This window comes from Spinacia oleracea, chromosome 5 (genome assembly GCF_020520425.1).
Source record: "Spinacia oleracea cultivar Varoflay chromosome 5, BTI_SOV_V1, whole genome shotgun sequence".
Classification (NCBI taxonomy): Eukaryota; Viridiplantae; Streptophyta; class Magnoliopsida; order Caryophyllales; family Amaranthaceae; genus Spinacia; species Spinacia oleracea.
The window spans coordinates 36,622,837-36,694,925 of NC_079491.1; the positions used below are offsets into that span (position 1 = coordinate 36,622,837).

General features: G+C 39.3%; 1 protein-coding gene and 1 long non-coding RNA gene across 4 annotated transcripts in view; one reads left to right on the forward strand and one right to left on the reverse strand.

Annotated features, from left to right (window-relative positions):
* The first annotated feature begins 27,275 nt into the window (after positions 1 to 27,275).
* On the forward strand, positions 27,276 to 56,146 carry LOC130461909 (uncharacterized). Of its 3 annotated transcripts, XR_008921918.1 has the most exons (5): positions 27,276 to 27,791; positions 49,022 to 49,081; positions 53,881 to 54,459; positions 54,705 to 54,862; positions 55,681 to 56,139. It is a non-coding gene; the product is annotated as an uncharacterized lncRNA (long non-coding RNA). The 3 variants fall into 3 exon arrangements; XR_008921920.1 differs by lacking the exon at positions 53,881 to 54,459 and having other exon boundaries at positions 55,681 to 56,146; XR_008921919.1 differs by lacking the exons at positions 53,881 to 54,459; positions 54,705 to 54,862; positions 55,681 to 56,139 and adding an exon at positions 50,194 to 50,566.
* Positions 56,147 to 72,033: 15,887 nt separating this feature from the next.
* The window catches only part of LOC130461117 (histone H2B-like), a 711-nt gene continuing 655 nt past the window's right edge, over positions 72,034 to 72,089 (reverse strand). The window contains exon 1 of the mRNA XM_056829060.1: positions 72,034 to 72,089. This exon is cut by the window's right edge and continues 655 nt beyond it. Within this exon, the coding sequence (XP_056685038.1) occupies positions 72,034 to 72,089 (56 nt within the window).

Sequence of the window (72,089 nt, forward strand, 5' to 3'; positions counted from 1 at the left end):
AGATGTTGGAGAAAAGGCCATAGTTTTCACTGACAAAGACTTGCCCAAAGAGGGGGGTGCTCACAATAAAACACTTTATCTAGTGGTTGGATGCAAAGGACAAAACATCCCCCTAGCGCTCGTAGATAACGGTTCGGCGGTTAACGTTTGCCCATTGCGAACCGCCCATTGCTTGGGGCTAGGAAAAGATGACTTCCAAACCTCCACGCAAGGGGTACGAGCTTATGATAACTCCCGAAGGCCTGTGTTGGGAAAAATCAACCTTACCATACAAACCGGGCCTGTGGCACGTACCACGGAGTTTCAAATAATCGACATCAAGCCCACTTTCAACCTCCTCTTGGGGAGACCTTGGCTCCATGACTTAGGAGGTGTGGCTTCTACCTTGCACCAAATGGTTAAACTTAACCATAACGGGGTAATACTAGAAACCCGCGCCCCTCCTCTCGACGTCAGTTGTACTAAGGTTGGAACGGCCGAAACTGCAGACGACCTTTACGGGTTTCAAATGGAAGAAACAATCCAGTTCATCGAAGATTATGATCCAGCATTCCTAGACCCGCACGCATCCTAACTCATCCCTAAAATGCTGTTAGCTCAAGGCTATTTTCCTAGAACCCCTTTGGGCATAAGGAAGAAGGAATGCACATTCCATCCTTTACCCAACAAATCTACTCCCTTTGGCTTAGTCTATGAACCAACGGAGGAAGATATTGCTGACCGCCTGTCTGGGCTACGCCTTAACAAGGCCAAACAAACAAACCACCCTCCTTCCCCCATATCAAAGAACCCTTAACGGGATGTTCGTTCGGGAAGGAGAAGGACACCCATGCTGTGATTTCCCTGAACCCTTCGTTCAGGATGGCTTGCGAAAACCAGGATTTGAAATCTTCCATGACTGCCACACCTTGGATGAGGCACCCCACCTCACCAAGACTAAAACAGCTGAAATATTGGACAACCAGGCTCTATGGACATTGTTTAACGAATCGAGGCCTATGGAGGACGAGACTGTGATGACTACCCTAGCTTTCCAAGATGAAGGTTTCGATCCAACCCGGTTAATCGCTCCTGCATCAACACTAGAAGAGATCGAGAACGGATGGGTGAAGACATATCAGTGGGTCAATGCAAAAGGAATAGAATTCAAGATGAGTACCGGTGAAGGACCGAAGTTTTACGAGACTAAACCCAAGGCTTGAGCCACATAGAGCACCTTAATAAAAAGCGCCTAGTAGTTCTTTAGATTGGTAAAAAAATAATAAAGACTTTAAATGGTCCTAAGACCCATTAGAATATAGGTCAAGTTTATTTCAGTGTGTTTTCCTTACTTTCCAAATTAATAAAGGCGTAATATTTCTCCTAAAAATTCTAACACTAAGTAAGCACCAAATGTACTTGCAAAATACAAAAATAAAGAGGCGGCCCACTCGGTCTTGAAATAGTGCCGTGGGAACCAATTCCCGAAACCCACAAAATAAACCGTACCCTCCCCTTCATATCCCCAAAACATAAAGGTCAACCAGTGTCATCATAAAAGTCAATCCATGCAACCCAAAGAAATCAAAGGAAATCAAAATCCAAAACAAATGCAAATGTTGCTTATAAAGGGAATTAATAAAATGTAACCCCATCATATCCTTCAAAAGCGACACGCACCTCAACCCACCCAAAAGCTTACACAAAGATCTTCATATCTTCCACACCCTAACTCCATTTTTAAAGCCGTTTCGAGTCACGGATAGAAAAAAATAATCCGGACAAAAATGCATCTCACGCTAACAGTCAAAAAAGCCTCCGAAATAGCCTCAAAATCAATTTTTATACAAGTAAAAAAAAATCATAGCACTAAAACGAAAAAAAAGAAATAAATGCAAGAACACGTGAAGCAAAGCGTCAAAAACGACCGCCAGAAATCATTTTCAGCGCCCAGGGTTGGGCGCCGAAATCTTTGACGCCCCAGCCTGGGCGTTGAAACTCTCTGCCTGCCTAAATTTTTTTTTTTAGAAGTGCTCGTCATTTTATCCGCACATAACGGAAAAATAACGAACACTTGGGGGGGGGGGGTACAACACGTATCCAAATAGGCTCACCAAAAAATATAGCCATACAAAAAGTAGTCGAATTTCAATTTTACGTGACTTACGGCAAACAAAAAACGGCAGACGAAAATAATGATAATACTTCACTCATTTGACCGGTTAAGTAATATGCTTCCATCTCAGGGCATATCTATCAAAATCCGGCATCTTAGAATTTATTCTAGCTAGAACTACGCGCGACCTGATTCTGACAAGATACGTAGGCAATCCTTACCAAGGATTCGGTCCAATAAAAAAAAACATATATAAATTGTGCAAAAAGTGTTAGACATATAAAAATATAAAAAAGAGGAGAAACAAAAAAATGAAAAATAAAATACGCCTTTATTGAAAAATAATAAGAAGGAAAACAAAGTGCTAAGGAATGAAAAAACAAACACAACTGAAATAAATAAAGGGCACCTACACCCTAGCAAGAACTACACTACTCCAGTTCTTCCGGATCATCAAATAAAGTCTTGTAGAGGGCAATATTCGCAGGATCCACCCCCACAGTCTTCTGCGCTGCCCCTATATCAATCTCCATAAGAACCGGCTCCTGGACACTAACTTTCAAAGATGCCAAGGCTTCAGAAACATTCTCAGTTATAGCCCGCTCAGCCTCAAGGGCACAGACAATGATGGGAGAAGGATTATTATCATCAACTAGACTAGTCACTGTTTCTACAAGCGGCTGAGCCTTCCTAACCCATATATTGTTCCGGCGACGATCTCCGCGAGAGCTTGCATTTCTTTTGACAACAGCAGGCCCCTTCATGTTAGGCATCTTTTTTGGCCTGAAACTGGAACGGGGAGGAACTTCCTTTCGCTTTCGATCAGGACGAGCTTTCACAGTCTTAATACCATGGGTACGAGGTTTGGCAGAATCAGGACCCTCATACTTAACACGAATACGAGGTATCAAAAGCTCAGCCGGCTCCCCATTTTGAGCCTCGGTCCTCACAACTTTATCATCGGAGCTCATCCACAACTTGTAGTTTTCATAAAGACCCGCAAAGCCATTTGTAGCTACGGCCCAACACGGGAGACCATCATAATACTTAGCCCACGCTAGAACCCGTGCTTGTGAAAAGGCCGCTACTTTAGGTGGTACAGTATCAGAAAAGGGGATAGTCTGCCTTAAACCGTATTGACGCATGACTCGGTAAGGGAAAATATAAGTGGGCCGAGATAGCCCCAACAAAGAAACGTAAACCGACACATCAGTACCCCCCGTCATAGTAGTCAAACCCCACCATGGTACCACCCACTTAATAGAACAGATGCCATGAGTAAAAAAGGAAGCCCATTCGGCCTCGTCCTGGCCTCGGTGCAAATATTTTCGGTTACCCAAGGCTATAGGACGATAATGTTTAGGATCGGCAGGAGCTTCCAAGAGCCTAAGCCGTTCCACGAGCCAAATCTGCAAAAAACGGGTACGATCAAAAAAAATAATAACAAAAAGAAAACGGTTCCTGGGGCGCAGTTTCAACGCCCACGACCAGGCGCCGATAATTCTAGCGCCCAGCCCTGGGCGCTGAAACTCAGCCCCAAGGCAGGACGAATGGAAAATATATATGCAAAAAAAAAACGTATACGTGCGCAAAAGAAAATCGATTACCTGCAGTAATAGGGGGCTTCCCTTAAAATATTCAGATTTGGCGTCCTTCTTCAGCTCATCCGCACTCAGCAAAGTCTCAGCAACCACCAACGGCATAATAGAATAGCAACTTTCCATCTGGCTAATCAAGGGGATCAACCTTATGTCACCGAACTCACCATTGTTATTCGACAGCAAATAATGATTCAACAAGCAAAATACAAGGGCTCGAATATTCAATTTCTGTTCGGTCATATTCTTACTAGGCCTAAAGTGGTGTTTTACAAGTTTTGCCAAATTAACCTCATCACCTACAACAACTTCAGCAAGCATGTTAGCATCTAGTCCTAGGAAATCCCATATGGTTGTTTTACTCTCTTCAATAGTGCCAGGAGTGGCAGGGGTAGCATTAGTAGGATAACCAAGGATCGCAGGAAATTCATCTGGCAAAGGACATATTTCGTTGCCCCGAAAGACAAAAACATGATGATCGGAATCCCAAAAGCTTAGGGCTGCGTGCAGAAAATTATAGTCAATGTTAATTTGTTGTAAGCCTAAAAGTGCCTCTAAGTGGTATTCTTTCAACAAAGCCTTTTCTGTAGGATTAAGGGCCCGTAGCCAACGCCTAACAGCCCGTTGGAGTGAGAAAGTGGGAATCGACATGACGAAAGCAAGGAGTAATTAAAACACAGCAAAGAAAGAAGGAAATTGAGAGTGATGGAAAATAGGGACGTATCTAGCCTCTATATATAGCTGAACGCATCAAGTGACATCCTGATCCCATTCGGAAACGCGTTAAGAAATCCGAAAGTCAAAATTCGCCAGGAAAGGACTTTCAGAGCCCGAAGCAGGGCGCCGAAATAATTAACGCCCAGCCTTGGGCGCCGAAAATGCAGCCCAAGGCCCAGATTTCACAAAACGCGGAGCAGGAAAAGACTTAAAACCGTGTTGCTAGACACGAGGCCCTATGTACAATTAAGATCAAGCCCAAAAGCACCTTTAAGCTCCCAAATAGCAAAAATGAATGGTAAAACTTGGTCGAAACTTAGACTTGTCTCAAGAAACATATATGTACACTTTTCAAAACAAAAAATATCAAGGTCATTCTTCGAAACACCAAAAAATGTTGTTAAGTCGTTGGTTTCTCAAATAAAAAATGTTTGTCTGTCAAAGGATTAAATCGGGCCAAGCTAAACCGAATGATATTAAACCTCGTCGCCCGAAGACTGAAGTCGCACCCCACGACTGCGCCAAAATAGCACACCACTATGAAAGGTCGCTCGCACATACGAGCACGACCCCGAACATGATTAAAAGACGTTATGAAGTATACGAAAAATGACTAACAAAGCCCAAGTGCTTGGGGGCTCGCGAAAAATATACTCCAACAAAAAAGCACGCAATCAAAATCACATTCTCGGACTGCGCTATACGCCGTCCCATGTTTGGATGATCTCAAAAGAACAGGTTCGACCGCAGAAAAGGGTCGTCACGGACACTTGTACATGGTCCTCTGATCAAAGACCAAGTGGTGGCAAAAATCGAGCCATAAAGACTAGCTCAAAACCACGAAAGCAGACGGTCGCAAGACAAAGGTCCGTCTGAACCCGTTGTCAACCCACGTTCAGGCTACAACTAAATTCGAGCATCCCTCGAAAGAATTCGCTCTTGCAAGAATGAACAAAAGAAATTCTCAAAAAAAAAAAATCACAATGAACAAAAAATAGAGACTTGCCCACCTCAATCAGGCAAGATCGCGCCGCGAACCACGCAAGTTCCAAATCAAGGAAAAAACGAATTTAGGGATGTCCACCCTTAGCGGACAGGGCTCGCCCACCTTCAGCGGTCGCGCAGGTCCTCAGTTTTACAAAAATGAAATTTTCAAAATTCAAAATGAAACAGGCTCGCCATCTTCAGTTGGCGGGGTCTACGGCGCAAACCACGTAGGTCCTCATTTTTCAAAAAATAAACACAAAACAAATTTCAAAATAGATTCGTCCACTTCTATCGGACGGGGTGTCCACCCTTAGCGGACAGGTTCGCCATCTTTAGCCGGCGGGGTCTACGTCACAAAACCGCGTAGGTCCTTATTTTCAAATTTCAAAAATAGATTCGTCCACTTCTATCGGACGGGGTGTCCACCCTTAGCGGACAGGCTCGCCATCTTTAGCCGGCGGGGTCTGCGTCGCTAACCGCGCAGGTCCTTAGTCGCTGCAGCGATAACTTTTTCTGGTTTTCCGTTTTTCCAAAAAAGAACGATGTGAGTAGCTTTCCCTTTTTCCAAAGATTGGTTTTCCGTTTTTTCCAAAAAAGAACGATGTGCTGGATTTTCCTTCGTTTTACGTCCCATAAAAACAAGGGGGTTTTCTCGTTTAGCTAACCCTGAAAATGAGAAACTTTAAAAACATTTTTTACCTCGTGATTGGGCTTGGCCAGGCCCAATTACACTTTATAGCTTTGATTATTTAAATTGTTGGGAACGGTTGTGAACACATTGTTTTAATATTTCGTATTTGAATTGATGAGATTGATTTTAATTCAAAAGAATTGTAATTTTCAGATTTAATGGTTATTTAAAGTGTCAATTTTTAAGGTCAAAACATGATTTTATTAATGACCTATTGATAGGATTTTAATTCCAATTGTTCAAGCGATTGATTCACGTAATTTAATGAAGATCTAAATTATGGGCATCAACTTAAATTTTCAGATTTATTATAAAGCTTAAAGTGTTGATTTTTAATGATTTTAAGGCCAAATAAAAGTCAATGTTTTTATGCTAGGACTTGAGTTGACTATTTGAGACTATTAAATGAACGAATAACGATTAGTTTCTAAATAAACCAAGGGTTTTAGATTCTTAAGTAGTTGCTGGAAATTTAGTAAACATGAATAATAATTAAGTTTCTCCTTATGTGTATAGGAGTTAATTTCTAGCTTGAGTCGTGATTCGCACAGTGGCCCCCGTACTTAGGTATTCCAGGTATGTACAAGACTAGGGTGACCACCTATCTCATGAGGACTTTATGAAGTATATTGATTGTGAATCATGTGAACTTAAGTGTTGAGAATTTGTGTTTGATGTGTGAACAAGCATGTTGAGAATTGTTATTGAATCTATGTGAATGAGCATGTTATGGATTGATTAATGCTTTATAGATTATGTTGAACTATCATGTTATGGACTTTTATAATCGTTGAATTATGTCAAGCATGTTGTTCAAATTAATATGCATGTATGAGTGTTTCGCACGCAAGTTATTATGATTATGCTATTGTACGGGATGTCTAGCATACAATGAGCCTATTGAATATTGCCTCAGTGCATCGTTTATTCTACCGCAAGTGTAGAATACATTTAAGAAGTTTATGTGAATTGAACTAAGGACTATTCGTGCTAAGGGTACATCTCGCTTGTTAACAGGCAATGTCGGGTTATCTCAAATAGTGTTTTTGAGAAGGAACACTGGAGTAATTTCACTTGAGTCCTATGTTTGATCACAAGTCCTAAAGGATTAAAATGAAGTGTCATTGTTTAATAATTTATTTGTGAAGTTGTTGAATTACTTGTAAGTTATGTCTTTGGGTTGAGTCTTGAACATAACATACTAATTAACGTAAAGTGTAACCTGAATGAGATTCAAAACTCTTGGAACGTATATACCTTGTGTATGAACAATGGGGGGAGTCTCGTCGGAGAAACTCGTACTCCTTGAATGATACAAGACGTTGTTTCATTCTTTTAGTTATTCGCTTATAAAATGAGCAGGAATTCCGTCGGTATGGTCCGACTGTCGGTAGAAAGCCCGACTCTATTTTATTTGGTGCTTGGTGGGCTCCCAACACCCTCAGTTTCCCTCAATGGTTTTGTTATTCCCTCAGTGGTTTTGTGTAATACCCGTTCGAAGCTAAATTCTTATTAATCTATGAGTTAAGAGTCGTGTCAAGTCTCGAGTATGTCTTCATGATTAATTGATTTACTTGAATGGATTTTGCATGTGGGTTATCTTTATTGTTGAGTGAAGCACGTTAGACTAGGATTTCATTTTAGCTTGTTCGTACTCAACTTTTGTTGACTTCGTGCTTCATGTCTTTCGGTCATGGCCTTCGCCTTGATGACCCTATGATGATCCATCATTGCACTTGCATTGTTGGGGAGTAGTTTTCAATAAGCAAGTTTGTAGAGATAACTTGCGGGAGAAGTTATCATGGGAATAGTGTTGAGAGACTATATCATCTTTCGCATTTATAAACTCTATTTTTTATTTCAGTCATGACTACTTTAATTATTAAACTTAGTTAATGGATTTTCTAAACTATTTAATTTTGGTTTTGGGCCTTGATGGTTCCAAGTTGTTTTATGACCATTAACTATTTAATATGTTTGAAAGTTAGTTAATTTCCGCTGCGTAATTCTGGTAAATAGCCTTAGCCGTTATCACGATGGCGGTAATATCTTGATAATTCTTTTATATTAGTCGGAACAAGGTGTAGACACCTACTTTTGTCCCCATTCCCGAAAGGGAAGGTTCGATGATGAAAGCGTAAATCTCCACTTGACAACGCATCTCCTATAAAATAACGAATCTCGATCACCCCTTTTCATTTCACCCGAAACCTGCTATTTATAGAAACCTGCTATTTATGGAAACCTCCTAAAAATAGTAACTGCCGTAATCGGTAATTGTTAAAAGTGGCAAGTCATAAAAGATAGAAACCTGTCAGAATTAGGTGTTGCACTCCAACATAAATCCTAAATGAGATAGAAATTGCGAGAGAATCCTATTCCTAATATGATTCGAAAATAAGAGTCACGTATTAATTAAAATCCTAACGAGCCTAGAGTTCGTAACGGGCCCAGACGCATCCCGTCACAAGGTTAATACGCACTAAAAGACTCAATTAAATCTCAAATACTCCGGATTCTAGGAATCCGAATCTGACTAAGAAAAACAGCCCATATCCTATTTTCAACGCCTGGCTCTGGGTGCCGAAATCTTCGGCGCCCAGGCCTGGGCGCTGAAAATACCTGGTACGTGTTTTTTCCTAATTCCTCGTGGATTAGAGTTCTGCAATTCTATCTTTCCACGAACTCTTTTCTATAAATAGGGCCTTAAGTTCGACGTGAAAAGGGACACAACAACACACAATTATTATTCTGAGTATTGACTCTAAACCCCTAAGCCTAAGCCTCACGCTGCAAAACTGATCACGCGTTCTGTCGCAATCGATCCATAAATCGAACAGAACGTATCCTGTCCCATAATTTGAGATTCGTTAAATAAAAGGAGAAATAGCAGAGTCAAAGTGGTTAGTTTTCTGAGAACCGTGACGCACCTCTCAAGGGTGCGTCGTAATGTGTCCCTTTTCCATGGTTTAATTGCTTTCCTCGCCCTTTTATGAACTGTTAAACTAACTAAATCTAATTGTTCGATCACGCCTAATAAATATGATATTTTTGGGAAATTGGATTGTCATGCTAGGTCCCTTAAAACAATCTAAATCAGATAATCGCGCTCGATCTAGTACTATATGTTGCATATTGTTAAAATCAACTCAGATTAGTTTAATAGTTAACGCATGTCCCTTCAATTATTTATGCTGAGCTAGTAAGGATATCCTACCTCTGGAGTTATCGAAGAGCGAGTACTCCTCTCGGTACGTAGTTACAGTCCCCCGAACCCTCAATCTCTACCTTGCGGGTGTACGTTGAGCGATCCCCACCACCAGGGATCACAAGGGAACCTACGGCCGTCGTGGTCAAACATAATTGCACTCCATTTATGTCACGATAACCGGGTTTTGTCAGTTTTTCTCATTGTCGTTAAAAACTGAATGGCGACTCCTATATTACTAGTCAATTGGGTGTAAACTCACAGGAAATCCAATTACACTTGATTTGACAAAAAGAAGCGTCACACCCACGAGGGAGGAGGTCACCCATTAGCCTCGTGCTTTTTCGACCCCCTCACACAAGGTAATTATAAATATAAGGAATTACCAGGGTGTTACACTATTTTCCTGAAAAAAGTACAAACTTTCACAAATCGAATTACCTTGTGCGCATTTGCTATTATACGATTATCATCTTTAGCCTTTTGGGTCACCCGACAAGGTGTTATGGTGGTTTTCCTTGGGGGAAATGTGGGTGGGGTAGGTGAGGAAGCATCTCAACAACGAGTTGAGATGATCTGCCACTTCTTTAGCTGGTTGTCGGAGTCGGGCTAATAGTGGTGCTCCAGTAACTATGGTGTGGTGGCCTAATGGTATGCTTTGGAAGAGTGAGAGTTATATTATAAGGAGAATCTAGGAAAAAAACAAGGTTAAGAAACTATGGTAAATTGGTAAGGATAAGATAGGAAAAAGTGGGACAAAGTAGGGCGTTTTGTTTAATACTAGGGCGTCATTAAGTCATTTAACAATGCCCATTTCTTTTATTTCGGATTCAGATCGCCTGTTACATATTCCGAATATCCAGAATATTATAATTTTCAGTAAAAATAAAACATTATATAATCACTTTTAAAAAAAATTAGATACATCAGGGAAAAAATCGAATATCCAAGTCGAGAAAAATTGAATCTTTTTAAACAACTCAAAACTGGAGTTTTAGTTAAAATTTTTGTCCGACTCGAATGATCCAAAATCAAACTATTGTTAAAACAACAGGTTTGAAAATGAATTTTCTAGCCCAGATTTGGTTCCACTTAGGGTTGTCAAATTGGTTCATCGGTGGTTATGGGTTAGGTACATTACAAGTTGTATCTTTAATGACAACCTAATAACGACGGGTCAAAAATCTCGTCGCAAAAGCTTTTTGCGAAGGGGATAACAACCAAACAAAGACGGGAACAACCGTCGCAAATGTCTTTTACGGCGGGTTAACGACGGGATTTTCCATTAATGACGGCCCTCTCATGACGGGTTCGCGGCAGGAAATCCCGTCATTGATCAACGATTATTGGCCTTTAGTGACAGAATTTCCCGTCGTTAATGGTACAATTTCTTGTAGTGGTATAATCAGTTCGAGTATAATCGGATAATGTAGTTGTGTGAGGTCATTGTTTTTATTTGGATTGAATGTGTGATTTTTTTTACGGGTCACTTTGATTTTTGTCTGAAATCGGTTGAATCAAGTCAATTTTTGACGACCCTAGTACTCCACTCAATTCCTTTGCTAGAGGTCCATTTTTTTGCCAAAGCCCAACCCCGCCTGACCTATGATCAATGTATACGTTTAGTTTTTTTTGGGTGCAATCAAAGGTTACAATTAGTGCGCGTTTAGTGAATTAGTGATTCAGTTTTTATTTGCCTATATTAGTTTTCTTTTTTCTTTCCAATCAATAACTACATACTAAAAGACACACCAGAAATGCCACGTGTCATCACCTGGTGAGTCTTTAGGTTTATTTTATTTTTTTTCAATTTAATAAATATTTATTAATAAAACTTACAAAAACGGAGAAAAATAATTTACTGTAGCTATCAATCCTTATTGTAGAAAGTTAATTGTAGCCCATATCTCTCATATGCATTATATAAATTAATATTTGAAAAAAAAAGTAATATGTATTTATTAATTTAAATATTCCCCTCTGTTCTTAAATACTAGTCCCATTTTGAGTTATTCATCCGTTTCAACTCCATATGTAAATGTAAATATCTCCAAATACGTACGTTGAAAAAATATAAAAATTTGATATTGTTAAACTACACATTGAGACGAACACAGCAAGATCTCACGTGAATATATTTTAAAATACGTATTGGATAGAAATTAGAATATTCTCTCTACTTGTAAATAGTGACAAGATTTCAATAGGGACTAATAATCAAGAACGAACGGAGTAAGAAATAATTTTCAAAACCTTTTAACAACATTTTAAACTTCTGCGTATTACATTAATTTAATAATGACTTAAATCATTTTGTCTTACAAAAAATGAATGTGTCGTATCTTCAAAAAAAATTGTAGTGAAATTAATAATTTAAGTAAAGAAATAAGCTGGAATAGGGGTAAAAAATGGGAAAAGAAAAAGTTGCGAAAAGATTAAATTTGAGATTTTTTAAAAAAAAGAACTGAAAGAGAAAAAATATTGGCAAATTGTTACCTTTTATTGAAAGTAATTATGAGTACACTTATTTTAAGAAATATAAGTTTAGATAAACTTAGTTAACTTAAGGATCTGTTTTATTCGACTTATTTTGTTTGTCTGAACTTATGTTATCTGGACTTTTTTTATCTGAAAAAAACTTAATTTGATTGAAATAAATTTATTTGTGTGTTAAAATGTCTGGAAAAAACCTAATTTTTTTGTAATTATTTATTTAAGAGAAATTAATCAATTGGTGTTGATGAACTCATTTACGAAATGTATTTTATTTTATTAACTTTTCTGTAAATAATTATTAAATTATTAAAACTATTACATAAAAATACTTACGAAGTTGTAATAATTGTGCGTTGCACGGGTACCAAACTAATTATGATAGATATGGAGAAGCAACCTAAAGGATCCTCGGTTGAAGTTAGGGCTGTTAAAGGTTCAAGGTATTTTGGAAAAGCAAGAGAAGCGTCTGGAGAAGCAAGAGAAGCTTCTAGAGAAGCAACAAAAGGATTCAATGTTAAGATGGGAGGAATCTAAAACTTGGTGGTTCCAGATGAAAATTGATGTTACCTTGATCGTCGTTTTGCTCGTGATTAATATAATGAAAAAGAGATAAGTATAACCTAAAACCCTAATTTGGTCAATTGATTTCTCCTTTTACCCACCTTAATTATGCATAATTGCCTTTTAATACTATCATAAGTACATAGTTTACTTTGTTTCTCTCACTCAAAAGTTCAAAACTCTAATAAGAAGAAGAATACTAATGCATTAAAATGTTGATTTATTATATTGCATTATTTAATTTCCTATAAAAATTAATAAATACAAAACTTTGCAAAAAATTTATTACAATATTTTAATCAAATAAAAAAAATAATGATTAACAAACCTAGTATTTAATAACGTTTTAATGTAATAATTACAATGATTATCATGAAAAAATTATCTATATCAAATCCATATATTCTCGTATGTTAAAAAAAATTGTAGTATTAATGTTTATTTAGTGTCATAAGTTTAGGACCCGTACAATGTACGATGATTAATACTCCGTAAATATTATTAATAATTTTAATAATTTGACAATTATTTACAGAAAAGTTAATAAAACAAACTATATTTCGTAAATGAATTTTTTATATATAAATATTGATTTGATTTTTATTAGACATATAATAAATAAAAAATTAAGTAGAATTATGAATTGATATTATAATTCAAGTGCAATTCAAAATTATAGAATGAGTACTTTTTTCAAAATTATTGTTGTTAAAAAGTTTTAAAAAATTATTTCTTATTTAAGTTAATCAATAGATAGTACTTTTTTTCAATATCATTCTTCAGTTTAAAATCAACATATTTACATTATATCGGCATTTCTAACGGAGAAATCAAGCGATCATCGCCATAATATCTCATCTTCTTCTCGTATTTACATTAAGCCACACTATTTTTCTTGAGGTCACGCAAAGATTTAACAAAGTGCGGATACTGTGTGAGGGGGTCGAAAAAGCGCGAGGCTAATGCGTGACCTGTCCCTCGTGGGTGTGACGATTATTTTTATTCAATCAAGTGTAATTGGATTTCCTGTGAGTATACACCCGATTGACTAGTAATATAGGAGTCGCCATTCAGTTTTTAACGACAATGAGAAAAACTGACAAAACCCGGTTATCGTGACATAAAGGGAGTGCAATTATGTTTGACCACGACGGTCGTAGGTTCCCTTGTGATCCCTGGTGTGGGGATCTCTCAATATACACCCGCAAGGTAGAGATTGAGGGTTCGGGGGACTGTAACTACCGAGAGGAGTAATTCGCTCGTCGATAACTCCAGAGGCAGGATATCCTTACTAGCTCAGCATAAATAATTGAAGGGACATGCGTTAACTATTAAACTAATCTGAATTGATTTTAGCAGTATGCAGCATATAATACTAATTCGATCGTGATTATCTGATTTAAATAGCATTAAGGGACCTAGCATGATAATCCGATTTCCCAAAAATATTATATTTATTAGGCGTGATAGAACAATCAAATTAGGTTAGTTTAACAGTTCATAAAAAGGGCGAGGAAAGCAGTTAAATCGTCGAAAAGGGACACATTACGACGCACCCTTGAGAGGTGCGTCAGGGTTCTCAGAAAACTAACCACTTTGACTTTGCTATTTCTCCTTTTTATTTAACGAATCTCGATTATGGGACAGGATACGTTCTGTTCGATTTATGGATCGATTGCGACAGAACGCGTGAACAGTTTCGCAGCGAGAGGCTTGGGCTCAGGGGTTTTGAGTCAATACTCAGAATATATTATGTGTTGTTGTGTGTTGTTTCACGTCGAAACTAGGGGTCTATTTATAGGGAAGAGTTCGTGGAAAGATAGAATTGCAGAGTTCTAATCCACAAAGAATTAGGAAAATAGACGTACCCAGTTATTTTCAGCGCCCAGGCCTGGGCGCCGAAGATTTCGGCGCCCAGAGCCAGGCGTTGAAAATAGGGTCTGGGCAGTTCTTTGTTTAGTCAGATTCGGATTCTAAAATCCGTAGAGTTTGAGATTAATTTGAGTCTTTTAGCACGTATCAATTTGTGACGGAATGCGTCTGGGCCCGTTACGAACTTTAGGCTCGTTAGGATTTAAATTAATACGTAACTCTTATTTCCGAACCCTATTAGGAATAGGATTCTCGCGGTTTTCTATCTCATTTAGGATTTATGTTGGAATGCAACACCTAATTCTGACAGGTTTCTATCTTTTATGATTTGCCACTTTTAGAAGCTACCTTTTACGGAAGTTACTATTTTTAGCAGGTTTCCATAAATAGCAGGTTTCGGGTAAAATGAAATGGGGAATCGAGATTCGTTTATTTTATAGGAGATGCGTTGTCAAGTGGAGTTTTTATGCTTTCCTCATCGAACCTTTCCCTTGCGGGAATGGGGACAAAAGTAGGTGTCTACAGTTAGCCCCCCACTTTGACTGAGTCTTGGAGTAAGACGATGGTCAAAGTATTAGACAGAGTGCGTCATACAAGCCATGGTGTATGTGACCTGTTTTGCGAGGGTCTCACGAGCCCCCGAGTGATAACATTTGACTTAAGGGTTATCACTTGAAGTGTCGACATATCCCTCACGCGTCATTGGGATTTGTCAACTGATAGTATAGAAACTTCCTCACTTTGTCATTGGAAGGATCTAAAGGTACGTAGAAACTCCCTCACTTTGTCATTGGGAGTAGCTACAAATGTTTTCGAAATTAAAGCTGTAAAGTGTAATTGGGCCTGGCCAAGCCCAATCACGAGGTAAAACGTTTTTAAAGATTCTCATTTTCAGGGCTGGCTAAACGAGAAAACCCCCTTGTTTTTATAGGAAGTAAAACAAAGGAAAATTCAGTACCCTTGTTTTTATAGGAAGTAAAACGAAGGAAAATCCAGTAAAAGTTATCGCTGCAGCGACTAAGGACCTGCGCTGTTAGTGACGCAGACCCCGCCCGCTGAAGGTGGGCGAGCCTGTCCTCTGAGGGGGACCCCCCGTCCGATAGAAGTGGACGAATCTGTTTGATGTTTTTGAAAATAAGGACCTACGCGGTTTGTGACGTAGACCCCGCCCACTGAAGGTGGCGAACCTTGTCCGCTGAGGGTGGACACCCCGTCCGCTGAAGTGGACGAATCTGTTTGAAATTTTTTGAAAATAAGGACCTACGCGGTTTGTGACGTAGACCCCGCCCACTGAAGGTGGCGAACCTTGTCCGCTTAGGGTGGACACCCCGTCCGCTGAAGTGGACGAATCTGTTTTGAAATTTTATTTTGTTTTGTTTTTTGAAAATAAGGACCTACGTGGTTTGCGCCGTAGACCCCGCCCACTGAAGGTGGCGAGCCTATTTTAAATTTGAAGATTTTATTTCTTACGAAAACTGAGGACCTGCGCGGCTAATGACGCAGACCCCGCCCGCTGAGGGTGGGCGAGCCCATCTTGAATTTATTTTTGCCTTATATAGAAGGGCTTTTGTGATTACAACCTGTTGGTGGGTCGTAATATTTCCTGATTAGATGTGTCCTATAAGTGGGTCCACATTGTGTATATTTTTGTTTAACAATATTTTTTGAGATATCCAAACATGTTATGGTGCGTGGCGCAGTCTGGGAATGTGATTTTGATTGCACGCTTTGTTGGAGTCCACTTTTCGCGAGCCCCCAAGTGTTGGGGCTTGTTGGTTATTTTTTCGCGTCTTGTAATCATGTTTGGGGTCATGCTCGTATGTGCGAGCCACCTCCTATAGTAGTGTGCTATTTTAGTGAAGCCGTGGAGTGCGACTTTAGTTTTCAGGCGACATCCGGTTTTGGCTTGGCCCGGATTATGCCTTTGACAGACAGACATTTTCTTTTTGGAAAACCAATGACTTGACGACACATACTTTTGGTGTTTCAAAGAATGACCATGATATTTAACTTGCTTTTTATTTTTTGAAAAGTGTACATGAGCGTTTTCTGAGATGAGTCTAAGTTTCGACCAAGTTTAACTGTTATTATTTTTTTTTTTTTTGCTTATTTGGGAGCTAAAGGTGCTTTGGGCTTGATCTTATTGCAATAGGGCCTCGTGTTTTAGCAACACGGTCTTAAGTCCTTTCCTGTTCCGTGTTTTTGTGAAATCTGGGCCTTGGGCTGCATTTTCAGCGCCCAAGCTCAGGCGCTAAAAATTTCGGCGCCCAGAGGTGGGGCTGAAATTTCTTTCCTGGTAATATTTGATTTTCGGATTTCTAAACACGTTTCCGAATGGGATCAGGATGTTTATTGGGTGCGTTCAGCTATATATAGGGGCTGGGTACGTCCTTATTTTCCACCACTCTCAAATTCTTTCTCTCTCTTTTTTGCTGTGCTCTAATTATTTACTGCCTTTGCCATGTCGATCCCTACTTTCTCACTCCAACGGACTGTTAGGCGTTGGCTACGAGCCCTTACTCCCACAGAAAAAGCTTTGTTAAAAGAATACCACTTAGAGGCACTTTTAGGCTTACAACAAATTAATATTGATTATAATTTTCTGCATGCTGCCCTAAACTTTTGGGACTCCGATCATCATGTTTTTTCCTTTCGGGGCAATGAAATATGTCCTTTGCCTGATGAATTTGCTGCGATCCTTGGTTATCCTACTAATGCTACTCCTGTTACCCCTGGCACTATTGAAGAGGGTAAAACAACCATAAGGACTTTCCTAGGGCTAGATGATAACATGTTTGCTGAACTTGTTGTGGATGATAAGGTTAACTTGGCAAAACTCGTAAAACATCATTTTAGGCCTAGTAAGAATATGACCAAACAAAGAAAGTTGCTATTCTATTATGCCGTTGGTTGTTGCTGAGACTTTGCTGAGTGCGGATGAGCTGAAGAAGGATGCCAAATCCGAAATTTTTAAGGGAAGCCCCCTATTACTGCAGGTAATCTACTTTTTTTCTTTGCGCACATATACGCCACCTTTCTTTTTTTTGCCTGGGGCTGAGTTACAGCGCCCAGGGCTGGGCGCTGGTATATTCGGCGCCTGGTCCTGGGCGTTGAAACTGCGCACCAGGAACCTTTTTTCTTTCTTTTCATTCTTTTGATTCGATCGTACCTGTTTTTGCAGATTTGGCTTGCGGAACGGCTTAGACTTTTGGAAGCTCCTGCCGATCCTAAACATTATCGCCCTATAGCTTTGGGTAACCGAAAATACTTGCACCAAGGCCAGGACGAGGCCGAATGGACCTCCTTTTTTACTTATGGCATTTGTTCTATTAAGTGGGTGGTACCATGGTGAGGTTTGACTACTATGACAGGGGGGTCTGACGTATCGGTTTATATTTCTTTGTTGGGGCTATCTTGTCCCATTTATATTTTCCCTTACCGAGTCATGCGTCAATATGGTTTAAGGCAGACTATCCCCTTTTCTGATACGGTACCACCTAAGGTAGCGACCTTTGCACAAACACGGGTCTTAGCGTGGGCTAGGTATTATGATGGTCTCCCGCGTTGGGCTGTAGCTACAAATGGGTTTGTGGGTCTTTCTGAAAACTATAAGTTGTGGATGAGTTCCGATGACAAGGATGTGAGGACCGAGGCTCGTAATGGAGAGCCGGATGAGCTTTTGATACCTCGTATTCGTGTTAAGTATGAGGGTCCTGATTCTACCAGACCTCGTACCTATAGTTTTAAGACTGTGAAAGCTCGTCCTGATCGAAAGCGAAAGGAAGTTCTTCCCCGTTCCAGTGTCAGGCCTAAAAAGGTGCCTAACATGAAGGGGCCTGCTGTTGTTAAAAGAAATGCAAGCTCTCGCGGAGATCGTCGCCGGAATAATGTATGGGTTAGGAAGGCTCAGCCGCCTGTAGAAACAGTGGTTGGTCCAGTCGATGATAGTAATCCTTCTCCCACCACTGTTTGTGCCCTTGAGGCTGAGCGGGCTATAACTGAAAATGTTTCTAAAGCTTTGGCATCTTTGGAAGTTAGTGTCCAAGAGCCGGTTCTTATAGAGATTGATATTGGGCCAGCGCAGAAGACTGTGGGGGTGGATCCTGCGAACATTGCTCTCTACAAGACTTTATTTGATGATCCGGAAGAACTAGAGTAGTGTAGTTCTTGCTAGGGTGTAGGTGCCCTTTATTTATTTCAGTTGTGTTTGTTTTTGTTCCTAGCACTTTGTTTTCCTTCTTATTATATTTTAATAAAGGCATATTTTTAGTTTCCATTCAATTTTGTTTATATGTCTAACACTTTTTACACGAAGAATATGATTTGTTATTATTATTTGGACCGAATCCTTGGTAAGGATTGCCTACGTATCTTGTCAGAATCAGGTCGCGCATAGTTCTTAGCTTTAGAATAAGTTCTAGTATGCCGGATCTCGGTAGATATGTCCTGAAGTGGAAACATATTACTTAATCGGTCAAATGAGTGAAGTATTTGCCATTATTTTCATCTGTTGTTTTCCATAGGTGTAAAATTCGACCAATTTGTTGGTAAACCTATTTGGATACGCACTGTACCCCCCCAAGTGTTCGTTATTTTTCCGTTGTGTGCGGATAAAATGACGAGCACTTTTCGAAAAAAAAAAAAAAACTTTGGCAGGCAGGGAGTTTCAACGCCCAGGCTGGGGCGTCAGAAATTTCGGCGCCCAGCCCTGGGCGCTGAAAAATAGCTTGGGCGGTCAATTTTGACGTTTTGCTTCACATGTTCTTGCGTTTATTTCTATTTTGTTTTTTGTGCCTTGATATTTTGCTTCATAGTTAAAGTTAATTTTGAGGCTGTTTTGGAGGTTTTTTTACTGTTAGCGTGAAACGCATTTTTGTCCAGATTAATTTTTTCTATTGGTGACTCAAAACAGTTTTGAAAATGGAGTTAGGGTGCGGAACTTATGAAGATCTTTGTGGAGGGTATGATGGAATCTTATGTGAAAGCTGTCGGTGGGTTCTACATTTTATGAATTTATTTTTTGGTAACATTTGCATTTGTTTTAAATTTTTGATTTCTTTTTGATTTTGGGTTGCATGGATTGGCTCTTATGATAACATTGGTTGGCTTTTTGGGTTTTGAGGATGGGATAGTGTGGTTCATTTTGTGGGTTTCGGGAACTGGTTCACATGGCATTATTTCAAAACCGAATGGGCTTTGTTTGTTGGGCCTATAGTGGGCCGCTTCTTTATTTTTATTTTGCAAGTACATTTGGTGTTTATTTAGTGTTAGAATAAAATTTTAGGAGAAATATTACTCCTTTATTGATTTGGAAAGTAAGGAAAACACACTGAAATAAAACTGACCCATATTCTAAAGGGCCTTAGGACCATCTAAAGTCTCTATTATTTTTTTTTCTATCAATCTAAAGAACTACTAGGCGCTTTTTACTAATGGTGCCCTATGTGGCTCAAGCCTGGGGTTTAGTCTCATAAAACTTTGGTCCTTCACCGGTACTCATCTTGAATTCCATTCCTTTTGCGTTGACCCACTGATATATCTTCACCCATCCGTTCCCGACCTCTTCTAGTGTTGATGCAGGAGAGATTAACCGGGTTGGATCGAAACCTTCATCTTGTAAAGCTAGGGTAGTTATCACAGTCTCGTTCTCCATAGGCCTCGATTCGTTAAACAATGTCCATAGAGCCTGGTTGTCCAATATTTCAGCTGTTTTAGTCTTGGTGAGGTGGGGTGCCTCATCCAAAGTGTGGCAGTCATGGAAACTTTCAAATCCGGGTTTTAGCAAGCCATCCTGAACGAAGGGTTCAGGGAAATCACAGCATGGGTGTTCTTCTCCTTCCCGAACAAACATCCCGTTAAGGGTCCTTTGATATGGGGGAAGGAGGGTGGTTTGTTTGGCTTTGTTAAGGCGTAGCCTAGATAGGCGGTCAGCAATATCTTCCTCCGTTGGTTCATAACCTAAGCCAAAGGGAGTAGATTTGTCGGGAAAAAGATGGAATGTGCATTCCTTCTTCCTTATGCCCAATGGGGTTCCTGGGAAATAACCTTGAGCCAACAGCATTCTAGGGATGACTCGGGATGCATGCGGGTCTAGGAATGCTGGATCATAATCTTCGATGAACTGGATTGCTTCTTCCACTTGAAACCCATAAAGGTCATCTGCAGTTTCGGCCGTTCCGACCATAGTACAACTGACGTCGAGAGGAGGGGCGCGGATTTCTAGTATTACCCCGTTATGGTTAAGTTTAACCATTTGGTGCAAGGTTGAAGCCACACCTCCTAAGTCATGGAGCCAAGGTCGCCCCAGGAGGAGGTTGAAAGTGGGCTTGATGTCGATTATTTGAAACTCCGTGGTGCGTGCCACAGGCCCAGTTTGTATGGTAAGGTTGATTTTTCCCAACACAGGCCTTCGGGAGTTATCATAAGCTCGTACCCCTTGTGAGGAGGTTTGGAAGTCATCGCTTCCTAGCCCCAAGCAATGGGCGGTTCGCAATGGGCAGACATTAACCGCCGAACCATTATCTACGAGCGCTAGGGGGATGTTTTGTCCTTTGCATCCAACCACTAAGTAAAGGGCTTTATTGTGAGCACCCCCCTCTTTGGGTAAGTCTTTATCGGTGAAAACTATGGCTTTTTCTCCGGCATCTCTCGTGACATGGCTAACCAATGAGTCAGGTGTGATATCTATGGGTACTGAGATGAGGTCAAGTGAGCGAATAAGCTTTTCGCGATGTTCCTTTGAAGTACACATAAGATCCCAGATGGTAATCTCAGCCTTGGTTCTTTTCAGTTGTTTCAGGAGAGGATTTTCAATGACTTCCGCGACGGTGGCGTGCCGCCCGTTCTCAGGAGTTTGCCTAACCGGGATGTCGCCCATAGGAGGTGGGTGAATATCCGGTTGGTATATCCTTCCGGATCGGGTGAGGTTGTCGACCTCGGGCTCCTGAGGGGTGGTGTCAATGAGAGCATACCCGGGCCAAGTTTCAGTGAAGAGGTCCTGGCCCGAGACTTGAGATAGGTAAATATCTTCAGCATCATCGTTCCACACACCATACACTTCCTCCTCGATTTGATCCATAGGTACCACAGCGAGTGGTGCACCTTGAGGTGTAATATACACCGTGGGGTCGAAATTCTCTAGTTGGTCGAGAGAGATGTGACAAGAGCCGAGTGGGCTCTTGTTGTTGTTGGGTTTGCCAACGTTAGGGAGAGGTATTACTTCATCCTCTATCATGTCCTGGATCGTATGTTTCGGTCTCGGACCCATCTTACAGGGTATCTTCGGGCGGGAGCCTCTTCTACAGCATGGACTTCTTGGGTTTGGGGTGTGTTACCCCGATTATAGGTGTTGGTCTTATATGCAGGTTTGCTCTGTATGGTTTTGGCGAGGTCGTCCTCGATTTTTATTCCCACATCATAAACTCTTTTGAAAGTGTCGAGTCCCAGGTACCTAAGGTGTTGTCTGTAAGCCGGGTCTAAGTTATCAATGAATTTTTGGACCAATTCTGTTTCGGGAGGCCTATTGATTAGCTGGGCCGCCTGGTCTCTCCATCTAGCAAAGTAGGCTGTGAAACCCTCATTTTTCTTTTGGAAGAGAACTTCCAGCTCGCGCATGGTGACTTGGAAATCCATGTTCGACGAGTATTGCTTGATGAAGACATTGACAAAGTCTTCCCAAGTGGGGAAGAGCTTAGGGTCCTGGTGATAGTACCATTTGAGCGGCACAGGTTCCAAGGACAAAGGAAAGGCAGGTAGGTACATGGACTTGTCCAAGCCTTTCAAGTTCATGGTATTCACAAAGCTCAGTAGATGGCCACGGGGGTTATCCGTGGCCTTGAACTTTGGTAAGTCAGATGAACTGAACTTTTCTGGTAATTTGCCAGAAAAAGGTTCAGGCTCGAGGGAGAAGTATTTGCTCCCCATGGTTTGCTGTAGGACCATTTTTTCGATCCTCTTCTCGTTTTCGAGGTCATTTTTGGCTTGCGCAGCCGCTAAGGCTTCATTTTCCATTTTCAGTTGGCCCATGAGTTGGGTCATTTGGACCATCTGGTCTCGCAAATCTTCGATGGACATGTTTGGAGGTGCGAATCGAGGTTGGGGAAGCGGAGATCCTTGAAATGAGGGACGACGGACGGAGCTTGGAGTTACTAGACTTGGTGTTGGTGATGTATCTTCGAGACGCACTAGCCGTTGATTCCCTGATCGGCACCAAGTGGCAGGACCAGTCCTAGGCATAAGATAAGCTAAAGTTTAGGTTCCCAAAGTTTCAAGCATTACTTAGTCTAGACTTCGACTCTCTCTATTGGTTTTTCACTTTTTCGCTCTTTCTTCTGTCGATACACTTTTTTGGGGTTTTTTTGGTCATTCTTTGGATTTTCGAAACACTTGCCTGTGTGACATTCATAGTTGTTAGCATGTTCGGTTTTGGTGCCGAGCATTGCCGTCGTAGGAGGCCTAACGACGACACAAAGAGTTATTAATTTTTCGCGAGTCGCCTTTTGAAATCGAGTGCTTTTCTTACGCCCTCGTAGCAATTCTTTTGATGAACATTTTTTGTGCTACGTACTTTCTTTTTGCTTGGGCACCGAGGCTGCTGCGCCTGACCAGAAAGTCAGGCAGCAACTTCAGCGCCCAGTAGTGGGCGTGAGAAATTTTGGCGCCCAGCCAGGGGCGTTGAAAATGCGTCCCTGGCTGGTTCTCGTTTTCTGTTTTCTGTTTATGCGACTTCGATTTGCGTGCTTGCCTAATAACGTCCTTTATGCGTGACAGTGTTTGTGGGATTCGTTACGGGCCATCCCGAGCGTCGCTTATTTTGTGGCGATCATTCGTGTTTGCGGAACACGTGTTTCGGTATAACTCTTTGGCAAATTAGTCTATGAATGTTTGGGCAATTTTTAAGGTCATTGGTTTTCTAAGATAGTGTGTCACACGCACATATTTCGCTACACATAACTACATTACAAACATGGATTCGAAAATTAAATATGCCACGTAGTTTATGATAGGCTTCTATGGGTAGTTTATTTGCGCCTGGCTTGGTACCGCTTCTATCGTAGATCCAAAACATACCCCGGTCGAGGTAGTGTCTTCAACAGACGAATTTCGCTCAAGAGGCCAACCCGCAAGTGCAAGCCAAGGGGGCATGCAAGCGAGAGGGACCTAATGGGCGAGCGATTGGGTTCGGGATAGGTGTACTACCTGCACAAGTACCGAGTGGGAAACATGCGCGACGTATGCACCCCCCTATTGGCGAAAAAGGTATCCTTAGTCCCAACTCCCGAGGGAGCCGAGATTCGTTATGATGTTCTGCCCGTTCACATTAATATGCTGATTTTCAGGTCGTCCCAACTTGATGGGGAAATAAACGCGGGGTAGGATCGTTTCACCCTTCGGCTATTTTGATTACCTACAAGCACGAGTATTTCCTTCACTATCCCCAGTTGAGTCGCCACTGTGAGGGGGTCGAAAAAGCGCGAGGCTAATGCGTGACCTGTCCCTCGTGGGTGTGACGATTCTTTTTATTCAATCCAGTGTAATTGGATTTCCTGTGAGTATACACCCAATTGACTAGTAATATAGGAGTCGCCATTCAGTTTTTAACGACAATGAGAAAAACTGACAAAACCCGGTTATCGTGACATAAAGGGAGTGCAATTATGTTTGACCACGACGGCCGTAGGTTCCCTTGTGATCCCTGGTGTGGGGATCTCTCAATATACACCCGCAAGGTAGAGATTGAGGGTTCGGGGGACTGTAACTACCGAGAGGAGTAATTCGCTCGTCGATAACTCCAGAGGCAGGATATCCTTACTAGCTCAGCATAAATAATTGAAGGGACATGCGTTAACTATTAAACTAATCTGAATTGATTTTAGCAGTATGCAGCATATAATACTAATTCGATCGTGATTATCTGATTTAAATAGCATTAAGGGACCTAGCATGATAATCCGATTTCCCAAAAATATTATATTTATTAGGCGTGATAGAACAATCAAATTAGGTTAGTTTAACAGTTCATAAAAAGGGCGAGGAAAGAGTTAAATCATCGAAAAGGGACACATTACGACGCACCCTTGAGAGGTGCTTCAGGGTTCTCAGAAAACTAACCACTTTGACTTTGCTATTTCTCCTTTTTATTTAACGAATCTCGATTATGGGACAGGATACGTTCTGTTCGATTTATGGATCGATTGCGACAGAACGCGTGAACAGTTTCGCAGCGAGAGGCTTGGGCTCAGGGGTTTTGAGTCAATACTCAGAATATATTATGTGTTGTTGTGTGTTGTTTCACGTCGAAACTAGGGGTCTATTTATAGGGAAGAGTTCGTGGAAAGATAGAATTGCAGAGTTCTAATCCACAAATAATTAGGAAAATAGACGTACCCAGGTATTTTCAGCGCCCAGGCCTGGGCGCCGAAGATTTCGGCGAAGATTTCGGCGCCCAGAGCCAGGCGTTGAAAATAGGGTCTGGGCAGTTCTTTGTTTAGTCAGATTCGGATTCTAAAATCCGTAGAGTTTGAGATTAATTTGAGTCTTTTAGCGCGTATCAATTTGTGACGGAATGCGTCTGGGCCCGTTACGAACTCTAGGCTCCTTAGGATTTAAATTAATACGTAACTCTTATTTCCGAACCCTATTAGGAATAGGATTCTTGCGGTTTTCTATCTCATTTAGGATTTATGTTGGAATGCAACACCTAATTCTGACAGGTTTCTATCTTTTATGATTTGCCACTTTTAGAAGCTACCTTTTACGGCAGTTACTATTTTAGCAGGTTTCCATAAATAGCAGGTTTCGGGTAAAATGAAATGGGGAATCGAGATTCGTTTATTTTATAGGAGATGCGTTGTCAAGTGGAGTTTTTATGCTTTCATCATCGAACCTTTCCCTTGCTGGAATGGGGACAAAAGTAGGTGTCTACATAATGTAATATGACAATATCAATATGTTAGGCTGAAAAATTACAAACTAAATATGAAAATATCAATATGTTGGATGAAAAATTACATTCAATATATTTTAAAATTTTTATTTTACGCACATAGTATAATACCATGCTTAATTGGTCAATTTAAACTAATTATGTTTTACCCAAATTTAGTATTTTATCACGTCGTTATTTTTAATTTTATCTCATGATTTTTCAAACAAACATAAATATTACAAATAAATTTTATTTTATTAAAATATTTCATATTTACAAATTATTGTTTACGAATAATTAATAATACTTCGTAAACAAATTTAAGTCCATCGTGTGTTGCACATGTCATAAGCTAGTATAATCATTATGTTAAATCTCTTCATTTTATTTTAGTAGATTAAAATTAATTAATTATAATTTATTCAAGATTTTAATTTTATTAAATGATTAGTATAAAATTAAATTAATAATTAAACTAATAAAATTGCATTCTGAAAAAATTATAAGCACGAAAATATAATTAATTAAGTTCGTTAGCACAAGTGTGCGTACCCTAGTTCTACACTTGTTGTACTCCATACATTTTGTGTACATAAGGTATTTTTTTTTACCCTTCCTATCCTGACAGCTAATTTTAGCTAACATCACATCACCTATAACATGACAAAGACCACCACCGTAGTCTTTCTTTTGCCCAAAAAATCAAAATCAAATTGAAAATTAAAAAAGTTCATTTCATTTCATATTATATCAAACATTAAAAACCTTCCATTCATTAATGTCAGATTACAAAATAAAAACAAACATTAATTAAAAACACCCCCTAAGGCCCTACCCACACCCATCAAAATAAAAATTTAAAAAAAATTAAAAAAATTAAAGCCATCATTAATGTCCAATTACCCAAACTAAAAACAAACATTAATTAAAAACACCCCTACGACCCTACCTACAAACCCATCAAAATAAAAATAAAAATAAATTAAAAGAACTAAGGCCAAGTCCAGGTAACAACATTCTAATCAGCATCTGCAACGTCTTACTCTCAAGCCACTTCCACTTCCACGTCGACAGCCATTGCCACCTCCTCCGCAACCATTGCCACCTCCGTAGCCATTGCCACCTCTGCAGTCGCTGACCCCTTCACAGCCGTTGCTTTCTTGTTTGAATAAGCAGCATACACGAGTTTCCCCACAATGTAACATGTCTCGACTATAAATGATACCAGTACCGCGATTTCGTTGGTAACAAAACCAATGAATAGGACATTGATTGCTAAACCAACCAGTTGAACAATGGCTGAGAGAATTGCGTTCGACCAAAATCCCTCCAACTGTTGAGTAACCCCCACAATTATATTGTGGCAAAGCGTGAATATAGGAAGTAAATAAGAGAGGATTTTGATGAAAAGCTAATGATTTTTGTAGATATCGCTGGTAGTATCAGCTACAATGGAAGCTAATACAGCAATACAACCTACTATGAAAATTGAATGAAGATAAGTGGATTTTAAATGGAAGAGTGGGAGGAGAATTGGTGGTGGTGGTGGTGATGGGGGTTGTTGGAAAGGGGTGGTTGCACTCGTAGGATGGTGGTTAACCGAGATAGGTTGTGTCCCATAGCCCTTTCAGAGAGTTGAGTAGAGTCAGTAAAGAAAGAGAAAGAGAGAGCAGAGAAAGGAAAGAAGAAGACCAAAATGGTGAGAGGTAAAAGTTGTACGTCTTATTAAGACAACGATTCGTAGTATGTTTTTATAGAACTAGTTAGGGTTAGAATCAGGAGAGGTGCATTATGGGCCGTCTTAGACAACTATTCAAATTTTCTTTTTCTATTGTTTATTATATATATATTTAACTCTTATATATATTTAATTCTTTTTTTTTTCTTTTTACAAATATATCTTTATTTCAATTAATTCTTGATTTTTTTTTTACAAATGTATCTTTATTTCAATTAGCTAGCTTGTTCGATTTTTATTTATTTATTTATGAAGGGTTGTCCTTGAAATCTATTCTAATATTTAATAGCTGAGAGGTTTAAGTGCCACGTGGCCCTCCCTTGAAATTTCAATATTTAATTAATTTTTTTTTAAAAGGAAACGTAAAAATCAATTGAACCCGAAAAAAAAAATTATTATCGTCCTTCTCCAACCTTCAACTCTCTCTTCCAATCTTTGCATCAGAAATTCCACACTTAATTAATTCATCAATTCAAGCATCAATTACATTCAAGATTACAACCTATATGAAATTACGACTTTAATTTGTTGATCGATTTCGTAGCTTCGTTTCATCTCCACAATTCTCTCCTCTTCGCTGCTCATCATCAGCTATGGCGTTCACTTGGAATCGTCTCCATAGATGTTTGGGTCCTATGTCGTCGTTGATGTTAATTCGAAATTGGATTTACCCAATTCTTTTTCTGGGTTCGAGGTTCCGATTTATGAACAAATCCAGCCAAATTGGGTTTCACGAATTCATTCAAACAATCGCAAATCCAAGATTGTTGAAGTGGCCGGCGTGAAAATTGAACATCAAAGTATTATTTGATTTATTCTGCAAATTTGGTTTGAAATTGAGTCGAAAATTATCTATGGCAGATCCGTCCTTCAACAGCACTTTCCAGCCTAATGTTAACAGGTAAATTATCCACTCTTATTTATGAGTAGTGTTTGGGCTCCCAATTGATTCTCAATTGGGCCACTAAGTCCAAAGCCCAATGGCTCTAAATAAACAACATCAAACCTACCAAATGGCTAGTCAGCCATCCATCAAGGCCCAAGGCCCAATAGCAATAAATGACCTATGGGCATTTATTATGCAAACACTATAAATAGGCCGCCAAGGCTCACACCTCAAGGTACGTCCAATTTATCGCCTTAAGACTACTCTTTTAGAGAACTTCTCTCTAGAATCCGAGCATCGTTCTTACTTAGGCATCGGAGGGGCTTTCCTCGGAAACACCCCCGAGGCTAGTGACTTTGCTCTTGCGCAGGTGAATTCGGACTCAACTCATTCAAGCAAGCAAGATCTTCAACACATACGAAAGGGCCTTCATTCGAAGCTCATTGTTTCCATCTTTACAACACCGGAACAATTTGGCACCGTCTGTGGGGAAGAACACTTCAAAGCCTTTGAAAGACATCAATCACCTCTTTCCGCGAAAATGGTTAATGATGTTATTAACAACAATGATGACGATATGATAGTGCGGTCAGATTCAGAATCTGACCAAGAGGAGCACCCTCAATCGATAGCGAGGTCACAGCCGAGTAGGGCTACGACCGCCACAAACCCAGGACCTCCAATTCCAAGTAGGGAGGAGCTCACGGCGGCCATGACCATCATGCAAAACTTCCTCTTCAATGAGAAGCAGCAGGGATTGGCAAAAGACCGTAGAGAAGAGAGGAGGACCAAGCGGAGGTTGAACGAGCCACCCAGTGTAGAGGTGTCCAGACCCGAACGAGAGCTCCCTCCCTTGACAGGAACGCACCTGACGTCAAGGTGGATGGAAAGCACGTGGGACACCCAAAAAAGGGCACAACAACAACCGGATTGGTTCGCAAGACCATCACCCACTCCAACAGCTCTCCAAAGCGAATCTACCACCCCCAAATCCCGGATCCGAAGCTCGGTGCTCAGCAGGTTGAGACCCTCGGTCCACTCAAGGCTGAGACCTTCGATTCACACGAGACTCGGGGTAGGCGAATCAAGCAAATCTGGCGAGCGACCCGAGGTCAGTAGCCGAGAAAGAAGAAGAGACAGGAGGCATGATCGTACCCCTAGCCCCCATCGTACGCCCGAACATTCTAATCACAGAACCTCAGCAAGCGAAGGCATCAGGGCTAGACTCGGGAAAAGAATCATGACTCCCACGTCATCCCCTTTTTCGGACGAGCTGATCATGGAGGAAATACCGAAGGTAAGACTCCCAGCACACCTGACGTATAGCGGAATCACAGATCCGAGGGATCACGTGATCTCCTACGAACAGCAAATGTTCTTGAGCCCCTACTCCGAAGCATGTTGGTGCAAATATTTCCCAACCACGCTAACCGGAGTGGCGGGAGAGTGGTTTAGATCGTTGCCAAAGGGATCGATCAGAAGCTGGAAGAAGCTGAAAAAGAGGTTCTGCACACAGTTCGTGAGCAACAATCGCCCCGAACGAACCATAGCAGAACTGACCTCAATTCAACAAGAAAGAGACGAAAGTCTAAGAGAATTCATGGCCAGGTTCATGAAAGAATCAACGAACATACCAAACTTGCAGCCAGACGTGGCCATCTTTGCCTTGAAGCACGCGCTCCAGGAAGGGAAATTCCGTGACGAACTCTCAATGAAGAACCCCTCCAGAATAGCCGACGTGCTCCAAATGGCTGATGCGTTCATCAGAACCGAAGAGTTCAACAAGGCCGCTGCAAGATTGAAAGGATCGTCGGATCCGAGAGACACAAAGAATGCCCAGAGCAAGTCCGAGGGCAGCTCAAGGAAAGGGAAAGAGAAAGTAGGAGGTAGAGAGATGAGCCCGAAGAAAGACGGAAGAAGGGGTGAACTTCAACCCAAATACACTAACTACACTCCACTAGCTCTGCCCCGAAAAGAGATCTTTAGCCTCAACAGAAATGATGAAAAGTGGAAACTACCGGGGAAGCTCAAGTCCAACCTAGCTCGGAGAAACAAGAACAAATGGTGCGAATTTCATGACGACTTCGGTCACCACACCGAAGAATGCAACTCGCTGAAAGACAACATCGAGGACCTCGTCCGCCGAGGTTACCTGAAACAATACTTGTTAGACCGAAGGGAGGAAAAAGAAAAGGCCGCCAGTGGCAAACAACACGAGCAACCCCAGAAGAGGGTCTACGAAGCAACAGGGCACAAGAAAAACGACATCCTAGTGGTGTTCGGGGGGCAGAAGTCTGGCCAGGCCAGCAAGAAACACCTAAGAGCCCTCTCCCATCGGGTCAACTTCAGCGCAGTGGGAGACAACCAGCCACACCCCCCGAACATGACCTTCACTGCTGATGATTGCTTCGGAGTCCAGTACAAACATGACGATCCTCTAGTCATTTCCATGGACCTCAATAACCACAACGTACATCGAGTGTTAGTCGACGGAGGAAGTGCCGTCAATATCATCTTCAGAAACTGCTTCGAGCAGCTGATCCTCGAAGAGTCAGAGGAAGCACTGACGAAAGTCAGTTATCCTCTGATCGGATTCAACGGATCCTCAGCTATCCCTCGAGGAAAGATCACCCTGCCAGTCACGGTGGGTGAAGGCCAAGCAGCAAAGACCCTTCGGGACGAATTTTTGGTGATGGATTGCGATTCCGTATACAACGTAATCATGGGAAGAACCATGATTCACAAGATGCAAGCAGTCCCCTCCACATACCATCAGCTGATGATATACGTCTCGGACGCAGGGTTCGCCGAGCGAATTAGAGGCGATCAAGAGGTCGCAAGAAGAAACTGCCACACTGCTGTCCGAAAGCCCAAACTAGGGGACGGTCCCGAGGAAGGTGGATCCCGAACTGATATGGGAACAGGAGCAAAAAGAAGCTTTTCAGCAACTCAGAGCCCACCTAGCTCAACTGCCGACACTGGCCAGACCAAAGGAGGGGGAAACCCTGTACTTATATGTCGCAGTCAGCCCTGGAACCGTCAGCGCAGTGCTTCTTCGGGAAGAAGAGAAGAAGCAACAGCCAATCTACTTCACCAGCCGAACACTCACAGGGGCCGAAACTCGGTACCCGCTCATCGAGAAGGTCGCATATGCAGTAGTGGTAGCTGCACGAAAACTGAGGCCATACTTCGACTCCCACCAGATCACAGTACTAACTGACCAACCGCTCGAGAAAGTACTCGACAAAATAGAGAGGTCAGGAAGATTGGCTGCCTGGGCCTTCGAACTATCAGAGTTCGGCATCAAATATCAGCCGAGGACCGCAATCAAAGCACAGGCGTTGGCAGACTTCTTGGCCGAGTGCTCATACCAGGAAATGCTGGATGATACGAAAAGCACTTGGGAGGTCTTCACTGAAGGATCTTCCACAATAAACGGCTCAGAAGCAGGAGTTGTACTAATCCCCCCAACGGGGAAAAGCATAGAATATGCATTGAAGTTCGGCTTCAAAGCAACTAACAACGAGGCCGAATATGAGGCCGCAATCGCAGGGATAGAGCTTTGCTTATCCCTGGAGGTCGAGCATGTTTGCCTCAAAACTGATTCCCAGCTTGTAGCCAACCAGATCCGAGGGGAATATGAGGCCAAGTGGCCCAGCATGACAGCCTACTTAGCAAAAATTAAATCCTTAACGTCAAAGTTAAGATCCTTTGAAGTCATTCTCATCCCCCGAGGACAAAACGCGCAAGCAAACGCACTGTCAAAACTCGCAAGCTCAACACTCATCGACCTAAACAGGTCGGTCCATGTGGAAGTTCACCAAGAGAAAAGCATTGACTTGCTACCCACCACAGTATGCAGTTTACGTACCGAGCCCAGCTGGATGGACGCAGTAATTGCATACAAAGAAAGGGGAGAACTCCCCGAAGATAAGCTGCAGGCGAGAAAACTGAAAAGATTCAACAAGTGGTTCATCATCAGCGCCGAAGGAGAGCTCATGAGGAAATCATTCTCCGCTCCGCTGCTAAAATGCGTGGGTCCAACAGACGCTGATTACATCCTAAGAGAAATCCACCTCGGGATATGCGGAAACCACATCGGAGGCAGGACATTGGCACACAAAGCCCTTCGAGCCGGATACTGGTGGCCCACTATGGTCTCCGAAGCAAAACAGATGGCAAGGAAATGCGAGAAATGCCAAAAGTTCGCACCAGCTATCCATCAACCAGCTCAAGCCCTACAATCAACACTGTATCCCTTACCATTCGCACAGTGGGGGTTAGACATCATTGGTCCCTTCCCCTCAGCTACGAACCAGAAGAAGTGGTTGATTGTAGGAGTCGACTATTTTAGCAAATGGATCGAAGCTGAAGCTGTCTCCTCCATCATCGAACCTCAGGTCCGCAAGTTCATATGGCAGAACATCATCACAAGGTTCGGCATACCAAGACTGATGGTCTTCGACCACGGGAAACAGTTCGACAACACCCCGCTACAAAAATGGTGCAAACAGTTCGGCATACACCTAGCTTACTCGGCGGTTTGCCACCCACAAAGCAACGGACAAGCCGAAGCTGCTAACAAACTCATCCTCAACGCACTCAAGAAAAGAGTCGAGGATGACAAAAACAAATGGTTAGAAGAGCTACCCGGAACGCTATGGTCCCTTCGGACCACTGAGAAAGAGGCTACCGGGCAAACACCGTTCCACCTTGTGTATGGATCCGAAGCTGTCATCCCTGTGGAAATCGGGACAGAAAGCTTGAGGATCCAGGCATACAACAGGTATGATGGGCTCCAAGGAGAAAGCAACAACCAACTTCTGTCCGAAGCTCTCGACCTACTAGACGAAGCTCGGAACGATGCGAGGACACTCAACGCAGCATATTTGCAGAGGGTCAACAAGCATTACAACCGAAGAGTCAACGCTAGACCCCTAAAAGTTGGTGATCTAGTACTCAGGAACGCCGCCTCGGTTCAGAAAGGACGGATCCATGGCAAACTCTCAGCCACTTGGGAAGGACCATACATCATCCATTCCGAAAAAAGGCCAGGCACGTTTATGCTGAAACAGTTAGATGGAACAATCTTGAAGAACCATTGGAATACCGATGTTCTCAAGAAATATTTTGTATGATCTCTGTCTGTAAACCAAGTAAGTTGTTTAATGAGAAGAGGAAAGCCATTGGCACCATGTGTTTCATTAAACTTATCTCTATATTTATTGTCCCTTTATATATACATGCAGCCTCGGATCTGATCAATCCGAGACGAAAAACAGGTTGACTTTGCCCATTCCTTGATAAAATGCAAGAAATGACCAAATCATACACCTCAGGGAATCGTCCAGAATCCTCGGATTCGCGATACCCAGATAAACCTTGTTCGCAACAAACAGTCGCTCGAATCAAGTTATAAAACTTCGGCTCAGATCCACGGATCGCCGAAGTCATAACTAAGAGGCAGACTAGCGATCTCTTGCCCAGGTTTCCGAACCACAAGAGATCGGAAGAACAATCCAGACCTCTGAGCAGATCGACGGATTTGAAGAGTCTGGAAATTAAAGAGTCTCTTAGCAGATCTGCGGATTTGAAGAACTCGCAAAATTAAGGAGTCTCTTAGCAGATCTACGGATTTGAAGAACTCGCAAAATTAAGGAGTCTCTTAGCAGATCTACGGATTTGAAGAACTCGCAAAATTAAAGAGTCTCTTAACAGATCTACGGATTTGAAGAACTCGCAAAATCAAAGGGTTTTCAACAAGTCTACAAGAGGAAGAGCTCGAAAATCTACGGATTCAAAGACTTAAAACCGCGAAAGTACAAAATTGAAAGGAGGCAGCCAAGTAACAAACATTCATTTTTCATTCAATATTTGGGGGACGTACAAATACATCAAACAACTCGGTACATACCCGAGGACCCTCAAAAATTGAAAACAAAATGAAACAGTTAAAATCGGCAGCCATCAACAGACAATACCGGCCTACCGAAGTACTAAGAAAGCAAAAAGAAATGAGTACAACGCAGCGCCGAGGCAAAAGGGGAAAACGCAAGCACACATTCGGAAGTCCTCAACTGGAACCGACCGACTCTGAAGAAGACGACTGCCCGAATCCCTAACTCTTGGGAGTCTCAGGAGCAGCCCCTAGGGGAGCATCCTTCGAAGAACCCCCAGCAGTAGTATCACCCTCGGAAGTCGCCTTCTGGGCCCGAGCCTCTGCAAGAGCAGCTTGGCGTTCAGCTTAAGCTTCGTCTCGATCAGCTTGGCATTCCACCAAGTGGTCCTGGGCCTGCATCCAGAGGGGAACTTTCTCGTTCCAAGGGAAATGAGGCATGTGCTTCGCAAACATGCGCCGAGCACCCAGGATACCATTCCAGTATTGCTCTCTACACTGATCAGCAGTATAGAGATCAACTCGCTCTTGCTCCAACCTCCGAATGTAGTCGTCTTTTTCCTGGAGCTTCAGCCGAAGAACAGGCACCTTATCAGCTTGCTGCTGGATCATCTCCAGATGCTTGACAAACTGGCAGAGCCTCAACTCTGCCTCTTTGCTCTCCTTATCGGCCGCTTCAAATTTAGACTTCATCTCCTGGAAGAGTCTATCTTTTTCTTCAAGTTCGCTAGCGAACTTAGCGGCCATATCCTTCTTTTCCTCATCGAAGGAAGCTATCTTCTCAGCATCCTCTTCAACTCGGAAGATAAGCTTGCCAACCTCGGCCCCGATCTTCTCAGCAGACTCTCTAGCCTCGCGACTATACTGAAGGTATAGCTGCTTGACTTCCACAAGCTCAGAGAGGAGTTGCCCAGCCTTCTGGTCCAAGATAGGAATATCACAAGCATAAGCCTCCCGATATTTCCTCAGTTGTTTCTCCTCAACCGAGCTGCACTCGGAAGCGAACGAGGACCAGAAAACAGCCTGGGAGCGAAGGAAAGATGAGCAAAAATAGGAAAAGCATAAAACAAAAACACAACTCAAAAGGAAAAATCCAGCAATTACCTCGTTCAGATAGTACTGGGCCATCATAGCCGGATTCCTCTCTTCAGCCCCAGGAACCCTCCACTGCGGGTTAGCACGAAGAAGATTCTCCCGAGCAGCTTCGGGGCCCACCAAGGATCCCACGTGAGCCAGGGGGTCCTCTCCCAAAACCGGAGCCCTGGCATACCGAGCCATCGCCTCCCTTACTTCTTCGGGGATCCGTTTCAGCGGAACATCCGAACAAGGGTCAGCATGGATCAGCCTATCCAAGGCCGAGGTAGAAGTAGAACCCAAAGTTGAGTGGCGCCTCTTCCTCGTCAGACCTTGCTCGGGCTGCTCCTCCTCTCCAGCAGAGGGAACCTCTTTCTGGACCTCGGGAACCGCAGCATCGGGGCCCGAGAGATCTACCATCTCCTTGTCTGGACTCTTCTCTCTTTCGAAAGGAAGATCAGCAGACTCCTTCTTCTCCTCAGCTACCTCAGGGACATCCGAGCCAGGAGCAAAATCGGCTTCAATCGCCTCCATCACCTTGGTGATGAAGGAAATAATGCCCTTGGTCCAAGTATGCATTCTATGATAAGTCTAATAAATGCGGTTCAGTATTAATTAACAAGTTAATAATTCAGTGAGATCAAGTGAGCTGAATGCCTAGCTAGAGGCCGCTTCAGTTCAAGTGGAATTAATGATATTAATCCACAGCTTACTCTTGACTGAACCCGTAGGGTCACACAAATAGTACGTAAACGGGTCAAGTATTTAATGGCATTAAATACTCCATCTATGAATATTCGGAACCGACGGATCTTGGTTTCAGTGGGAGCTAAGATCGTCACAGGCAAGAAATGAATACTCCGGAAACGATGATATTGCCGGAAACGGAAATATGGATCGTATCGGAAATATAAATATTATCCAAGTCGTAGATGTTGCCGGAAACGAAAACATGGTATGTATCGGAAAATATTATCGGAAATGGAAATATTGCCAGAATCGGAAATATTGCCGGAAACGGAAATATTGTCAGAATCGGAAATATTACCGGAATCGGAAAATAATTCCGGAAACGGAAATATTAAATATTTGTTCGAAACGGAAATTAATTCCGGAATCGGAAATATTAAATATTGTTCGTATCGGAAATGAATTCCGGAATCGGAAATTTAATCGGAAGCGTATCGTACGAATAAGCATCGGACGAGGCCTGCCGGACGAGGGCCCAACACGAAGCCAGGCCATCGCCCAGCAAGCCAAGCGCGCCACACAAACAGCCACGCCAGGCCCAGCAGGCCGTGGCAGCGCGCACAGCGCGCGCAGCGCGCGCGGGTGCTTGCGTGGGCTTGTGGCTCGCGCAGGCCTCGCTGCGTGGGCTGCTGCTCGCACGCACGCATGGGCGGCCCATCGAGGCTGCCGTGTGTGTGTGCGTAAGTGTTTGTGTTCGTGCACGTTTCCTAAAACGTGCAGAGTTCGGTTAATGATTAAATTCCTAATTCTATTTGATAAAATAATTAAATTAGAGTTCTTGTAGGATTCTAGGTTTAATTAATTTGTATCTGAATAGGATTCCAATTCCCTTTCCATAACCCTATAAATATGTGGCCTGAGTTCACAATTTATAACGAGTTTTAAAAGTATTCAAAGTGAGTTTTTGAGAGAAAAATTCAGCCACACATCTTGCTCAAAAGTGCCGAAAATTCTAGTACCTTAAGGGCGATTCTAGTTGGTCAATCTTAAGGCGGATCCGGACGTGCTGTGGACTATCTACGGAGGGACGACACTTGGAGTCCTAAAGACTTGTTCTTGTTCGGTTCGGGCGCAGCTAGGGAGGGCACGCAACAAAGAGTATGCATCTAAATTATGCTATATGATTATGTGTAAATAATATGTTGTCCTGGGTTAATGGTTGTTTCCGCATGATCTATGTAATGTCATATGTATCATAACCTAACAGTGGTATCACGAGCCCCTTATTATTTTCATAATCTAAATTGCATGAACATGGTTAAATATTACAAATTTGCAAGAATTAAAAGGGGTGATTAATTTTCGTAATTGTTAATTAATTGCAAATTGCGTTTATTTAGTTATACGTACGCAGTTTTTCGGCAGTTTCTTCGTTACTCATCCGAATTGAGTGATTTTTGTGTCAATTCCGCATGTAAAAGGCATTCTAAAATTTTGACAAAAATAATATTTTTCTGCCGAACCCAGAATTCTCAAATTCGAAGCCCAACTATGACTTTTCGAAGGTTTTAGTTTTTCGAATGCAAAATTTCGTAAATTTAAGATGTTAAATTAAATATTTGCGATTCTTGTTGATAAATCTTGAATTTTTGATTGACCTACTGCATATGTTTAACAAGTTTGAATGTCTAGTCTTGTTAATTATGCAATCTAATTTGTAATTATGATTAATTTGTTGAAAATTAGAATAATTTAGAATTAATTTGATTTTCATAATTAATTGTAATTTAATTAGAAACCTATGATTAAAAACCACCATAAAAATTATAAATTTATGATAAATTTTAAATTTTTATGACCTAGACTTGAATCCATAACAATCGGAAATCAATTGGATAATAAATTTTCGATTTTTCGCCCTAAAATTATGAAATTAATATTATTTATTAATTTGTCATTAATTTTAAATATAAATTTTAAATTTTTATGCGATTCGTTCATAAAACTTGCACGCACGAAGCAATGGACGCTTCGTGTTACCCTGAAGGGGTGTTGTATAATGCGGGCATGCGACGACGAGCAAGGGAGCTCGTCGCCCGTGCGGCACGAATGCAATGAGCAAGGGCGTAGTGCACGAGCACAAGGCAGCAGCCCTGCCTTGTGTCGTGTGCCACGAGCAATGGACGAATGGGCATGGGCGAAGGGCGAGCCAAGGCAGTCGCGTGTGGGCAGCAAGCGAGCTGCGCCACAACGGGCGCTGCCTCGCACAAGAGCGCGCAGCCTCGCGCGCAGCGAGCGCAAGCTCGCGTGCCACGAGCGCTGCGCCCAGCATTGCTCGCGCGCACAGCGAGCGATGTCGCCCGCCCAACGAGCGATGTCGCGCGCCCAGCGAGCGATGTCGCGCGCCCAGCGAGCGATGTCGCGCGCGCACTGCGAGCGATAGCTCGCGTGCGATGAGCGCTGGCGCGCGCAGCGAGCACCAATGCGTGCGGAGGCTTGCGATGGAGATGCAGCAGCTATGCGACGAGCGCATGGGCTGCGCGCACATGGCCAGCGATGGCTGTGTGCGTGCGGCCCATGGGCGTGCAACGCGTAGGGTGTTTGCGTTACGATTAAAGATCGTTTTGAATGTTTAATTTGAAAATTTCAGTTCACGTAATTTTAATTAATTTTAAAATTAATAATTTAAATTATTTTCTTGGATTTTAATTTTGAATATTGTAATTACAATAAATTTTATTTATTCTAATTATTTTACTAAAATTAAAATCATGAATTAATTTAAATACGACTGAAATTAAATTAAACTTTTGGATTCAATTATAAATTGATATGAGCTTTAAATTTTAATTAAATTTGTATGATTCCGGTTGGACTAGAAATACATTTTTATGTTTAAAATTAGTAAAGCATATAAATTTATTGGTTTAAGTGGGAGCGCTTTTTAGTCATAAACTCTTGATTAGGTCTACAAATCCTTAAGGTTAAAACAACTTGATTAGAATTAATAAGGACTGAATAATTGGTAGATTATTGGTGCCCTTGATTAATTGCTGCAAATATTTACGTGATGCATAATGTGTTTTACTAACCAGCTAAATGGGCCATTCATGATAATGAATGGGTGAATGGTATATATTGTATATGTACTGTTTTGCAGGTTATGAAGTGACTAGTATGGCCCAAATAGGATAGAAAATATGGTCTGCGTACCATTAATTTGAATGTAATTGGTCTAAAGTACCAAAGTTATTTTTCAATTCAAATATGGTCTGCGTACCATCAAATAGTTGTAATTAGTTATAGCTTATCCTATTTGAAGAAAATGGTGCCTCCCACGGAGATTTTCAAGACGGACTTTGAAGTTAAAGCTTCAAGATGAAGTCGGGCCATACTAGATCACAAATATCTTATGCATGTTTTAAGTTATTTATTGCTTTTAAATATGTCTTAAAATGCATGAGATCAAAAGCTTGATTATGTTGCATGATTAAGGATTTTAGTTCACTTAAAATCTAACCAACATAGTAAGAGCCTTAAGTTCCAAACTTAAAAATTGAGTTATAAGGTGCCATGCCAAAATATACACTTGCTTGGATGTCTTTTACATCAATCTAGTAATAGTTTTCGCTCAGCGAGGTGTTACTTATTGGTCCTAAAGGGGCAAGGTACACAAATAATTGTGAGTACACGTTAGTTTTGGTGAAACTCAACGATATAAGTAAGGAGTCCTTTTATGTCGTGGCAAAATCGATAGGTTTACCTAATAAGTTCTTAGACGTACCTATCAACCAAGAATAGTTTCTAGACTATTAGCAAAAGGCTTTTGCTTACCTAAGATGTTTTAGGATTAAGTCGACAAACTGTGCTTAGTTCTTCAATGATTTTAGGATCTTGGAATCATTTTATTCACACCTGCCGGAACAATAAAATCGAATAAAATGCTAATAACTTGTTTGAATTGCATGGTTGCTTTAATTTCAAGTTATTATTCATGATAAATGTTTAGACTTTGCATGCTTCAATGTATGTTTTAATTATTGTTTATAATTAAATATCTTGCACTGCAATAAATCCTTTTAGAAAGGTAACAGTAAATTTCCTCGATTGGTAGTGAATCCAAGAACGATTCACGGAAATGAGAGAAAGTGAGCAATTTAAAATGTACGTTTCTTTTAGCGACTTTTATGGTTGTTTTCGAATATCAAAATCGAATGGCAAACCAATTGGTGCTTGTGAATTCAAAATACAATGTAGTTTTGAGATCATAAAGCATTGAGTTTAATACGCTCAGCTTTACCAATGGTTAACAACCTAATATCTTTGTCCATTTAATTCTCGAATGAGTCTAGTCCCTAGACATTCGAATAGATCGATGATTAGAGAACTTTAGAAGCTTCTGGTAAGATCATCTAGTTGAAACAAAATATTCAACATAAATTAAAATGGTAAAGAACCTTGTTGGTGACATTGGACATGTCTAACAAAGTATAAAAGTCAACACTAAAGAATTCAATTCTTAAGACTATAAGAAAGGGTACAAGAAATAGGAAAACAAAGGAACACATGAAAGGAATTTACGATTCCGTTTCTACCTATAAGTTTATGTTTAAAGAGAAGTAACCTAGCAATCAAACTTCCTTGGTATCATATACCGCTTGAGGTTCTTACTTCGATAATAACTCAAACAATGGAAGCTAGGATACACTAATGACCTACAAGTGGGAAATGAAGCATGGCAATGCTACATTAGTTGTAGGGTCATCTAGTTTGTTTTAAGTCCTTTCAAAGGCTGGAACTTAATGGCTATTTTGTTCCATAATCAGCATACCTAAATTTCTGCTTCAAACACAGAAAGACTCACATTCAAGAAAAACAAAAACAATGTTTGTTTGTTTATTTGAATGAAATGGTCAATTACAGGTTGAGTCAATATGCTTGATTAAAACAAACAACTCTTTAAAGAACTTTACTAGGTTCAAATCAACCCCTTGATTTGAGTTCCACTAATCTTTGGCATTGTTGCTTAGACCATATCAACAAGTTAACATTCAAAAGCTCTATTTTAATGGAATTTTGAAAGTTGGTTGATTTCTAGATCAACTTAAGACAAGCTAGTCTTACTTGTTGAAAGTAACAAAAGATATGAACTATTGTTAGAACGCCTAGACGATAGAGTTCAAAGCTAAAGAAAGATTTTATGACTTTATTATTTCACATGGATTTGAGTGAATATAGGTTTATTGACTCAAATGTGATATAAGTTGAATCTGTTTGGGTAGTTCCAAGATTCAGAAGTATAAAATCCACTTGGCAAGAAATCATAAAGATCTAGGTTAGATCATGTTGATGATTACTTGAGACCAAATATGATCATCAATGATTGTGTGTTGTAATTTCACAATCTAGGTCCATAAGATATGGCATATCTTAGTTGGAATAATCGAAGTCAATTAGTACTTGATTCGATTAATGATGAATCATAAAGACTTTTCCTATAATTTCTAAAACAAAATGCTCAACTACCACCAAACTAAACCAAAATTCGTCAAAGCTATTGAAAAGTAAATTCAGAATAACTTTTCATAAAATATATCTAGAGAGTTGTAAAACTCAGTGGGAGCTTAGTGTTTGTCATTCGACAAACTAAGGCCCAAGTATAGATATATGTTTCATTGTGATTTATTCAAATGAGACACAAGGGTATTGTTTCTACCACGAATTTTTGAGAACATAATGTTTGTTTGCTCGAAATGATGTCCTTTTGGAGATTCGTTTCCAAAATGACAAGTGGGAGAAAATAGACCTCGAAAGTTTTCGAGGCGAACAACAAACATAAACGGACATTCCGGAGGCTTTTCGAAGTGCTTCAGAAAATCCGAACTTATTCTTTAAGACTTTAGAAGTGGCTTTAAAGAATAGACATCTCTTAGAAGACTTTACAAGTGCTTCAAGGAGAACAGAATATTCAAAGGACTTTAAGTGGCTATTGATATTCTAATGTTTGATGTTCTATACCCAAGTAGGCATAGAATTCAAGTCACTGAAACTATGAGATTCTTCTATTAGATAGTAAAGAAACATAGAGATCAGGTCAATGAGACTATGAGATTCTTCTATTAAATAGTGAAGAAACCTACAACTTGCAGTCAAACTATTATCATGTAGATTAATGAGTTTGTGACTTGTAAGAAAGCTATGACGAAACCCAGATTCCCTAAAATGGTTAGAGGCCATATATAGACTCAAATGTTTTAAATGGTTAGAGGCCATAAAACATACTCAATGTTTTGATGACAAAATTGAAATTTTGTTGATTTGCAAGAATAGTTTCACACCTATTAGTTGCAAGTTTGTTTTAAGGATAAAAACCATCAAACATGAAATTGTGTTCACACACAAAGCTAGATTAGTTGCTAAAGGTTACAAGCAAATTCATGGCATGGATTGTGTTGAAACCTCATGCAAAATCGTAATGCTTAAGTCTATAATTCAAGCAATGATTGCATATTGGTACATATGGCAATTGGATGACAAAACGTATTCCTCAATCAAATGATGGAATACAATATGTACATGGTATGTCATAGAGTTTGTGGATCCAAATAAATGCTTGAAAAGGAAAGCTAGCTTATAAAATCTAAGTACAGATTTAAGCAAGCAATTGGGAATTGGAACTGTATTTTAGTGAAACTAATAAGTATTTTAGTTTCATAAAATATACATGATTCTTATAGATATATAAGAAGTTTAGTGGGAGTACATAAAAACTTATTTGGTCCTATGTGTATCACACACATATCTCTCTATTGTAAAATAACATTCAAATGCTAATGACTTAGATTTGAAATTATTCATCAATAATGGACCATGGCGAAACTTAGTACATATTGGGTATTAAGATCTATTTACAAAGATCTTATAATATTGTTTTAGATTAAGTAATGGCATTTACTAAATCAAACACGAAAGTCTCAATTAGAGATATTCGACCCATGTGAATAAATCTAAGTAAAGGATGTTTGAACTATGTATAAGCATTTACTAAGTTAAACATCAAAGAGTCTAAATGAGATTCTTAACCTATATTATATGTCAAAGAATTTAGCCGAATTCAGTATCTACTGAAACTAGATAAGCTAAAGTTACATGAATAGAATTCAATTGGGAATTATTCTCCAAAAGAATTTATCATGTATGATATAATATGAGGATCGCCAAAAACGTATCGTATGACTTTAGGCATGACGAACATATACCAATCTCTATTGATCTAAGTGAAGATCAACTAGATTGAGATCAAGAATACTTATGGTACTTGAAAAGGTACATAGGAATAGTTCTTGATTCAAGGAAATAAAGATATGCTAAATATTGATGCTACACACATAAACACTGGCAAAGGATCAAGCAAGACCCTTTGGAGTTAACCATTGATAAGGACGAGCTATAGAGCATCGTGTTTTGAAATGGCAACATGGGTTGGAGACCATGAGTTGTTGCGTGGGAAATTAAAATAATAATTTCTATGTTCTAAGATATAGTTGGAGAATCTTCCACATATCTATGAACTGCCTGGATAGGTAAATCCAAACAAAGCATCACTAGCAACCTATACAATTGAAGTAAAAAATAATTATTGCCTAAGAAGCAATAAAACAGGGTTGTTTAAAGTTCTTCACTGAACTTGGGAAGATCACCTATCTGCTGGCTTGATGGTTCTTCATTGAAAAATGCGTAGAACTACTCTTGAAGCAAGAAAAACGTCTGCTAACTTGATGGTTCTTCATTGCAAAATGAGTAAAACCACCATCAAAGTAAGAAAGACTAGATCACATAATAAACAAACTCGAAAAGATCTTATCATCATATCTCGAAGAACATTCGATGAAAAGGATATTAAGATTGGCAAAGCATGATAACTAAACCTATGCAACAAGTGAGAAGCAACACTCACGTTGTGGCACTGGAAATCAAGCATAGCTTTGAATTCCATGAACTGTTTTAAAGATGGGTTTGAGGCCCATGGTTGTAAAACAATGGGGTTGAACATTTATCATATATGAAATGTATTTTCATATTCCATTTAATCTTGGTTTAGTATTAAATGATGAGTCCCTTCAAATTTGACGATATATTCAAGATAGACTGTCAGGACCAGTCCTGTGACTAAGAAATGTCTATCAAGTGAACTTGAATGTCAAAGGTTGAAAATGGTCCCTAATCGGAGTTTTCTATAAAATTGGACGCATAGAAAACGTTAGACGATTAGAATGCAAGATGACTAGTAGTTCTGTTTCTTGAACTATGTGGACATGGCAATGTCATAATCATTTGCATAGATACTTACTTTGGGAAGACTAGTATCGGACAAGACCTATGAAACTTTACTGTAAGAGATGAAAGTCTGTCATAAGTAAATTTCATTAAATTATTAGACACTAAATCCTCAATACCTGAGTGATTTGAGATTACTTGTTTGAGAACTGGTTGCTTTGACGTTGACCAACCGTCGCACCGTAAAAGGAGGCTATAAAGGCAACGCTCAGGTAATCACCTATCAAACGAAGTCTAATCTCAAGATCGCAAGATTGGGATTGTCCTCCCATAAATCGGGATGAGATGCTTAAAAGTTGTACAAGGCCACTCGGAGAGCTAGAAACTGTGAAATGCATGGCCGTGCTCGGATGAATCATAGGCTATGATTATCTGTTTATTCGATCAGTTGAACTCTGAAACCGAGGAACACCTCTGGACATAATAAGGATGACAACTCTTACCTTATGTTCAAGAGCAAGCATCGAGCGACAAAGGAATTAGGAAATGCACACTTGTCCCTAAGGACAAGTGGGAGACTGAAGGAAATAATGCCCTTGGTCCAAGTATGCATTCTATGATAAGTCTAATAAATGCGGTTCAGTATTAATTAACAAGTTAATAATTCAGTGAGATCAAGTGAGCTGAATGCCTAGCTAGAGGCCGCTTCAGTTCAAGTGGAATTAATGATATTAATCCACAGCTTACTCTTGACTGAACCCGTAGGGTCACACAAATAGTACGTAAACGGATCAAGTATTCAATGGCATTAAATACTCCATCTATGAATATTCGGAACCGACGGATCTTGGTTTCAGTGGGAGCTAAGATCGTCACAGGCAAGAAATGAATACTCCGGAAACGATGATATTGCCGGAAACGGAAATATGGATCGTATCGGAAATATAAATATTATCCAAGTCGTAGATGTTGCCGGAAACGGAAACATGGTACGTATCGGAAAATATTATCGGAAATGGAAATATTGCCAGAATCGAAAATATTGTCGGAAACGGAAATATTGTCAGAATCGGAAATATTACCGGAATCGGAAAATAATTCCGGAAACGGAAATATTAAATATTTGTTCGAAACGGAAATTAATTCCGGAATCGGAAATATTAAATATTGTTCGTATCGGAAATGAATTCCGGAATCGGAAATTTAATCGGAAGCGTATCGTACGAATAAGCATCGGACGAGGCCTGCCGGACGAGGGCCCAGCACGAAGCCAGGCCATCGCCCAGCAAGCCAAGCGCGCCACACAAACAGCCACGCCAGGCCCAGCGCAAGGCCAGGCCCAGCAGGCCGTGGCAGCGCGCACAGCGCGCGCAGCGCGCGTGGGTGCTTGCGTGGGCTTGTGGCTCGCGCAGGCCTCGCTGCGTGGGCTGCTGCTCGCACGCACGCATGGGCGGCCCATGGAGGCTGCCGTGTGTGTGTGCGTAAGTGTTTGTGTTCGTGCACGTTTCCTAAAACGTGCAGAGTTCGGTTAATGATTAAATTCCTAATTCTATTTGATAAAATAATTAAATTAGAGTTCTTGTAGGATTCTAGGTTTAATTAATTTGTATCTGAATAGGATTCCAATTCCCTTTCCATAACCCTATAAATATGTGGCCTGGGTTCACAATTTATAACGAGTTTTAAAAGTATTCAAAGTGAGTTTGAGAGAAAAATTCAGCCACACATCTTGCTCAAAAGTGCCGAAAATTCTAGTACCTTAAGGGCGATTCTAGTTGGTCAATCTTAAGGCGGATCCGGACGTGCTGTGGACTATCTACGGAGGGACGACACTTGGAGTCCTAAAGACTTGTTCTTGTTCGGTTCGGGCGCAGCTAGGGAGGGCACGCAACAAAGAGTATGCATCTAAATTATGCTATATGATTATGTGTAAATAATATGTTGTCCTGGGTTAATGGTTGTTTCCGCATGATCTATGTAATGTCATATGTATCATAACCTAACAGGTGATATCCTGGATTTCGATCCCCAAAACAGCAGATGGCTTCAGCGGAGAGGGGATGGTATCTTCCTCGATCAGCGGCTGATCCACGGGCGGCGGTTCATCAACCACCACACTCTTTAACTTCTGCCCTGGCAAGGGCATGAAGTGAAGAAGATTCTTAGGAGGAGGCATGACTTCCGAAACCGCTTCCTACATGGCAAGCGTTCAAAGATCAGTTTCGGAAAAGGGGAGGACGGATTACAAGAAAACTCCCAAGTCAGAGACCCGTTACCTTCTCCGAAGTCTGGGAAACCTTTGCCTTCTTCGGATGCGCAGATGACCTCAGAAGAGTGCTACCCTTCCTTTTTCTTTGATCCTAAAAGAAAAGGGAAACCGAGGGTCAATAAGCTTAAGAAGAGGACAAGGGGGAAATAAAGAAAAAACAAGGTGAAATACCCGGTTCCTAGATAAAGAAAAATCTATCCGGGCCGGAGACGAAACCGAAGGAACGGCACGCGGCACAGCGTCAGTCCCAGGACCCTAGAAAAATGGTCCAGGACCAAGACGTTAGCCGACGGCCAACAAAAAAGAAAAAGACAAACAGAAACCGAGCCTATAAATAAACACTCACCGGATCCGAAGTTGTCTTCAACACAGGAAGCACAACCTTCACGGGAACAACTTCAAAAGAGGAGGCAGAATCCCACGGATCAGCTCGAACTTCGGATATCCGAGCAACACCCGAGGGAGACAACACGTAATCTTTCAGGCGAGGATTACGAGGATTATCTTTTCCAAACTTGTACTCAGGAGCCGGGTCGTGGATAGTCTTCAAATCCAAAGAAATGCCCAACTTCTTAGGATCAATGCAGCTAAAGCCGTACTCTGCAAAAACAAAGCACAAAATATGTCAGTAAAACGAAACAGGAAAGAGAAGGACAAACTCACTGAAAAACGGTCCCAGCCGAAAGACACCTACCCCTGTCAAAAATCCTGCTGAGACCGGCAACAGCAAGAATGTCCTCCCGCAAAATGTAATTAAGGTTCGGGAGCCAGCTAGACGGCAGTCTATAATTATCCCCCTGAGCCAAGAACCACTGAAGGAGATCCACATAGTGGCGATGATTCCGATCCGGAGCTGCCACGCCCCTCATATCAGGATCAGGAGCCACGAACCACTTTGGAGGACGATAAAAATTGGGATGCTTCGGATCCGTCGGCACACGAACGAGCAACCACTCCGTCTTCCAATTGTGGTCAGAGCTAAGGTAAGGGTACGCCGTAATGTAGTTCGGCTCCCCCCTCTTTCGGGACTTTTTGTTGACGATGGTCCACCAACCATACCCATCACCCTTGGAAGCATGATTGAGAAGCAGATCATGAAGATCCCGAAAAACAGCGACAGAGCAAGGGAAATTGACAAAGTCACACACCCATCTAAATCCGATTATGTGCCTCATAGATTTGGGTGTAAGCTGGGCCAAACTAATGTTATACGACACCAAGAGCTCGGATACGAACGAATCCAACGGAAAACGGAGACCATTCTCCAAATGATGAGTGTACACGGAAATGAACCCTCTCGGTGGATGGGTCACCCGAGGACGCTCCTGTTCAGGAAGCTCGCACCAGTACCCCAAGGCATGCTGAATTCCGTATAGCTCCTCGGCCTTCCGATGATAATTCCCCAACTTCGCTTCCACCAACCAGTCACCACTGACCGATTTCTCCAACGGACCATCGATCTTGGTGGTCTCGTGCAAAATTGAGGCATACTTGCCCTTCGGATCAGCTTCCGTCCAATGAACTGGAAACTCAGGGTAATGACGACGAACACCCGAAGAGCCGGCCTTCTTACCAGAAGTAACCCTTTCGGATACACCAGAACCGCCAGCGGCACCATCTCTAGAAGCATCCCAACCACTTGAAGACTTATGTACCTTCCCCGAAGGCACATCCTCCTTCTCACCAGAGGACTCAACGACGAACTTACTCTTTCCCCTATTCTTTGCCATGGCCGCGAACTTTCGATCTAGGGTTTAGATTGAGGAGTAGAGGAAAGATCGGAAAAAATAAGTAAAAACTCAGAAACAAGTTACCTTTTCCCGAAGCGGAATTCGCCGACAAAACGAGTGACACAAGTTCCCGAAGTCTAAAGCTGACTGAATTCCGTAGATCTGAAGAAACTTGAAAACTGCGATCGCCGAAATTTAGAGAGAGAATGGGTTTGAAAGAAAGAGTAAAAAGTTCGAAAGGAGCAAAGCACCCAGTATTTATAGAAAAGAAAGGGGGCGCATCAACTTCCTCAACCCACGATCTCCACGACACAATACAAATCCCAACACTTGTCATCAATGCAAATCATCCCTTTTCAAAAAAAAAATAGAGGGAACTTTTGGACTTCTGACAATTGGAAACCCACCCATTTAATTCTAAATGGACCGGGTCTGGGGGGCATGTTGTTTGGGCTCCCAATTGATTCTCAATTGGGCCACTAAGTCCAAAGCCTAATGACTCTAAATAAACAGCATCAAACCTACCAAATGGCTAGTCAGCCATCCATCAAGGCCCAAGGCCCAATAGCAATAAATGACCTATGGGCATTTATTATGCAAACACTATAAATAGGCCGCCAAGGCTCACACCTCAAGGTACGTCCAATTTATCGCCTTAAGACTACTCTTTTAGAGAACTTCTCTCTAGAATCCGAGCATCGTTCTTACTTAGGCATCGGAGGGGCTTTCCTCGGAAACACCCCCGAGGCTAGTGACTTTGCTCTTGCGCAGGTGAATTCAGACTCAACTCATTCAAGCAAGCAAGATCTTCAACACATACGAAAGAGCCTTCATTCGAAGCTCATTGTTTCCATCTTTACAACACCGGAACAAGTAGGATTTGGGTTATTTTTATTTTTCTTTTTATTTTCTGTTCATGGAAAATAAAATAAAAATCATTCTGATTTACAACAAAGGTGTCGATTGGTGTCGATTCAATTGGATTAATTTTTTAAAAAATAAAATGGCAACTGCTCTTCCTAACTGTCGCAAAAAAAAACTATATAAGATTCCATGCTGCAATTAGAATACATAAGAAATCTGTTTCAAACAAAATCTCACCCCATGGTTACCGCTTAATATTCGTTAGTAACTCCATTGAAACGTTTAATTGTACTGATTTTTTTATCATTCAGAGGAGTTATATTAGAATAGATGTCTGTTAGTCATGTTTATTGCCTTTCTTATTTACATTTTGAATCAATAAACTTCGTATAATTGCTATTCTATTTTCAAAAAGTAGCGTAATTTCGGTTTCTTTCTTACACAGAAATGACGTGTTGTGACATTGATCAAAGTGGACTCCCTACCAGTTTCGATTCTAATTAGGGTAAGCATTTAATCCTACTTAGTTATTTTGGTTGTTTGAAAATTTAATTTGTCAGTAAAGAAAATTCATTAATTTGATTTTGATATATCCTAGGAACTGTAAAATCAATGAAAATATCAGATTACAGAATTACAAATCGTCATATACTGTGTGCAATGATGAATTCAGATGTGGTTCTTAACTTGATTACTGTTTTGTTTATTACGTTGCTTTGTGTTCTAAGTTTATGTATGAAATAATGAATATTTTGATATGTTTAATGATAATAACTTGACTTTCTCGCTAATTTTACAAGAAGTTGCACTCACTAATTAGTTGCTTATTATTATTCTCACTTTGAACATCATTCAATGAAAATTATGTCCTTTTTATAAAAAATTGGGAACATGTATGATATCAAGTACTGAAATAACGATATTAAGATGTGTCAATAGCAAAATTCCCTTGGCTGACAAACTGATTTAATGGCCTGGACCTTTCTTCTCTGATATTTAAAATATGGTGGTATTAAATTGCCGACTTAGATTGTGTCATACAAGGCAGTATGGTGGCTTTGTTCTCAATTTACCTTCACTAATTAATGGCTTCTTATTATCCTGACTTTGAACATCATTCAGTGAAAATTTGCATTTTTAATTAAACAGTGGGAACATGTATGATATCAAGTAGTGAAATAGCTATATTAGGAAGTGTCATTAACAAAATTCCCTTGGTTAACAAACTGATTTAGTAGCCTGGCCAAGGTGCTGCACTTTTCTTCTGTTATATTTAAAATATGGTGGTATTAAATTTCCAATAAAACAACAATTTATAAAATGGTTTTTAATTTCGAATTTGAATACAAAGGGTAACACCAGTTAAGAATATGCAATAGGTTTCCCAGAAGAGAAAAAAACACAAATAGGTTGAGTAGAGATAGAAATGGATTAGTGTTTGCATAACTTTATGTCATTTATGCAAAAGTGGGACGAACTTGAAACTGGCATTTGTTGTTCTTGAGTAATTGACACATGGTTGTGATCTGAATTGATCTTTTAAGTTTTTTCCCATGTTTTATTGATTATCTGTAACTGGTGTGTCAATGTGAAACAAGTGATTTTGTTTTGTGTCAGGTGTTCTAGGAATTTGTTCGGTTGCAAATCATTTGGGTTGCAGAATTTACAAGTATCTTTTCAGTTGTTTAGATCACAACCTCACAATCAAAATATAATTCATAAGGGAATATTTTTATTTTGCTTTTTTATGGATTATCTACCTTTTTAGATTCATGAATGTGAAAACGGTTTTTTCATGAAATGCCCCCGAGGTTTGCAAAAACGCACCAAATACCCTCGCGTCTTTTGAATCACATAATATACCCCTATTTTTCCGTACTGTTCATGAGATGCACCTTCAGTTAACGGACGTTAGTCTGCCGTTAGTGGCGTTTTACTATATTGCCCTTAATACATGTTTTCGAAATAAATTCCCAAAAAAAAAAAATCTCAAATTCTTTCTTTTTCTCTCTCCTCTCAGATGTTCTTCCTCTTGCTCTTTGATCGCCGGCGGCGTCCGATCTCCGCTCTCTGGTCGCCGGTGGAGGCCGATCTCTGGTCGGCAACAGTGTTCCGGTGTTACGCACTTCCCTCTTCTCCCGATTCGACCCGGTCACCAAGCTCGCCCTTCGGTGCGACCGTCGATCTGTTAGCATAGGCGACAACGCCCTCGTTCTCATTTCCCTCCGGTGCCGTAACCTCATGCGCCTCAAACTCCGGGGATTCCGTGAACTCACCGACCTAGGAATCGCCGCCTTCGCTCAGAACTGTAAGTCCCTCAAAAAACTGAGTTTTTGGTGCCATGGGCCTCAGTGTTGTCTTTGAACACTGAGTTTTGCTCGAAGAAATGTCAATTAAGCGCCTCCGTGGCATTAACAACGACGGCGATTCAGAGGCGGCAGCTGAGTCCAAGAAATCGACTTAATTGTCGGCGCCGGCGATTTACAATATTTTCAATTTGGGTTTTGCGTGCTTCTAAATTTCAAGAATTCCTTTCTGGGTTTTGTTCTTCTGTTAAATTCCTCATCTGGGTTTATCTTAATTTACGTAAAAATTGTCTATTTCACTTGAATCAATACAAGCAAAAAAGTGCAAAAAGTGGGAGATGATTATATGACTTTTGTGCCACCACCAGCAATGAATGAAGCACGGAAGGTGGCACCTGCTCAACACTTCTACTACTGTTGTTTGTTTTAGCCTCCTAATTATCTCAGTAATTCCCTTTGTTTCGAATTTGCAAGTCTAGTGATTGGTGTTATTAATTTGTTTAATAGCTAAGATTGTGATTTTACTTGGTTTAAAATGCCAATTGGTACCGTTTTCCACCTTTTGGGCGGAGGAATTTGGAAAATGATGGAATGAAATTTGAATAACCGCAGCCAACCATCTCCGATCAGGCTTGAAAAAGCATCCCCCACTGTGAAATTTGAATTTGAGGAACAAATTGCGATTAACCAATCCCCTCAAATTGTTTCTGATCCATCCTTAAACGGCTATGCAGTACACAAACTCTTCCCTTCATAGGTGGAAAGGTGGGCTCTTTTGTCAACCTCAAGCTCTTCCTTAGCAGCCTCAAGCTCTTCCTATGACATCAAGCTTCTCGAACAGTTGCATTAAGTTCAGTTATTACAAAACCATCAGATTACTTTTCCCGTATAAGATAATGAAGTAAATTCACGAGTCTAGTTTGCTTGCACTTGGGATGAGAGTTCGTTCCTCAATGGTGGCTGCTGGATTTAGATGTAGTGCCGCATTGACTAATGCACTGACCGATATGTATACCAACAGTAAAATTCAATTCAATCAATTTCGTATTGGATTTGTTGTTTGAGCATTTCAATTTTCTTTGATTATTACTTCTATTTTTGTTTTAGGTTTAACTTTTAGGTTGATTAATTTGATTAATTAGGTGAACGATTTGTGGAAATCAAATTCTGCAGTTTAAAAGCAGTTTGAGTATTTGGTGCAACTTAGTTTCAAAATAGGTGTATATTGTACAATAAGTTTATAAATAGGGGTATTCTGTGAATTATAAACACGACTTAACGGAGGACTAACGGAATGTCGGTTTAGGGGTATTTGGTGCAAACTTGGGAAAAAATAGGGGTATATTATGTGATTCAAAAGACGCGAGGGTATTTGGTGTGTTTTTGCAAACCTCGGGGGTATTTCATGAAAAAACCGATGTGAATATGGTAATGGTCTATAATCTGCCTTTTTAGATTCAAGAATGTGAATATGATAATGGTCTCAAATTTGTAAATAAAATAAATATTGTAATTAAAACAAAAAAAATCATACATATAAACCAGAAGAGGAAAACGGAAAAAAATGCCGTATATGCAGATATGAAGACAGTAAACAGAAACAGATGGTTAATAAGCCTAAAAAACATAGCCTATTAGAAGAGTCACATGGCAAAACACATTTCAATTACAACTGCAAAAGCAGAAAGCCTTAATGAACTATTTAATGAGATATCAAATCTCAGTCAAACCTCCAGAAATTTTTAACTTGCTAATTTGCCAATCTTAGGTAACTGCAAAATATTAACTGTTTTTAAAAATATGGCATTGTCGCTTATCTTTTTAATGAGGAAGAATTTTTCAAATTGCTAATTTGCCAATCTTAGGTAACTGCACAATATTTACTATTTTTATAACATTGGCATTGTCAGTTATCTTTTTATTACAATAATATTTAAAATAATGGAGGAAAAGCAAAGAAAAAATGACCAACAACTTCTCTTTCAATAGTTAATCAGACAACAACTCAGGAAAATATGTTGCTGACTGGAATTGAAGCAAACATATTGATTATAACAGGAACCTGTGTTACTCAATACTTAGGTAAAATTTATTTGTGATAATCTGTTATGATATTCTTCTATCACTATGAAGCAAGTCAACAAATATGAGATGTGTAATACAATACAGGCTTGAATAAATGAAAATGGATAGATGATGACTGCATATGATTTAATGAATTGCAAAATGGAATTAAAAGTGTTGTTAAGTCTGCTAGGTGTTGCAGTAGATACTCTGTTTATGAAGGTTTTGTTATTTCCCTTCAAACTTTTTCTTTCTGTTTACAAATTAATTTATTCTATAAACTTCTTCATACATTTGGTCCAATGATACTTGACATGAATACATATGATGGTAATTTAGTCTCATATTCATATGGTTAGCAGCTTGGTACAAGATTGGACTTAGAAACTTGTGTTTTACAAACTAATTTGCAAAATTGGCACATTATAATGTTTATTTGAGTTTACACAGTTTGAGTCGTTTATGAAAGCAACTTCTGAAATATAAGACATTAACGAGAACAAATCAAGAAGTCCTTGATGAATATGTAACTATTTTAGCAGTTTTTAACGATAGAAAATACAAAAATTCTTATTTACATGAGGTGTACGATAAATATTGTACACCGAAATTAAAGTTGACGTAAAATGCTTAAAAGTCACCATTATATATGTAAAAGTTATCTACTTTTTAGTAATAAAAATTTTCGTTTTAATAAAAAATATTTATTCAAAATCATAATAATGTATAAAATTAATCATTTAACACTTTAAAATGTTTATCTATTAACTTTTATTGTAATAGTATAAAAGTTAGAGAAAACTGAGTAAAAGTTAGAGAAAACTGAATTAAAGTTATATTGGTGCACAATAAATTTATTGTACAACTTGTGCACACAAGACCTTTTGTATAAAATATATAACTGGTAACTAATAAAAGTAACTTTTTGGTATAGGAAACTACCAGTTGGGATCTTCAAGTGGAACAAAAATTTACAGGAACTTGAATATTGCAGAAGTCGAGGAATTTCAAAAAGGCGTATGAAAATATTAATACATACAAAGTGTGGCAAAGTTGTGAAACATATAATAATTATTTCTTAATTACAGTGTAGGAGAATTTATTTCTGAAGTTACACAATTTGAAATACCACAACCAGAAAGCAAAATGGAGATAATGAGCAAAAATCGCAAAACCATAGAAGAACGTCAACAACTTTATTTGGAACAAGAAGATAAGAGCAACTCCAATGGTTGGAAAATAGACCTGCTCACAAATAAAAAGAATATATGAGCAGGTAGCCCACCGTTGTTGCAATAATGACATCAGCAGCTACTAAAACATTGTAGCTATTTTGGGCAGGTAGCTCAAAAAATAAAAGGGGAAATATATGAATTAAATATTATAGGAGTTACAAGAGATTGTAGCCCACCAATGTGAAAGTTTATAGCTTAAATTAATTGCAGCTAGAAATATGATGTGGCTAATTTAGCTACATCACCTTGTAGCCCACCATTGGAGTTGCTCTAACCAGGTAATTTTGAATTTCTTCAGTTTTACAATCTCATTCTATATCTTATACAAATTGACACTCAAAGGGAAATTATTTAATATATATATATATATATATATATATATATATATATATATATATATATATATATATATATATATATATATATATATATATATTGCACATGACCATAAAGCACTTTATGTAAACCATAAATAAGACATGTACTGTTATTTTACACAAATTAAACTATATTTGTTACATAGGATATACAAATGACATACACTTGCAAGGCACAAATCGAAATGCTTCATGTGAGAGATTTTGGATGGAAATATGAGTCATGTCGAGTTTGCAAGACAAAGCTTGATGAAGACCATATGTGCAAAAAGTGTGGAGTCATAGATGAATTCCCAACTCAAAGGTATATAACAAAGTGCCGTTTTTTGTGATTCGTACGTAATGAAATTTTAGTCTTGTAGGGTCATGTTAGATTCGTATTGATATATATTTTCTAAATATTATTTTTTTATAATTTTTACTTGCACACGATTTGAGATATTAAGAGTTAAACTAATGGTTAGAAGAGTAAAAGTCAACCATGGTGCGATATTTCTGGAACAGAGGAAGTATTTATTTTTATCTTTCGAGTAATATATTCCTTTAAATATTTGAAGTTTCTTAACAATTTTGTTTTTTAGGATGTATTGTGTCTTAAGTTTCGAGATCGAAACTTTTCTTATGGGGGTAATATTGTAACACCCTATATTTTTTGCCTTTGTAGGTTAAGTTAATAAGCTTTAAAGTACAATAATTGTCTTTTTTTTTTTGGTTCAATAGCCATCTATTTATTTTTGAACAAACGAATTGCTTGGAATATATCTTCCTAATATATATAGTATATTTTATTTAATATATATCTTTCAATTTACTCTATTATTAAATCATAATAGTAATTAATGTGATGATAGACATCACTTCCCTAATCTAATTGGGACGTTAACTTAATTAGTATAATGAAAAAACCTACTCTTGGTTGCACCGTTTCATTAATTCAATTATACCTATTCAACTATCCTTCTCCTTCTCCTTCACACTTCATTTTCTCTTCATCTTCTCTTGCCTATAATACGTACCTTAATGCTTTTCACCTTCTATTGCTTCATTCGGCTGTAATTCTACAAATTCATTGTTTCTCTTCCTTGCCATATTACTCCTATGATCAATTGTGATGTACTACAGTTTTCATCTTGGATTTCTTGCGTCTCATACAAGGAGGCATGGTAACGATGTCGTTCCCGGAGCGATCGAAGAAAAGTAGAGACCAAATGTATTCGTACGATTGTGAAGTGTAGTTCGATCTTACAACTCCCATAACAATCGAGGTAACTAGCGGTTTCATCTAGTTTATAGGTTAATCTTACAAGTATTTTTGATAGGAACATTAGAGTAAAATTGTGTGTGTTGTGAAACTATGTGAATTTTAAATTTTTAGTATCATGCGAATTAGGGTGGTTTATATTACGAAATTTCTATAATTACGTTCGGTAACACACTACTACAAAAACACCTTTATAAGTCGCCCTTTTAGTGTCGCCTCAAATTAATGTGTGACACCAAAATATTTAAAGTCCCATTTTATAAAACAGGCGACACATAAAGTTGCTAGCAGATATTCCAATGAGACTAGCGTGTCGCCTGTATAATAAAAGGAGACTTTAAAAGTTTTGGTGTCGCACATTAGTAACAGGCGACACCAATTTCTTCTTAATTTTCATTTTAATAATTTTTCTAAAATTCAAATGAAATAGTTTCAGTGTCGCCTCCATTTAAAAATGGGACTTTAAAAGTTTTGGTGTCAAAAAGGCGACACCTATGGTTTTTACTTTAAAATCAAATGAAAATATTTAGTATCGCCTGTAATATAAAACACAAATTCTGAAGTAAAAGTTAACTCAAAATGCTTAAAAGTTAAGCTTATATATGTAAAAGTTATCTATTTTTAAGTGATTAATTTTTTCATTTTAGTAAAACTTATTTCTTCAAAATCACTAATAATGTATAAAATTAATCATTTAATCATTTATATCAACTTTTTTTTTTACTAATATAAAAGTTAATCAAAACTAGGTTAAAGTTACGAAAAAATGGGTAAAAGTTATCTTGGTGTACAATAAATTTATTGTACACCTTGTGCGCACAAGACCTTTTGAATATAAAATGAGACTCTAAAAGGCTGGTGTCGCACATAGAACAGAACAGGCGACACCCATCCCTTCTTAATTTTATTTCATTTTTTTTCTTAAAAATTGACGAGAATATGGCCTGTTAATACAAAATAATAAAACAAGACATTATATTAATTACTAGCATACATTAAAGAAGTTAGAAAAGATCCCTTATTTTCACTTCCCGCTGAACTCCCTTCCTCTCTTGTAGTTCCACTTTTAGGGTTCGCATTATTCATCACATGCGTATGGTTGAAGATGGAGGAAATGATACCGACAATGTAAGAGCCATACAATTAAATGGCGGATCTTGTTCAGAAGTTATACATTGAGCTTCGTCCGACTTCGAATATGTCAAAGTTGCTTCCGTTCGCAATGATTACTCGTCTCCTTACTCATGCTCTAGGTGATTTTCTTCTCACCTTTAAACCCTTCTTCTTTCTTCTTCCTTTTGTTATGTAATTTCACTCAATTACCTTGCTTTTCAATTGACAAGATTTTGTTGAATTTTTGAAGTTGCTCTTTGTTTTCTCCATTTAATCGGGAATTTTAGGGTTTCCTTTTATTGTTCTGCGATAAAAATGGTAGATTCAAGCTAATTCTGCTGTAAGTGCTTATCTATTTGTTTAATTTGGTTGAAATCTTCAAATTGTAGATTATCTCGATTGGTGATAAAAGAATGTTAGCATTTTGTTTAATTTTTGGTGGTAGTACGTTGATATAATAGTTGTCAGATGTTGATTGTGGAGGAGGGGGGTATAGACTATAGAGTGAAAGAGATTTAAGAGAATTTCCTAATCCTCTGGTTATTAAATCTATACACAATCTGATTCCTATGTTGGGACTTCCTTTAATTTATCTCTCAAAACATAGCATATTGCAGTCATCAAACACATCATATAACCTAGAATTCTGATATATGTGCTAGCTGATTTTCAATGTTGAATTTGTAATCTAGGAATTTGTATTTGTTCTTTCGAAACATAGCATGTTAAGTGATATAATCGGACTGGATGATGAGAAGAAGAGGAGGTCATTCTTCTTAGTGTCTTCTGTGGATCTGTTCAAATACATTATGGAATATATTTTATTTATTTGGATCCCTTATATAAAAGACTAAAATCTTTCCAGTTGTTCCTACTCTTATGGTTTTCTGTAGCATATATCGGTAGCATAGTTGTATCTATTAGGCTATGAAGAGTTGAGTGATCTAAGGAATCTAACTCTTTAGCAATGTCATTGTTATCGACTAATATAAGCTTATAGATACCGTGTGATGGCCTCTGTGTAAATCACCAAGCTTTGTTTCAGAATATAGCACATATTGAGTGTTTACTGAGGTTGAGTTCCTCCCTGATTTTGACGGTGTAAATGTGTAACTATGTTGTAGCTTTTAGTTTGATTTTTCTGAAAATAATAATCTTTATTTTTAGTTTAATTAATCAAAATTAAGATGTTTGTAATTTGATTTTGGGTTAAATTAATTTCTCAAGTATGTAAAGTTGGCTAGACACAAATCGCATTGAACCGGTTCAGAGAAGACCACTCTAGTTCGGTAAAATTATACTAGACCAAACCTTAGAAAAATCAGATAATACTTTATCTAGGTGGTGAAAACATGATTAATAATATATCAACTTGACAATCAATTTTGGTGCGGTCGTGCGGAGAATGTGATTTAGTGAATCTTTAATGTATGTATTTTTTTTTGAGAATTTATTAAATCTTAATTAGACAAGACTGTTTGGATCTTCGTACTTTGGTTACAAGTATTTTATATTCTAAAACCAAATGAAACAATCTTCCCTTAGTACAAAGGGAGAGACTTTGTCTGGGTAATGGTCAACCAATACGGTTCATACTAACGTGATTTGGAGTTAGTGGGAAGAAACATCCTTTTATGTGTTTTGATTTTGTTGGAAACTTAATTTGCTTACCTAACCTCAACTACTTATATATTCAAGATATATAAGCTTTCCTACCAACATACAAAAAACTTAAGGAAAAAATTATTAACCCAAAAAACACAATATACCAAAAACACAAACCCTAAACCCCATTAGAGATCTGAGCAGTTCTTGAGCAGTTCCACCTTTCAAGTTCGGGTGCACAAATTTGAAGGAGAGTTGTGTTAACCTTGGGGGGCGTTCGTCACTTGAGAGCCTGTACCGGTAGTGGCGAAATTTTCTTCTAAGTCAGTGGCCTCCATACCACGACGCAACTATTTTTCCATATAATCTATAATCGGGTAATATCTTATACGACAATTATTCATAAAATTTTGGTTTCAACAGTTACTTTTCCTACAATTTAGAAGCAAATTTTTACTATTGATTCTTGATTATGTGATACACAATTTGTATTGGGAGATGAAGAACTATTGTGTGTGGGAATTGGTTAATGATCCGAATTAACTAATTCGTTGCATTGGTTGGATAAAGTTTACTACTTTTTAGTTGTCGTCAAATTGATCTTTGAATTGACTTCAGTAATGAATTGATTATTAATGCTAAGGTGTGTATCATATGTGGTGTATGCAAGAGATGTATGCCTGGAGTACATGGAGTATGAATTGTGGCAAATTGCGGTAGTGTTGTGGGGTTGTGTGTGAGAGTCCATAACCAGTAGACTCCTCGACCTCTTTGCGGGTTCCGGGGAAGGAAGTTGATTTAGAGCTTTAATTTGATCAGTAGAGTCCTCGACATGAACGTGGCTTTGGATTTTCAATCAGCATAGTACTTGTTGTTTACAACATAATCCGAAGTATATGTCTCGCCTTCTTTTCATAGTCGGTACCCAAAAATTAATTAAGAGAACTTGCTGATCTGAGTCACAAGAAGTTACTTGTCGTTCTACGATGCTTAGTCATTCCACATGGGGGCTTTGGCTAAGGTGTTGCGGTGGTTGTGGCCTGGTTGGTGCAGACATTTCAATGGCACGCATACAGTTTACTATTCAGATGAGTGATCAAGTCTATGAAACGACTCAAGGGCTGCAATATGCTAATAGGAAAGTTCTTTCTCACTTTATTTATTGTCAAACTTTGACTATACATAATATGTTTATTATGTTCTCCTTTTTTTATGCATGATAATATTTTCGGGGAATTATTATGCAATGTTGGGGAGAGTTAAGTTTGAGACTAACTAGCAAATCAGCTCGGCTTACTTTGGTGAGTATTGTGTATAGGAGACTATAATTGGTGGTCTGGTAAAGATAACGAGTTCATTAATTTGTGAAAGTTCCCAATATATGAGAAATCGGTGATTCTAACTTTTTATGAGGCTGAGGATGGTCTCACTAGATCTTATCTAGTTAATTCACCCATGTCTTGTAATATTGTTTTCCCCTAAGACTGTGAGTTCTTGCAGCTGTGGGGGTGTTTAATGAGGAGGTGAGCCTTTTTATCCTTACAGTGTGTTGAAATTGGCTTATGTACTTGTAATGTTGTGGACATTGTCTAAGTTGATTTGGTTTTGCTTGTCTTTTCATTTATTTGAATTGAATGATATCACTAATTGTGGATCTCGTGAAGTTAGTTTGATTAACAAGCCCGCAGGGATATGATAAAGTTACATTTATATTCACTCATTGCTATTAATTTCTCTTTGCTTCCAGTCATTTCCAAATGTGCTGGATGAGCCAGTTTTACTGAGGTGTAGCAAAGGTAAGAGCATAACTAGTGGAGTCCTACTCTCTTTTGTTTTGTTTTAAAGAAGTTATGAGGGACCAGTGAAGTTTATGGGAAATCTTCGAGAAGTAATGGATAACGTTCATGATTCAGTTTAAGAGGTCATGTGCATTACTTGGGACTAGTGGGATGAGTGTTGTAATATAAAGGTGATTATGAGTCTTTTAATTAAGACATATTGTACCTTGGATATGTTAGCTCAGGCTTGCCCTATCTTAGTAGGGTTGACTACTAAGTTTCTCTCAGGTATGAGCTGAAAGGTAAGAGCTTGTAAAAGGCTAAGGGCAGCGAAAGTTATGTTTTTAGAGGATTCACTCTAGCTTTAGTATTGACCACATATATTGTATCTCTTGTGACTAATTTTTTCTAACTTAGGGGTCTATTTGCATCAACATGGTTTCATGTGTGAATGAAGTTCAAAGAGATTTTCAAATTGCATTGTTGTGTGACACCTTATATAAGGAAGTGTACATAGTGGAATTACCTGCTAGTTGTTTCCTAGTAAGGAATGTTTGGTAGTGGTCTTGAGAAGTCTAACGTCACTTGCAGATACCTAAGCGTGGTACGAGTAGTTTCACTTAACTTGTATTGCCTCTTTGGTTTGATTATTATTGGTTAATACTTGTGTATGTATTGTTGGACTTTGATGATTGACTAATCATATGGTGTTACATAAAGTATACACAGGAAGCTTTAGAGACTAAAGTTGAATCCATTCAAGCCAAAGTGTTGGTTGATTGAGTTTAATGCCATTATTGGTGGTAACACCAATGAATTGGTAAAGTACATCTAGACTCAATCTCTTGGTGTAGAGAAGATATGTGGAAATTAACTATCGTGTATATTAGTTAATAAACATTTATTGTGATTGCCAACTAATGTTAAAAGTAACTGAAAAGGTATGTCTCAAAAAGTTGTGTATGCTAGGAGATTGAGATTCTAATACTTGACAGTTTTTCTTGACTAGGTGTTGCCTTTGCAATGAAGTAAACTTGCTAGCATAGCCAACATTCATGTTTGAGTGGTGGTGATTTATCACCTAGGAGTTCTCATATTCATGAATGGTCTGGCGGAGTGACTCGGGCACCTCGGGAAATCTTCATTTCATTGACAATGACAGTGATTGTCGTTGAGTTTTCGGGTTTGGGTTCGCGCTCGGTTCAGGATAGATTCGTCTTTTCAGACCGGGCAGCATAGGTTCCCTCTTCGAAACGTCGACTTTCACTTGGCTTTTATGTCACGTATTCGGACAGACCGGGCAATGACTCATTTATATTTATCTTTGGAGTCGGCAAAGCAAATGAATATTAAAGTTCCACTATGAAGAAAATCTCTTATTGGTGGATCTTGCTAGTCAAGTGACCATTATTGCATGATAGTTCGATGTGGGGGGTTGGTAATTCCTCTGATTCTCTAAAATTTCACTCACTGGATTGAATGTGCAGCCAGAAATTCCGAGCTTTCTGAAGGTCAAAAACTTTATAGTGTGAGACGAGAGCAAGCAGTGAACGTGGTACTCCTCGTGGATTATGGATGCTAGAAAAGAGAAGAATTACTGGAATCTTTATATGATGGACGAACCACTATTTGTGTGTGTCTAACCCGTTGAGGGGAAAGAGTTTTAAAATTCATGTGTTGATCCATCCCTTAAGGGATGATGACGAGTTAGAGCTGAAGGCTCTGCATTTGTTTGGCCCCACAGACCTAGACCTCCTGTTTGGATGGTGTTGTGAGAATTTTCTGGATACATTGCTTAATGTGATAGCTTCATAGACCTGATTGGTCTCCTTGTTGGACAGAGTCAGAGATGGTTTGGTGTGAGCACTAATATTTGTGATTAGCCTCATAGACCGAGGTCACTCGTGCAAGTGATGTCATGAGATGTTATGGTTAATTTTCTTGTATCTAGCCTCATAGACCGAGGTCACTTGTCTAAGTGATGTCATGAGATGCTCTAGTAGATACGTCACTTTTTTGCTTAGCCTCATAAACCGGGACCATTCGAGTTAATGGTGTCATGAGAAGATCTATATAACTAGCCTCACAGACATAGGCAACTCGAGTTAGTGGCGTCGTGAGATGACTGGTGAGTTGTATAGATGGAAGGTTGAACTTAAATGTTCTTAATGTTCGCGGAACACCTGCAGTGAATGTGAAGGAATGGCCTCCTTCTATGAGTGATGGGATATCTCTCTAGAGCGTTCACTAAGAGTCCCAAGATGAGCGTCCGTGTTTCTTATCGAGGAATTGCTCAAGCTTCTATGGCAAGGTATGTGTTGTCGGGTAACTTTAATAATCTATGGAGTTCAATCCCTTGGATACTCAATAGACCGTTAAACACCCCACTCCACTATGTGTTAGTTCAAACCTTTGGATACTAACATTTAAGTACTTAGCCTACATTTTACTGCTCAGTTTCTCTTAGCCTCATACTGCTTTGCCTTAGTGGGGGATTGTAAATGATAATGCAAAGCGTTTTAATTTCGTAGTACGTTGCGTGGAAGGATCAGTTTGATCCGCGGCTGATCAGTGGCATACTTTCATAAACGCAACCACGCTGTGGCATTCTCGGTTGAATTAAGGGAGCTATTTGGTTTTAGGTTCCATTCATCAATAATCACGTGATTTGGAGTTAGTGGGAAGAAACATCCTTTTATGTGTTTTGATTTTGTTGGAAACTTAATTTGCTTACCTAACCTCAACTACTTATATATTCAAGATATATAAGCTTTCCTTCCAACATACAAAAAACTCACGGAAAAATTATTAACCCAAAAAACACACTATACCAAAAACACAAATCCTAAACCCCATTAGAGATCTGAGCAGTTCTTGAGCAGTTCCACCTTTCAAGTTCGGGTGCATGGATTTGAAGGAGAGTTGTGTTAACCTTGGGGGGCGTTCGTCACTTGAGAGCTTGTAACGGTAGTGGCGAAATTTTCTTCTAAGTCAGTGGCCTCCATACCGTAATATCTTATACGACAATTATTCATAAAATTTTGGTTTCAACAGTTACTTTTCCTACAACGGGCTATAGCAACGTCAAGGTCGATGCTTCTCTGTCATGGTTCCGCTGACGTAGACAAAATCAGCTTTTCGTATTGTTGATGGTGGCGGCTTCTCCTTTATATTTAAGGCCATTAACCTGCAAGAAAATAGAAAGAAAAAAAAAATCAGCTTTTCGTATTGTTGATGGTGGCGGCTTCTCCTTTATATTTAAGGCCATTAACCTGCAAGAAAATAGAAAGAAAAAAAAAACGGGCGAGCTCTTCAAACGTTGTTGTCTTCCTTCATAGCATCACGACAACCGCGAGATCGTATCAACACCTTTATGAAGTGGCAGTTCCTTCCTTGAATATGGGTGATTCCTCCGTGCCTTCACTTCGAACAGCAAGAACAGAAGCTAGGGAGGCTTAGTAAATAAGCTCTGCCTCGTTACTCTCGTCGGTCAACTTCGTCTGCAATGATGTAAAAGAAATAATCACGGGGGTTATTTATATCCAGAAGTTGGTCCTAGCTTCCAAGAAGTTTTATGTGAGTATGGATCAAGAAATGTAGTAGGTATTTTAGTCTTTGCAATGTCAGTGATGATCATAAAGTAGATTTGGCTTCACTTAATATGGTTGACAAGGCTGAAAAATGGGTAACAAGCTACTTAACAACTAAAAGAAATGTGGATTGGGGTGAGTTTTGTCTGGATTTATCTGCTAGGTTTAGAGATAATAGGGGTACCAATACTGTGGAACAGTTCAATAAATTGCAGCAAACTGATTCTATTGAAACTTACCTAGACAATTTTGAAGATTTAAAATCTGATGTTATAAACACTCATCATGGGTTACCTGAAGAGTTTGTGTTGGAAAGCTTTATTGGGGGTTTAAATCCTACTGTCAAACCCTTTGTTAAAGCCTTTAGACCCAATACAATTGCTGAGGCAGTTGAATTTGCTAGATTACAGGAAGAACAACTAGCAGCATGCTCACAGAAAACTTATACTACTAGACCATTTCACTACAATCAGAAGCCTATTCAAGCCATACCTTTGAACTCCAATAAACCCACAAATACTAACCTACCTGCATTACTACCTACACCAAATACAAAACCTACTCAAATGACCAAATTCAACCCAAGATATGCCAAGAACTTTAGGCACATTCCAGCAGATGTGAAGGCTGACAAAATTGCTAAGGGCTTGTGTTATTACTGTGATGCACCATATGACAGAACACACAAATGCCAATTCAAAGAACCACAGTTGTTCACTGTGGAGATATCCAGTAGTAATGAGGATAAAGGGTCAGATGTTAGTGAGGATGATGGGGATGATGAGTTGGATAGTACTTGTAACACCCTGTATTTTTAAGCATATGTTATTACGATTATTAGCGTAATTACTATTTAATCTTTATTTCAGATGGTTTTAAGACGATTTTAATGCTTACATTTCTAAAACCGATTTATCAAAAATATTTGCATATTTATTCTAGTGATAAGTTATTTTTTAAAAAAGTTTATGATTATATAATAAGTTGTTTTACAAAGAAGTTTAAATTCTAAACTTTTTTCCAATGAATTTCAATGCCTAAATTATTATTTGGGCCCGAAAATTTGACCCATGTTTCTGAAAATGTATCAAATGAATTGAAATTACGAAAATACCCCAATGAACATAAAACCACCAAAAGTCCTTTCTTTCCCCCTTTCTCGGTGGCATTGTTTCCATGGAAGTCAACCAACACTTTTACAGATGTTTCAATCATACTCCATTCTAATATCCAATTCACTGATTCACCCACAATATTAAGAAAACCACCGGAATTGTTATGTATTAGTCACCCATTTTCTTGCCCAATTGTTTACACTTGTCATTTTAGGCTTGAAATTGAGCCCATCAATGGAGTCTCCTTGAACTCTATAAATAGCTTTTCTCTGTTCAGTAAATGGCAAATTCAAAACCCAATTCAATTATGGAGCAATTAACTCAAAAACTCCATTGTTAAACTGGAAGTTTTCTCCTCCATTTTATTTTCTTTTTCGGCCACCAAGGCCCCCCTATGGGCCACCGCTGCCACCTTCTGCCGTCAAGCCTGCCACCACCTCCGACTCGTCGCCACCTATTTCTCGTCGAGTCCACCACACCGCAACCCTCTTGTTGATGTTGCATCATACTTCTGCGGTTCTGCCGCTGCTATGTCGTGGTTGTTGATGATATTCTCTTACTCCTACATCTTACACCTTACAAGGTGAAAGTCTTTAAGCCCATTTCTTCCTTTTAAAACATTTAACTATGAAAGCCCAATACAAGCTAGTTAAATTTTCTACTTCCTACTATTACGTATTTTAGTAAAATAAGATAAGTTTTTAAAGGAGTATTATTAATGTTTTCCAATACTAAAAGTAAGAGTCTTAAAAGATAAACCTTTTTACAAAAGAGTTTTTATAATGTTTATTTTATCTAATTAGAGTAAAAATGGCCACTAATTATTAATAATTGTTTATGTGGAGCAATGAGTTTGGAAAATAAAGGGTTCTGTGTTTGGGACCGTGAAGGCTATTTATTATGGAGCATAGAGCATAGGACACTCTAAGGTGATTATTAAGGAAAATCGGTCGAGGTAATTATTATGTCCAACAATTATATTTATGCCTGTATCTAAAAGTTTTATTATGTTATTTTTGTGTCCAACATCTAAGGTTATATGCCCGTATATTATTTGTGATTATTTGAATATTATGTGATTTATGTGATGATGATATGATGTATGAGTTAAAGTTTTATGAGTACGATTATGTTAATATGTTACTATTTTATGATGTTAATTGTTCGGGAATAATTATGATGTATTTATAAAGTTATTTTAAAGAATTAAATACGATGTTGCTTTTGTAGGCTTGGAAAAGTGAATTGAACTAGTAAATGGGCAAGTTACAGGTAGAGGCCATGTTAATGTTAAAGTTTGGGAAACAGTTCCCCCCTGAAAAGATGTAAGAAAAGTTTCGCCAAACCTTGTACTTGCCAATGAACAGTAAAGGAAATGATTCCTTGCCGACACAGTTTTCAAGATAACGAGATTAAGTTAGTTATTTCCGAACAATAAATGTTAATTATTGATGTGCGCCAAATGATTTTCAAAATAAAACCGTTTTAACGGGCTGGAGTAATATTACTGAGTTTTCCACTCATTTTTGGATTTTTCTGTGTTTTTCCTGTTTTCTATTTTTATGATGATGCACATGTTCGATTAAGGAGCTCAAGTTGCTCAAACGAAAGTTATTACTGGAGTCAATATTTAATTATGGGGATATCGAGACGAGTATTTATTTCTTATGGAAATCCTGTTACTGAGGTTGTTATAAGAATATTGATTTATATTTTATCTTGGGAATATTGTATTATTTGTGGAATGTTATTGAGGATTATTTTATTTGTGGGCCCATACCCACAGGTCCCAGGATTAATTATGCCTAATTCCGTTGCTAATGATCAGTTAAGTACGGTTTATTACCGATAATTAAGGAGCCGAAAAGTCGGGGCGTTACAGTACTGGAGTAGCTGAACCAATTTTATCCCTTAATGCATTGTCTGGCAACCAGAATTTCCAAACAATGAGGGTGACCAGGCACTAGGAATAATAAATTGTTCCATGTTTTGGTTGATTCTGGAAGCACTCACAACTTCTTGGATTTGGAGTTAGCTAAGAAATTGGGATGTGCTATTGAATCCATACCTTCTCAGCATGTAACAGTAGCTGATGGCAATCACCTAGCATGTCAACATGTCTCCAAAGGGTTCACTTGGGCCATGCAAGGGAAAACTTTTACAGCTGATATGATGTTGATATCCTTGGGGGGTTGTGATATGGTTCTTGGAGTTCAATGGCTAGCAACATTGGGCCCTATTTGTTGGGATTTTAAAGCTTTGCTTATGGAGTTTCACTTGGATGGATGTCAGTTTGTCCTACAGGGTATACACCCACAGAAAGTGAAAGTGGTGGAGGGTGCACCTTCAGCAAAGTTGTTCAATAATGCAGTCCAGCTTTGTTTGTTACAAGTAAGGGATATGTCCTTCCAACCTGTACAACAGTCAGCCAATCAGTAGCATAAAGACAGTGAACTGAAAGTTTTTTTGAAAGAACAGTACAAAGACATATTTGCTGACCCTGAAGATTTGCCACCTCACAGGGGGTATTTGATCACACAATTCCATTAGAGCCTAATGCAAGGCCAGTGAACATAAGGCCTTACAGATATCCATTAAAGCAGAGAGATGTGATTGAACAATTAGTTTAAGATATGCTGGAAAGGGGTGTCATACAGAACAGTTCAAGCCCATTTGCATCTCCTGTGGTTTTGGTGGGAAAGAAGGATGGTACCTGGAGATTATGTGTAGATTATAGAGAATTAAACAACAGAGCCATTAAGAATAAGTTTCCTATACCTGTTATAGATGAGTTAATTGATGAATTAGCAGGTGCTTCAGTGTTTACTAAACTAGACTTGAGGGCTGGTTACCATCAGCTTAGAGTTCAAGAGAGTGATGTTTATAAAACTGCTTTTAAAACACATTCAGGTCACTTTGAGTTCTTGGTTATGCCATTTGGTCTAACCAATGCACCTGCCTCATTTCAGAGTTGGATGTATGATGTTTTTAAGCCCTTACTCAGAAAATGTGTTTTAGTCTTTTTTGATGATATACTGGTTTACAGTAGATCCAAGGAGCAGCATTGGTCTCATTTGGCTAAAGTGTTTTAGTTAATGAGGTGCAATAAGATGTTTGCCAAAGCTAGTAAGTGTTGTTTTGCTATTGACAAGGTTGAGTACCTTGGTCACTATATTTCTGCAGTTGGGGTAGAAACTGATCCCAATAAGATAGCTGCTGTGGAGAGTTGGCCTGTTCCAACATCAGTTAAGGAATTGAGAAGTTTTTTAGGGTTGGCTGGGTATTACAGGAAGTTTGTTATGCATTATTCTCTCATCAGTAAACCTCTAACTGATCTATTGAAAAAAGGGGCTTTTGTTTGGTCTGATACAGCTCAAAATGCTTTCACTACTCTTAAGCAAGCTTTGGTTTCTGCACCTGTGCTAGCAGTTCCTGACTTCTCTAAAACAGTTGTGGTGGAGACTGGTGCCTCAAATACAGGTATTGGTGCAGTTCTGATGCAGGATAATCACCCTTTGGCATTCATCAGCAGAGCTTTAGGACCAAAGTGGCAGAAATTATCTGTGTATGAAAAAGAGTTGCTTGCCATTGTGTTTTCTGTTCAGAAATGGGAACACAATACTTGATGAGTTCACATTTCACTATTAGAACTGACCAGAAAAGCTTGAAGTGGCTTCTTCAACAGAAGGTATCCACACAATTTCAGCAATTTTGGCTTTCTAAACTCATGGGATTTGACTATGACATCCAGTATAAATCTGGAAAAGAAAATGTAGCTGCTGATGCCCTTTCTAGAGTGCCTGGAGCTACTATTTTGTGTATGGCTATTTCTGTTGTAAACTCAGATCTTACTGCTTTAATCAAAGCCAGTTATATGTTGGATAACTCTTTGTTGGCCATTGTTACTAAGCTGCAGAATGGTGAATCTGTTGACAATTACTCACTACAAGATGGTTTAGTTAGGAGGAGAGGAAAACTGGTTTTAGGATCAGATTTGGTTTTAAAGAATAAGGTGATAAATTGGCTGCATTCTTCTCCTGAAAGTGGTCACTCAGGAAGGGATTTAACCATTAAAAGGGTGCAAAGTCTCTTTTAATGGAAGGGCTTGGCAACAGATGTGAGGTTCTTTGTGAAGCAATGTAAGACATGTCAATCTTCCAAATATGACATTGCAGCTAGTCCTGGTTTATTACAACCTTTGCTAATTCCTGAAGCTGTATGGTTTGATATTTCAATGGACTTCATTACTGGTTTGCCTAAATCAGGGGGAAAAGATGTCATTTTTGTTGTAGTGGACAGGTTGAGCAAATACAGTCACTTTATGGCTTTGTCCCATCCTTATACTGCTATTCAGGTAGCTCAATCATACCTTGATAATGTCTTTAAACTTCATGGTTGGCCAAGGAGCATTGTCAGTGATAGAGATGCCATATTTTTGAGCCAGTTTTGGAAGGGTTTGTTCAGTCTTCATGGTACTGAATTCATGTTGTCTTCCTCTTATCACCCTGAGACTTATGGTCAGACTGAAGTAGTTAACAGATGCTTAAAAACATACTTAAGGTGCATGTGTAGTGACCAACCTAAGGATTGGTCTGCTTGGTTACTAGTGGCTGAGTGGTGGTTCAACACTCACTTTCACTCCAGCATTCAACTCACTCCTTATGAGGTAGTCTATGGACAACCCCCACCATTGCACCTCCCTTATCTTCCAGGAGAATCTGTTGTGGATGAAGTGGATAGAAGCCTTCAAAGAAGGGAGCAAATGATTGATTTGGTGAAATTTCATCTCATAAGAGCTCAAAACAGAATGAAACACCAAGCTGATAAAAAGAGATCTGATAGAACTTTCTCTATGGGAGATTGGGTCTGGTTAAGGTTGCAACCCTAGACAGATCACTGTGCACAATAGAGGGAATCAAAAGTTGTCCCCAAAATATTATGGACCTTTCCAAGTGATTGATTGTGTTGGTAAGGTAGCTTACAAGCTACAATTACCAGAGTCAGCTAAAATTCACAATGTGTTTCATGTTTCTCAATTGTAGGTGTTTCATGGGTCTTTGCCAATTGCAACACACATACCTGCTTGGCTACAAGGCAAGGATTCTTCTTTGGATCCAGTTCCTGCAGTAATTTTGGATCATAGATCTGTGCAGTCTCAAAATCAAACTAAAGTTCAGTTGTTGGTTCAATGGGAATATACTCTTCCACATGATGCTACTTGGGTGGATGCTTCCACTTTTCAGTCCAAATTTCCTCACTTTACTGTTGTGCAAACTTGAGGACAAGTTTGTTTAAGGGGGATGGAATTTTAAGGAAAATTGTACATAAGTCAAGGCTTAGAAGTCAATACGTTGACTTTACTAGTTAGCATTGACTTTCTGTTATTTTTGTAACTGAATTCTGTTATGCAATCCGTGGTTAGAGTTACTTGTTTTTCAAGCTAACTAAACAGAATTGTAGTATATAATCAAATGATGTAAGCTACGTTTGATTCATGAATATATTACAACATCCCTTTCTAAATTATCCTTTCTTAATTCTCTTCTTCTGTTTCTGAATCTTCTTCTTTCTTCTTCTTCTTCTTCTTCTTCTTCTTCTTCTTCTTCTTCTTCTTCTTCTTCTTCTTCTTCTTCTTCTTCTTCTTCTTCTTCTTCATTCTGTAAATCTGTCACAAAGTTGACAACAGGATCAAGTATCATGTAACAAACTTATTGCTTACAGTCTTAACCAGATGCATATTGTATTCGTGTTAGTTTAGTGAGATTGTTTGGGTTGCAGGTTTACTTGTGTGATCTCAAAGTTACTATTCTCCTTCTTACAACATCTCATGTTCCTAGTTGAGTACAACTTCTCTGTCCAGTTCTCAAGGTAACTCTCTTGGAAGCTTTTCATTGTTTCTGAAGTCAAACTTGAGCGGGATATGAGAATTGTAATCTTTCCAATTTCCCGACAGATATAAGATATTGATTCATTAAGGAACTGTCATAGAAAGAATGGTGGTGAGGGAGAGACTTGAGGTGAAGGGTTCACTTTGGAGCTACTTTGACCTGGTAGTTGCTTGTTTGAGTTGGTCAGGTGAGTTTTTGTTGGGCTATATGGAAAGCAAGGAATTGTTAGACGTGTGTGGAGAGAGATGGGAGCCTCATTGCACAATTATTGGAATAAAAATGTCAAGAGAATAATGTGCCAGCGTCTGCGGGAGTTGGTCTGATAATCAACACATATACAAATTTTTTTTGCAAGGTAAGATGAATAGCCCTACCGGATCGGAACCCCGCACGGGTCAACCCGCCCGGGTTAGCAGGCTAGACACTTTGAGAGTGGGGGGAGTGATAAGGGGAACCCTCCCTCAAAGTGCCCCTAGTGGGGATTGAACCCCCAACCTTTTGGTTGGAAGGTGAAATCCTTTCCAGTAGGCCAAGACACACTTGGTTAACACATATACAGATTGTTTTGCGGAAAATCGTACTGTTGTGATTAAGTAACAATCTTATACGGCTTATGTACTGCAATTCATTACTTCAGATTTCAGAATATATCACTATATCAGATTTATTCATTTCATATAATAACCCTTCTTCAGAACGGACTCAACTCATTTTCATACCCGGTATCAGATATAGAAGCACATACCATGTAGCGAAAACCTTATGCATGACGATTTCCCAACAACAAGACTAATTTCAAGGATGTCAAATTTGAAATTTCGCATTTGGGTGCCCTTTTAATTTATACGGAGTACCACATTTCAATATTCAATTTAAACCCAATATGGCTAATTCCTCGAATCATTCAAATTTATAATCAATTATTAGATGTGAACTATATCATAAGCAATTCAATTATATTGCAAATGAATTTTATAAGTTAATAAATTCATTCAATAGTAATAGCAAAACGTTCTAATTTCATTGATATCAAAGCAAAACTATATACCAATTCCGTATGAATCCAACATCAATTGCAATAATCCAAATACTAAATACCCAAAACCAAATTATCAAAACCCAAATTTAAGAGCTGGTAAACTTAGTAACAGCCTTAGTACCCTCAGAAACAGCATGCTTAG